At 39.8% G+C, this 72,089-nt stretch overlaps 2 protein-coding genes across 2 annotated transcripts; one reads left to right on the top strand and one right to left on the bottom strand.

Moving 5' to 3' along the window:
* The first annotated feature begins 27,639 nt into the window (after positions 1-27,639).
* On the top strand, positions 27,640-29,649 carry LOC122050275. Its single transcript, XM_042611195.1, has 3 exons — positions 27,640-28,749; positions 28,845-28,986; positions 29,078-29,649. Exons 1-3 carry the CDS (start codon positions 27,799-27,801, stop codon positions 29,647-29,649), a joined length of 1,665 nt encoding a protein of 554 aa, XP_042467129.1. The 5' UTR covers positions 27,640-27,798.
* A 302-nt stretch (positions 29,650-29,951) lies between these two features.
* Positions 29,952-38,416, bottom strand: LOC122051494 (shaggy-related protein kinase eta-like). The gene is made up of 12 exons (XM_042612661.1): positions 38,224-38,416; positions 37,132-37,218; positions 36,980-37,039; positions 36,620-36,892; positions 36,469-36,543; positions 36,324-36,380; positions 34,789-34,929; positions 34,646-34,696; positions 34,465-34,560; positions 32,919-33,002; positions 32,701-32,802; positions 29,952-30,521 (listed from the first exon to the last, which is right to left on the bottom strand). Exons 1-12 carry the CDS (start codon positions 38,362-38,364, stop codon positions 30,426-30,428), a joined length of 1,263 nt encoding a protein of 420 aa, XP_042468595.1. The 5' UTR covers positions 38,365-38,416; the 3' UTR covers positions 29,952-30,425.
* Positions 38,417-72,089: the final 33,673 nt, after the last annotated feature.

The raw sequence follows: 72,089 nt of genomic DNA, 5'->3' as shown, positions 1-72,089 counted from the left end.
AGGAAATTTTATAAATTAAAATATTTCTTTTAAACATGTGGATAAAAAGAAAGTTATCATTAAAAATTAAAATCTCTTCCAATCTACAAATAAGGAAAGATATCTAATCTTTTCTTAATCCTTGTAGAAGCTTTATAAAAGAGATATTTAATTTTTAAACTCTCTTTTAAATCATGAACATGATTAAAAGGAAAGTTTTTACCAAAATTAAAATCAACCTTTTAATCTACAAATAAGGAAAGAGATTTAACTCTTCTCTTAATCTTTTGTAGAATCTTATAAAAGGAAAGATTTAAATTTTAAACTCTCTTTTAAATCATGTTATCCACATGAGAAAAATTTTAAAAATAAAATTCCTTTTTATTTTAATAGGGCCGGCCACCTAAGCTTGAGTTCAAGCTAGGGCCGGCCACATGAATTCACCCATGAACCAAAACATGGTCGGCCCTAGCTTGGTCTCCAAGCTAGCTTGGCCAGCCCCCTATAGGATGGGTAAGAAGGTGGGTATAGGTGAGTATAGTACTCTATAATTAAGAGGCTACGATAGGGACCGAGAGGAGGAATTGGTTTTGGTCTCCCGATAAAATTAAGCATCCCGTGTTCGCCCCGAACACACAACTTAATTTTATCAATAATAATTCATTCAACTAGAGAATTATTATTGAACTACCGCACCAATCCCAAATTACATTTTTGGGCTCCTTCTTATTATGAGTGTGTTAGTCTCCCTGTGTTTAAGATAACAAATGTCCACTAATTAAGTAAGTTACTGACAACTCACTTAATTAATATCTAGCTCCAAGAGTAGTACCACTCAACTTCATCGTCATGTCGGACTAAGTCCACATGCAGGGTTTAACATGACAATCCTTTTGAGCTCCTCTTGGGGACATTCTCAACCTAGTATCTCTAGGACACAGTTTGCTTCTATAATCAACAACACACACTATAAGTGATATCATTTCCCAACTTATCGGGCTTATTGATTCATCGAACTAAATCTCACCCATTGACAAATTAAAGAAATAAATATCAAATATATGTACTTGTTATTATATTAGGATTAAGAGCACACACTTCTATAATAACTGAGGTCTTTGTTTCTTTATAAAGTTAGTATAAAAGAAACGACCTCTAATGGTCCTACTCAATACACTCTAAGTGTACTAGTGTAATTATAAAGTTAAGATAAACTAATACCTAATTACACTACGACCTTCAAATGGTTTGTTCCTTTCCATCTTGGTCGTGAGCTACTGTTTATAATTTATAAGGTACTGATAACATGATTCTCTGTGTGTGACACCACACACCATGTTATCTACAATATAAATTAATTGAACAACTACATTTATCACAAATGTAGACATTTGACCAATGTGATTCTTATTTCTAGATAAATGTTTATACCAAAAGCTAGGCTTTTAGTATACACTCTAACAATCTCCCACTTATACTAAAAGACTAAGCCGCCATATCTGCTGCCATACATCTGATTCCCATCCCTTCAACATGCCCATCAAAAGCTCTTGCCTTAAGGACCTTAGTGAAAGGATCTATAGGTCATCACCTGATGCAATCTAGGCGGCAACAACTTCTCCTCGTATATACGATTCCTCGTATTGGGTGGTACTTGCGCTCTATTGTGTTTACTTGCCTTATAGACTTATGGTTTCTTCGAGTTTGCTACTGCACCAACATTATTACAATAAATTGTAAAAATTTTTGGACAAACCAGAAATCATATCTAAATCTATCTTGAGGTTATTGAGTCATTCAGCTTTTATGGCTACCTCAGAGGCTTGCCATATACTAAGCTTCTATGGTAGAGTTCAGAAAAACACCTATACTTATCACTCTTCCATAGTTATGACTTTACCTCCTAAAGTAAACACAAAACCCCGAGGTTGACTTATTATTGTCCCTATCCGATTGGAAGTCAAAATCCATGCAACCCACAAGGACTAAATTAACTGCCTTGTAAGCTAGCATATAATCTCTAGTGCCTCTAAGGTACTACAATATATGCTTTATTGCCCAATGTCCTTGTCCAGGTTACTTTGATATCTGCTAACTATGCCCTTGGCAAAATATATTTCGATCTCGCATAGCATACATTAGGCTTCCAACAGTCAAAGAACTGCTTTTATTTCCTTTATCTCCTTTGATGTCTACAGACATATCTTTAGATAAAGTTACTCCATCCTAAAAGGTAAGAAACCTTTCTTGAGTTTTGTATGCTTAAAACGAGCAAGGATTTTTCCGATGTATGAAGCTTGGGATAAGTAAAATATTCTTTTCTTGCGATCCCTTATTACTTTGATCTCAAGAATATATACATTCTCTCAAGTCCTTTATATCGAATTGTTTGGACAACCATACCCTTACTTCTGACAACATTTTGATATTGTTTCCAACTACCAAAAATGTTATCTAAGTATAGTACAAGAAATACCACCACGTTTCCATCACATCTTTTGTGTACACAAGACTTATCCGGTTACTAAATCCATAGATCTGGATTACTTTGATAAACCGGATGTTCCAAGACCTTGAAGCTTTGCCTCAGTCCATAGACTGATTGAGCTTACACAAGATGCTCTTAGCTCTTTGCAATGAACCCTTCTGGTTGCTTTATATGGATGTTTTCTTCAAGACTTCCATTAAGGAATGCTGTCTTGACATCCACTTGCCAAATAGATAAAAGAATCCGGATAGACTTAAGCATGGCTACCAGTGGAAAAGTTTCCTTTTTCATCTAGCCTTGCTTTGAAAGTTTCTACCTTCCTGTCTATCCCTCTTTTCCTAATATAGACCTTTTTACACCCAAAGGCTTTTATACCATTTGGTGGTTCTATAAGCTTCCAGATTTTATTAGAATACATATATTCTAATTTTGTTATTCATTACTCCTTGCCAAGATATTGCATCTTTATCTTGGAGTGCTTCGTCATATGTCCGGAGATCAGGTTCATGTCCTCCAGGGATTGAGTCCAAAAACTCTCCCAAAACATAAATCTTTTTAGGTTGCCTAACAACCCTCCCACTACGATGAGGCACTTTCTGTAATTGTGTATCATTTGTGATACGTGTTGCAGTTTCCTTCTGGTATCTCATCTTGTACAATTGGTACTAGATTAGACATGTCTTTTATTATTTCCTTAAGAACAAATTTTCTTATGGGCATGAGGTTTATTACATAGTCCTTTTCTAAAAATCGGTCATTGATGCTAACAATAACCTTCTGATTTTTAAGACTATAAACCTACTTTCATTTCTCTAGGATATCCCACAAACAAGTGAATTCCTGTCCAACTTATCATTGTCTCTCTTCAGCATATGTGCTGGACTACTCGAATCCGAATATGCTTCAAAATAGGCTTACACCTATTCAGCAATTCTATATGAGTAGAGAGTTCTGACTTTGGAAGGTACTATGTTCACTTCCGTTTCCAGAGTATATCCTTAACATGAATTTGGTAATTTTCTAAATAACTCATCATCAATCTACTTATTTCCATAGGAGTCCTATACCTTCCTTTTTCTACACCATTCAGTTGGGATATACCTAGGTGTAGTTAGTTGGGATTGAATCCCTACTTCTGATAAGTGACTCCTAAATTCTCCCAAGAGGTACTTGCCACTACGATCTCACCGTAGTGTCTTGATACTTTTACCTTGACATTTCTCCACATCAGCCTCATACTCTTTGAACTAATCAAAGCACTTAGACTTGTGGCACATCAAGTAAATGTATCCGTATATCAAATAGTTGTCTATAAAATAGACGAAATATTTGAAACAACCTCTTGCTTGGATAGTCATAGGATCACACAAATCAGAATGAACCAATTTCAACATATCTTTGACTCCATACCCCTTAGACTTGAAAGCTTCTTGGTTATTTTTCCTTCCAAGTAAGACTCGCAGGTTGAAAAGATTTCCACTACTAATGAACCCAAAAGTTCATCAGCTACCAATGAATCATACTCAAGTTAATATAACCTAGCCTTAGATGCCAAAGATATAATTGGTTCATTTCCGAAGGTTACTTTCTCTTAAAGTTAGAAGATGTGTTACTAATTTCCATTTGTTGCATCGTGAGAGTTATTGGATTTATAAATTGCCAACCAACGTACCAGAACAGATAACTTCCCTCTTTTCATTAATAATAACTTTGTTATTAAAAGAGGTAGAATATCATGTTCTTTGAATAGTTTAGAAACTGAAAACTAGTTCTTTCTAAACTTGGTGTGTAAAGACAATTACTCAAAAATTCATGTTTTATTTTTATCAAAAGATAAACATCTCCCACTGCAACAGCTGCCACTTTTATAGCAGTGCCCATGTGGACGGTGTTTTTATTTTCATTTAGTTGTCGGGTATCCTGGAACCCTGCAATGAATTGCGGACATGATTAATGGCATCTGTATCTACACTCCAGGTTCTGGTAGATAACACCACTAAACATGTTTCAACTAATGAATAAAATACACCTATATTGTTCTTAGTTCTAAAAGGACAGTCTACCTTAATGTCCAAATCCTATTTCCAATCAATTATAATTGGGACCACTAAGTCTATCCTAAAGTATATCAGCTAGGGATTGACCATCATCCTAAGAATCACAAAAATATTTGGTTAAGACCATCCCCATGAATTTTGTATGCCACGTTAGTGTGGACGTATACAAATTCAAAGAGAAAATTTTATCATTTAATTTTATTATCTCGTCAACCTTACTTTATGACGAATAAAATTAATAGTTGGTCTATCTTTAATCAAATATTTGGTTAAGACTTCTAAATTTAAAATAATATTGATTCCTCTAACAATACTATTTAAATTTACCAACACCTCAAAACACCGTGAATTTTGCATGCCACGTTAGTGCGGACGTATACAAAATCAACATTTGTAAGAGGAGGGTTTTACCCATTAACTATCTTGGCAACGTAACTTTATGACAAATAAAATTATCTCAAACACCGTTAATTTTGTATGTCACGTTAGTGTGGACGTATACAAAATCAATCATTTGTAAGAGGGGTTTTAACCCTTTAATTTTATTATCTTGTCAACCTAGTTTTATGACAAATTAATAGTTGGTTTCATTTGGTCACACAAATAATAACAGTGACTGGGGAGGATACTATTAGATGTGTCTAAGTGTATACCATTACTTGACACTAAGTCCATTAATAAGATTATGCCCCTTCCGTTGGGGAAGATCACACGCTCTTAATTAACTTCCTATAGTCATCCAAAAATGGAAGTCTGTTCTAGTGATCCGCAAACAAGCTCATCCGTTATGGAGGAAGGCACTCAGAGCCAACGCGCAAGCTTGTTTGCATCACTTACAAACCAGTAATGGAGACCATGGGATTTACTTAAAAATCCCTCTCCCACTTAGTTATTTATTAATGAGGAATTTTAACTATGCTAGCCTACTAAACTTGTAAACTAACATGCACACACAGCACAATATAAAAGCAATAAATAGAAAATCTAATTTTCAACTATTATGGCTTTTATCTCTAGTTGTCCTCCGTGTGTTGTCATCCCAAGCTGCTGCCATATTTGGCCACCGCCACCGGGTCTAGCTGTCGCATCCATCTTGCTCCTTGTTCCGCTGCGCCTCTGGTCCTCAGAAGGTTCCACGCTTTGCAAGATTCGATCCGCGACATAAATAGAATTTTACAATTTTGATCCTCCTGCTGTATTTTATAATACAATCATGCACACACATATAAATGCCCTTGACATGTCCAAGGGTCCAATCACACACATAAAACTATAAGCCATAATAGTTGGATCTTGCATCCACAAAGTTAGCACATCCTGCTATTATCCTGCCTAAATTATGTATGACATGTGCATAATTAAACTAATACCAAATACACAGAGGCAAAACCCTAGCTCTGATACCAATTGTTGGTTGCTACTCGGAAAGCCTAGAGGTTCCACTGTACAAAATTTTTGTACAAAGGTCTGAACCTTTTCCTAGCTACCATGTGTTCTTTTAAATTAAATTTTGGATCGCCTGCGGAACTTAACACGTTTGATCCAAAACTTAATCTATTTGTTCTTTTAGGTTTTGACTTGGATCTCCTGCGAAACTTAACACGTTCGACCCAAGTCACCTTAAGTTATTAATTCCATTAAATATTAATTTCCATAATCGGTTCCCAGTACTGACGTGGCGAGGCACATGGCCTTCTTGGATATTGGAGCAACCACCACCGACTAGACAAAACCTTTTATAGAAAGCTAATATTTAATTTCCTAAAATAACTTTAGGTTAACCGAAAAGAACAATCAAATCACAAGGAAAAGAAAAACAAAAGAACACTATATCAAAAACAAATTCGAAACTCTAGAATCATATGCCTCTTGTATTTAGTATTATTTCCAAAAATAACTAGTATGATGCGGAAAGAAAAATTACTAGTTATACCTTTAAGAAAAACCTCTTGATCTTCTACCGTATTCCTCTTCTAACCTCGGACGTTGTGTGGGCAATGATCTTCCGAGATGAGAACCACCTAGCACCTTCTTCTTCCTTACAAGTTTCGGCCATCAAAACTTCTCCTAGGATGAAGAGGTTCGGCCACCACCACTATGCTCCAAGGGATGCTAGAAACAAAGCTTTCTTTCTCTCCTTCTTCTTCTTCTTCTCTAAACTTGATCCGGCCACCATATGAGTCTCCACAAGAAGGATGAGGTTCGGCCATCAAAGAGAAGAAAGGAGGAGAGGATGGCCGGCCACACCAAGGAAGAAAAAGAGAGAAGAAAAATAATAGAGTTGTACACCATGAAGGCACCTCTACCCTCTCTTTTATAATCCTTGGCCTTGGCAAATAAGGAAATTTAAATAAAAATTTCCTTAATTCTTTTGCCATTGATAAGGAAAATTTATTTAATTAAAAATAAATTTTTTTCTCATCAACAATGTGGCCGGCCACTTTAAACCAAGCAAGGGAAATTTAATTCAATCAAGAATTAAAACTTTCCTAATTTGTTTCCGGAAATTTTATAAAAAATTTCTCTAATAATTTTCCCTTCATGATGGTCAATAAAAAGGAAATTTTATAAATTAAAATATTTCTTTTAAACATGTGGATAAAAAGAAAGTTATCATTAAAAATTAAAATCTCTTCCAATCTACAAATAAGGAAAGATATCTAATCTTTTCTTAATCCTTGTAGAAGCTTTATAAAAGAGATATTTAATTTTTAAACTCTCTTTTAAATCATGAACATGATTAAAAGGAAAGTTTTTACCAAAATTAAAATCAACCTTTTAATCTACAAATAAGGAAAGAGATTTAACTCTTCTCTTAATCTTTTGTAGAATCTTATAAAAGGAAAGATTTAAATTTTTAAACTCTCTTTTAAATCATGTTATCCACATGAGAAAATTTTAAAAAATAAAATTCCTTTTTATTTTAATAGGGCCGGCCACCTAAGCTTGAGTTCAAGCTAGGGCCGGCCACATGAATTCACCCATGAACCAAAACATGGCCGGCCCTAGCTTGGTCTCCAAGCTAGCTTGGCCGGCCCCCTATAGGATGGGTAAGAAGGTGGGTATAGGTGGGTATAGTACTCTATAATTAAGAGGTTACGATAGGGACCGAGAGGAGGAATTGGTTTTGGTCTCCGATAAAATTAAGCATCCCGTGTTCGCCGAACACACAACTTAATTTTATCAATAATAATTCATTCCACTAGAGAATTATTATTGAACTACCGCACCAATCCCAAATTACATTTTTGGGCTCCTTCTTATTATGAGTGTGTTAGTCTCCCTATGTTTAAGATAACAAATGTCCACTAATTAAGTAAGTTACTGACAACTCACTTAATTAATATCTAGCTCCAAGAGTAGTACCACTCAACTTCATCGTCATGTCGGACTAAGTCCACCTGCAGGGTTTAACATGACAATCCTTTTGAGCTCCTCTTGGGGACATTCTCAACCTAGTATCTCTAGGACACAGTTTCCTTCTATAATCAACAACACACACTATAAGTGATATCATTTCCCAACTTATCGGGCTTATTGATTCATCGAACTAAATCTCACCCATTGACAAATTAAAGAAATAAATATCAAAAATATGTGCTTGTTATTATATTAGGATTAAGAGCACACACTTCCATAATAACTGAGGTCTTTGTTTCTTTATAAAGTCAGTATAAAAGAAACGACCTCTAATGGTCCTACTCAATACACTCTAAGTGTACTAGTGTAATTATATAGTTAAGATAAACTAATACCTAATTACACTACGACCTTCAAATGGTTTGTTCCTTTCCATCTTGGTCGTGAGCTACTGTTTATAATTTATAAGGTACTGATAACATGATCCTCTGTGTGTGACACCACACACCATGTTATCTACAATATAAATTAATTGAACAACTACATTTATCACAAATGTAGACATTTGACCAATGTGATTCTTATTTCTAGATAAATGTTTATACCAAAAGCTAGGCTTTTAGTATACACTCTAACAAGTTAGAGGCGCCTTGGACCTTATTGGAGGCACCTTAGACCTTCGAGATAGGATTTCCAGGAGCTATTTAAAGACCCCTGGAGCTAGGAAATATTTATTCATTCAAGCAATCAACTTTATAACCAATTCCTAGCAACTAGTGAACGTTCTAAGTGTAAAAAAGCTTCTCCGCCTATAGTGAAGGAGACTCTACTAGTGGAGCTGTTCAACCGCCTTGGATTAACAACCGTCTTGGTTGTAACCAAGTTAAATTTCCTGTCTCTATTTCTTTCTTGTTATTTCATTATTTTTATAGTTGCTATTATTTTAAGTTGAAAGCCTTGAGGAGGGTATAATCTTATTTTGTAGGCAATTCACCCCCCTCTTGCTGACCCCGCTGCACCAACAAGTGGTATCAGAGCCCGACAGTCTTAGAAGGACTAACCGCCGACTGAAGCACAAAGATCAGGATGATGGCCGGCGTGAACATTCATCCCCCGAATTTCGACAGAGACTTTGCTACTTGGAAGCAAAAAATGGAGGTATTTTTTAAAACTGAATTTGATATACTTTTAACAATGAAATATGGATATGCAGCGCCAAAAGACAAAGAAGAATTGGACAAAGAAGGAGCAGGCTGATTTCGTGGCCAACGGAAAGACGGAATTTCACCTACTTAGCGTGCTGCCGCCCCAGGAGGTAAGTCGGATCGGAAGCTACGACTCCGCCAAAGACCTCTAGGACAAATTCCTGGAGCTCCACGAAGGCACCTCAGAAGCAAAGCTAGCAAGGCGCGACATCCTCCGGACCCAGTTAACGAACCTCCAAATGAACAACGGCGAGAAGATAGCGCAACTCCAAGCAAGGATTAAGGAGCTAATAACTCAACTAAGCAACCTTGGAGAAGAAGTGACGAACCAGGACTCGATCCGGTACGCGCTCAATGCCTTCCATAGAACTCCAGAATGGGCATCCTTAGTAGATGTATACTACATCTCTAAGGACTTTGAGGTAAGTAGTCTAGAAAGTTTATTTTCTACCTTCGAACTTCACGAGTCTCGACTTCCAGAGCCTAAACAAGTAAAAAAGTTGAACCTCAACATTGCCCTACAAGCCGAAAAGGACGATCCCGACTCCGAAGCATCGATCAACGAAACCGAAGCGGTGCTACTAGTAAGACGTTTCAATAAATTTCCTAAAAATAATAAATTTAAATCGCAGTCGAGGAAGCATCAGCGCAACAAAAGGATAGTCCGGTGCTACAACTGCAACGAGGAAGGGCACATCAAGGATGACTGCCCCAAGTTGAAGAAAAGACACAAGGAGAAGCCTCAAAGACCGACGTCCTCTACACGCAAGAGTCTAAAGGCCACTTGGGACGATTCTTTATCCTCTGAATCAGAAGTCGAAGCCTTCTCAGGATTAGCACTGATGACCAACCATCTCTTCGAAGATGACTCAAGCTCAGAGATGAGCATAGATGAAGGGGGAAGAACCTCAGAAGAAGAAGAAAGCTGCGACAAAGGGAGAGCATCACCAAGTAAGGTAAGTGATCTCACTCCTAATCAGTCCTTTCAATTTATCAAATTACTTACGAAAGATCTAGCAAAATTAGAGAAAGAAAATGCTGAGTTGAAACTGAACTTAGCAAAAACATGTCCACTAAAAATGTATGATAATTTAAATTTAGAAAATAAAAAATTAAAAAGTGAAATTGAAAAATTGAAAAATAATGCATGCTTAAATAAATTTCCAAAATCGAAACTAAGGATTTATGGAAAATTAAATTGTTACATTAGAAAACATCAGGGACAACTTAGGAAAATTCCTAAGAACTATATACCCCCTAAGTTTTTAAATAACCTTATAGGAAGGAACCTCTATTGGGTTTCAAAATCCGTTCTAGACTATTTTTTTTTTAAAATTAAGGCTTTCAGAAGAAAAATTAAACAGATAATTTCTTTTGAGGCTTTGTCTAAGGAAGTGGTTGTTGCTTCAATAACCAAGAAGGCCTAGTGTCTTGTCATGACCTGGAAGCCAAAATATTGAAAGGAAATGTTTGATTAACTTCTTATTAAAGCATTAAAATTAAAATTAGATAATGCTTTAAAATTTTTACTTGGAAAATCTTTAGAACTATTTTTGACTAAGTTAAAAAGTCTTCTAAAGTTAAAATTGTTTTTGGTTTAACCTAAATTTTTTTTTGCAAAAACTTAAGGAAAATCTTAGAAAGGTTTTCAACAGACTTAGAACTTTTTAGAAAATCTTTTTCAAATCTCTTCATAATTAACTTAGAATTTATTTTGAAATATCTTGTACCCTATTTTTGCTGTGATCAATGGGGGAGAAATAGGTACAAGCTAAGTTTTAATATCAGAACTAAATTTTATGCTTGTTGCAATTTAGTTTAATTGCAAATTTAGACTTTAAATATTAGTTTTGTAATTTCTTTAAATTACTACTAGTCTGTTTTTACCCTAATTTAAACTTGGGTTGATGCACATCAAAAAGGGGGAGATTGTTAGACCCCGTGTTGTTTTTGATGTGATCAACCAAGTTAGTTAGGTCTTGTTTATTTTTGATCCCTGTATCTAAGTGTGCAGGAGCTTAGGAGCGCAGGAAGTCGAGGGGAAGATGTAGCTAGCGAGAAGGACGACATGGGAAGGGAGCCGACGGGCTCGGTGTGTCCGAAGGACGATAAAGCTGCAGAAGAGTACACCGGTGGGTGAGAAGAACGTGCATGATGTTCGAGGGACGTAAAGCCGGGATGGAAGACTACTCAAGGAAAAGGCCAGAAATTGGGTTCGGGTGAGCCCTATTTCGGTTGGCCGCAATCACCCAATCAATCGGAGCTTCGGAAGGAGAAAGGAAGCCAAAAGGAACTGCAGAAGCTAGCCAGAGGCGCCTCAGACCAATGCTGAAGGCATCTCAGCTGCCTCCACTGCCTAAGGCGCCTCAGACAGCTTGGAGGCGCTTCAGACCCAGTCCGAGGCGCCTCCAAGGCCATTTGAGGCGTCTCAGACCCAGTAAAACTTGTCGTTTACAATCGGATAAAGTTTTATCCAATTGACATGGTTAGAGACGCCTTGGACCTTGTTGGAGGGACCTTAGACCTTCGAGATAGGATTTTCAAGAGTTATTTAAAGGCCCCTGGAGCTAGGAAATATCCATTCATTCAAGCAATCAATTTTGTAATCAATTCCTAGCAACTAGTGAGCGTTCTAAGTGTAAAAAAGCTTCTTCGCCTACAGTGAAGGAGACTCTGCTAGTGGAACTGTTCAACCGTCTTGGATTAACAACCGTCTTGGTTGTAACCAAGTTAAATTTCCTGTCTCTATTTCTTTTCTGTTATTTCATTATTTTTATAGTTGCTATTATTTTAAGTTGAAAGTCTTGAGGAGGGTATAATCTTATTTTGTAGGCAATTCACTCCCCTTTTGTCGATCCCGCTGCACCAACATTAATAAGTTGTTTTAAAGCAATCCTCCATAAAATTATTAATCTTATTATATATATATATATATATATATATATATATATATATATATATATAAAGTAAGTCAACCACTTAGAACTATTCCCTTCTATTTTCTTATTATTTTGTCTTTTATTTTCTCTTATTTAATTTATTCTTTTGATAGCAAAAAACATGACCGACTATGAATGGGGAGAAGAGAGGATAAACTTTCTTTACGACGATTATGCACACGTGTTACATTTGTAATATAAAATATGAATCGACTTTTGCGCTGGAGGACCTTCTGGGCTTCCATATCCCGAAGTTTGTGGACAGGGATGTAGTCTTTGTACTCATTGTCGTCATCCTGGCATTCAGGTATGCTACATTTTCCATCGATGGAGGTCATGATTGGAGCTGGGGTAGGAGAAGGTGGCCGGAAAGAAGGAAGATGAATCGTCGTTGGTGAGCGAAGGCAAAGAGAAGAGGAGAAAAGATGTGTAGAGGTAGAGAGAAGAGGAGCATGGGTTTCGACAGTTTCAGGGAAATCAGAAATTGAATACTTGAAAGAGCCTTAATCCACCCCCTTTCATATTGAAAAAAATTGTAATAAAATCTTATTTTCCTTATAACAATTTTCCATATAAAAAAATACAACAACAACAACCAAGCCTTTTCCCACTAGGTGGGGTCGGCTGTATGAATCCTTTTACGCCATTGAGCTCTATCTCCTATTATATCATCATCTATATTTAAATAAATTTTATCTTGTTTTATTGTTGCTAACCAAGTCTTTTTTGGTCTTCCTCTTCCTCGTTTTATATGCATGTTTATCATAGTTTCACATCGCCTAACTGGAGCATTTATGGGTCGTCTAAGTACATGTCTGTACCATTTTAAACGTGTCTCTCTGAGTTTTTCCTCAATAGATGCAACTCCTACTTTCTCTCTAATGCTCTCATTTCTTATTTTATCCATTCTCGTATGTCCACACATCCACCTTAACATCCTCATCTCTGCAACTCTCATCTTCTGTTCATGTGCTCGAGTCATAGCCCAACATTCAGCTCCATATAATATAGCAGGTCTAACTGTGGTTTTATAGAACTTACCTTTAAGTTTAAGAGGTACTTTACGGTCACATAAAACACTCGACGCTCCCTCCATTTCACCCATCCTGCTTGTATTCTATGTAAGACATCTCTCTCAATCCCTCCATCATTTTGTAAAAATGATCCTAAATATTTAAATCTCTCGGTTCCAGGCAACTCGTCCTCTCCTATCTTAATAATTGTTTCATTACTTCTAATATTGCTAAACTTAAATTCCATATATTCCGTCTTTAATCTACTAAGCTTAAAACCTTTCTCTTCTAGTGTTTCCCTCCAAGATTCTAGCTTAGCATTTACTCCTTCACGTGTCTCATCTACCAAAATAATATCATCTGCAAACAACATGCACAACGGTACTGTGTCTTGAATGTGTGCAGTGAGTTTATCCATAATTAATGTAAAAAGATAGGGACTTAGAGCTGATCCTTGATGTAACCCTACCTTTATTAGAAATGCTTCAGTTACTCCGGCTGAAGTCTTTACTCTGGTCGTTACATCCTCATACATATCCTTAATTAGTTCAATATATGTTACGCTAACACCTCTCTTTTCTAAAATTCTCCACATAATTTCTCTTGGGACTCTATCATATGCCTTTTCTAAGTCAATGAATACCATGTGTAGATCTTATTTTTGCTCCCAATATTTTTCAATTAATTGTCTAAGAAGATGTATAGCTTCTATTGTCGACCTTCCAGGCATGAACCCAAATTGATTTTCTGTCACTATGGTCTCCTTCCTTAATCTTTTTTCTATTACTTTTTCCCAAAGTTTCATAGTATGACTCATTAGTTTAATACCCCTATAGTTTGCACAATTTTGTACGTCTCCCTTATTCTTATATAAGGGAACTAGAGTACTTATCCTCCATTTATCAGGCATTTTTTTCATTTTCAATATCATGTTAAATAATTTTGTAAGCCATTCAATATCTTGTTTCCCTAAGCACTTCCATACCTCTATCGGAATATCATCTGGTCCAACGGCTTTTCCATTGTGCATCTCATTTAAAGCTTGTTTTACTTCTGAAGTTTGAATTCTACGATAAAAATTAAAATTTCGATGCTCATTTGACCTAATTAAATTACCTAAGTTAAGTTGATCTCCTAAACCTTCATTAAAAAGTTGATGAAAATACCTCTTCCACCGCTCTTTTATTTCTCCATCGCTTACTAATACCCTATTACATTCATCTTTAATACATTTTATTTGGCTAAGATCTCTTGTTTTTCTTTCTCTCACTTTAGCTATTCTATAGATGTCTTTTTCCCCTTCTTTTGTATCCAATTTTTGATATAACCGTTCAAAAGTTTCATTTTTTGCTTCACTCACTACTTTCTTAGCTTCTTTCTTGGCTATTGTATATTTTTTTAAATTTTCCTCGTTCTTACAAATATATAATTCCTTATAAGCTATTCGTTTTTCCTTCACTTTCTCTTGTGCTTTCTCATTCCACCACCAAGATTCTTTACTTAGCGGTGCATGCCCCTTTGACTCACCGAGGACACACTTAGCTACTATTTTCAACTTTGATACCATCTTATCCCATGTTGTATTAGAGTCATCGTATATTTCACCTAATGCTTGTACTTTTACCTTCTCTTTAAATATATGTTGCTTCCCATCCTTTAACTTCGACCACTTAATTCTAGGAATTGTATATATTTTCTTTCTATTGATACTATGTTTGAGGCGTATATCCAACACTACTACCCTATGTTGGGTAGTTAAGCTTTCTCCAGGGATGACTTTGCAATCTTTACAAATCTTTCTATCCTTCTTCCTAATCATAAGAAAATTAATTTGCGATTTATTATTCCCACTTTTGAATGTGACTAAGTGTTCTTCTCTTTTCTTAAAAAAAGTATTAGCTAATATAAGGTCATATGCTATCGCAAAATCTAATATAGTTTTCCCTTCCTCATTCCTCGTTCCAAACCCATAACTCCCATGTACTCTCTCATATTCCTCATTTTTCACTCCGGCATGCCCATTTAGATCACCTCCTATTAAAATCCTTTCATTTGGTGGAATATTTTGTAATATTTCATCTAAGTCCTCCCAAAACCTTAATTTGGTAGCTTCATCTAATCCTACTTGTGGTACATATACGCTAATTATGTTCATAGTTTCTTTCACCACTATTATCTTAAGGGTTATAATTCTATCCCCTTTTCTAACTACTCCTACAACTTCATCCTTTAACAAACTATCTACAATAATACCCACTCCATTTCTTGCTTTACTCTTTCCAGTGTACCATAACTTAAAACCCAAATTCTCTATCATCTTTGCCTTCTCACCTGTCCATTTTGTCTCTTGTACACATAAAATATTAATTTTTCTCCTAATCATCATATCTACTACCTCCATTGATTTACCAGTGAGAGTTCCTATGTTCCATGTTTCAAATCTTAGATTATTAGTTTTCCTATTATATTTGTTCTTATCTAACCTATGGTGTGAGAACTCTTGCCTATTTAACACTACACCCAAGTTCTCATGGAGATGTAGCGGTCCTTGCTGAGATGTTACAGTCGGACCCTGTAACGCGAACTCTTGCATATTTATCACTACACCCGAGTTTTGGAGATGTAGCGGTCCTTGCCGAGACGTTACAGTCGGACCCTGCAACGCGTTCCTTCCGGGGAACAACCTAGCATTAGCACAATAGTTTAATGGATTCATTCATGAAATTATAAAAATTTCATATAAAAAAAATAATATTTAAAATTTAAAAGCCTAATAAATTATAAAAATAAGAGAAATTTTAAATTTAATTTTACGTAAAATTAAAATTTTAATTTAATTTATTCTTTTGACAACAAAAAACATGACCGACTATAAATGGGAAGAACAGTGGCGGATCCAGACAAAAAAAGAAGAGGGTGCTCAAAGAAGGGAGATGGAGCTTGTCTTCCTTCTCGTTGGCTCTCGGATTACAACATACTGGTGGAATTTTCCGGGAGCAATGGGGTGCTCAAGCATACCCCACTCCCCCCTAGATTCACCACTGGGGAAGAAGACAGGATAGACTCTCTTTATGGTGATTGTACACATGTGTTGCATTTGCAATATAATATACGAATCGACTTTTGTGTTGGACGACCTTTTCGACTTCCATAGCCTGACGATTGTGGATGGGGATGTAATCTTTGTAGTCATCGTCGTCGTCTTGCATTCAGGTATGCTCTGTTTTCCATCGGTGGAGGTGGGGCAGGAGAAGGCGGCCGGAAAGAAGGAAGGTGAATCGTCATCAGCGAGCGACGACAGAGAAAAGAGGAGCATGTTAGAATGTATACTAAAAGCCTAGTTTTTTGTATAAATATTTATTTTGAAATGAGAATCACATTTGTCAAATGTTTGCATTTAGTTAAATGCAGTTGTCCATTTAATTTATATTGTAGATAACATGGTGTGTGATGTCACATAGAAGATCATGTTATCAGTTCCTTATAAATTATAAATAGTAGCTCACAACCAAGATGGATTGGGACAAATCATTGGAATGATTGTAGTGCAATTTGGTATTAGTTTATCTTGATTATAGAATTACACTAGTACACTATATGTGTATTGAGCAAGATCATTTGAGGTTGTTCCTTTTATACTGACTGCATACAAAAACAGAACCTCTGTTATTATGGATGTGCGTACTTTTAATCCCGATATAATAACAAGCACATGTACTTAGTATTTATTTCTTTAATTTATCAAAGGGTGAGATTTATTCGTTAAATCAATAGGCTCAATGAGTTAGGAAATAATATTATTTATATGGTGTGTTGTTGATTATAGAAGGAAACTGTGTCCTATTTATTAAGATGATAATGTCCCTTTGAGGAGCTCAAAAGAATTATCATGTAAACCCTACAGGTGGACTTAGTTCCGGCATGACAATGAAGTTGAGTGGTACTACTCTTGGAGTTACACTACAACAAAAATCACTTGTCGCAGCGTGCAAATTAACTTTCCGCAGCGCACATTGCATGCTGCGCAGTTGAAAGCTGTTGAAAGTCCTATATTATTCGCGGCGCGCATTGCGCGCTGCAAAAAATACTATCCGCGGTGCGCATTGGGCGCCGCGGAAAAGACTATCCGCAGCATGCATTGCGCGCTGTGGATTGTATTTTTCACGAAATAAAAAATAATATCTACAGCGTGCAATGCACGCTGCGGATAATAGTATCCGCAGCACATAATGCATGCCGCGGAAAATAATATCCGCGGCACACAATGCATGCCACGGATAGTAATTTTCGCGGCGTGCATTGTGCGCTTCGGATACTATTTTCTGCAGCACGCAATGCAAGCCACGGATAGTCTAATGAATATAAAACAAAATAATTTCATTATTCTAAAACAATCAATAAACATTTCACAATAAATTAAGTACAAATCCAATCCACACACAATTAATAAAAGTCATTTCATTATACCAAAAAACAGTTTTAAGATCCAAGAGTAGCTATTACAAACTTCGATTAAAATCTAATCATCACAAACAAGTAGAATATGTATCAATCAGACAAGTACTATAAATTTAGATAACTCAAACTCATCAAACTCATAAGCTTTTGCCTAGATAGAGTGTGTCCAACCATTTCTTCCGGCACAAAAACATCCTTATATAAGTTATATGTCTCTCTACTTTCATCCTCTTTCTGAACTCCTCTTGGACTATCTTCACCTTGAGATTGTGAGTTATTTATTAGTTTCACCATGGAAGACCCAAGTAGTGTAAGTAGGATCGAACCCCTTAATAATTAAGTGGTCGTACACTTGGTAAAATTTCAGATACTTCTTATTTTTACAACGCTTGCAAGGACATAAGATTACTTCACGTGTGTTTGCATAGTCCCTAGCTTGTGCAATAAATTTTTTTACCCCTTCTTCATACTCTGGTACAAGCCTTGAAGGGAGATGCATCCATTCCTTATCCATAATTTTCTTTCCCAAAATATTCCTAACATTATAAACAAAACATTACTTAATCAATACAAAAACTTAAATATAAAAACTGATTCCTACATCATTATTTTTTAAACTAAGAAAACATTAAATTTCAATATTATATTTACTATCATGTTAAAGTAATATTGACACAATTGATAAATAATGCAGTTACAACTACGCAAGCATATATGCAAATTGACAAATATGTTTTTACTAAGATTAATGCATGAAAATACAATGTAATTAAGAATTTTTCAAATTTGATTAAAATATAAAATACTGAAAATAAATTAAGTCTCATCTATAGCATCTCATGAAGCAAAATAAAAATAAATCAGAAACATAGGAAAATTATTGCACATGAAGTTATACATGATGCTTCTAAATAAATGAGAAGAATAAAAAAAATTATTAAAATTAGGTTTTAGCACATAATATATTATGATTAAGTAATGATTATCATATTTATTAATATGATTAAATAAAGGGAGATTTGGACCATTGCTAATTGACAGATATCTTGTTCTCTCTTGAACAATTATAAAGTTTGCTTTTTGAAGAGCCTATCTCTTTGAGCACTTCTTGTATATATCCGTAAGTAAATACTAATGTCTGAGAAAGAACTTACTAAGAACGAAAACAATGGAAAAGTAGAACCAAACAGAAAAAAAAAATTCCAGACATCCAAAAGGAAAAAAGCAGAACCAAACACATAATTGTGCCCATAAATTCAGAGAAAATTTAAACACAAAACACTTACAAGAATATAATTTACCACAGTATATATCTTGAGGCAAGGAATAGGTCTAGAGGGTGGCTGTGGAGATGAGGAGGCGACAAAGGGCGTGCCTACGAAGGTGGGGAGGTAGCGATGATTTATCGATGATGCGGCAGGGAGAGATTTGGAGTCTTTGCAGAGATGATGAGAGGCGGCGATCTTGAGACGGTGAAGATTTCTTGAGGGAGTGGATGCGGAGATGAGGAGGCGCTGCAGAGATGACGAAGCTGCAGAATCGTTGGCTACTGAGATGAGGAGGCGGCGAGGTCTCGATAGTGTGGGAGAGAAGGCTTCGATGGTGTGGGAGAGAAGGTCTCGATGAGGAGGGATGGCGGGAGAAACCTCTTTCGAGAGGAAGTTTGACGGGCGTGCGGCGCGGGATGTGCGAAGAGTTTGGGAATCGGAAATTAAAGAATAAAAGGAAAAAATAATTATGAGAAAGTGGAATTAATATTACGCAAGGTAAAAAAATATAAAATTGATTATATTACTGTTTCTTACGCTGTTAATAATAACTTATCATATTAACAGCATGCTACTTTTGCATGCTGTTATTATTATTAACTATTCGCAGCATACATTAACATGCATGCCGTTAATAATATATTATTAACGACATGCCTTTAATGCGCGCTGTTAATACCTTTTTTTATTTCAAAGTTCATACTATTAACAGTGCACATCAACATGCACGCCATTAATAATACTATTAACGGCATGCTTTTAATGTACGCTATTAATAGCGTGCTGCGAAAAGTGATTTTTGTTGTAGTGTTAGATGTTAATTAAGTGAGTTGTCAGTAACTCATTTAATTAATGGGCATACGATATCTTAAACACAGGGAGATTAAACACACTCATAATAATAAGGAGCTCATATTGTAATATGAGATTGATGCGGTAATTCAATAATAATCCTTTAGTGGTATAGATTATTATTGATGAACTTGAGTTAGGTGTTCGGGCTGAGCACGGGAAGCCCAAGTCCATCAGGAGGTCAAAACCAATTCCTCGTTTAGGTCCCTGTTGTAGTCTCTATGTATAAAGTCTCGTATCCAACCAAGTTCACTTCTTACCCAAGTAATGGGTCGGCCACATCCTTGCTTAGTGCCCAAGCAAGGGGCCGGCCACAAGAAAATTAAAAGAGAGAGTTTTAATTTTTTAAAAATCTTTCCTTTTATAGTCATCCTTCAAGGCATTTAAAAGAGAGATTTTAATTTTTAAATCTTTCCTTTTATAGGCATCCTCCAAGGGATTTAAAAGAGAGATTTTAATTTTAAATTCTTTCCTTTTATAGCTATTCTCCAAGGGATTTAAAAGAGATATTTTAATTTTTAAAACTTTCCTTTTATAGTCATCCACAAAGGGATTTAAAAGAGATATTTTAATTTTAAAATCTTTCCTTTTTTGTAGTCATCCACAATGGTTTAAAAGAAAGATTTTAATTTAAAATTTTTCCTTAATTGATTGCCCAAATAAGTGTCGGCCACACATAATAGGAAGGTTTTAATTTAAATTTTTTTTTTTTTTTTGCATTCACCAAGGATTATAAAAGAGAGGTAGATGGTGCCTTATGGAAAAACACAACCTAAGTCTCTTAATCCTTGTTTAGTCGGCCCTCTTCTCTCCCTCTTCTCCTCTTGTTTCCTTTACCAAGGGTCGGCGCCATCAAGAGGGTCCATATTCTTGTGGCCGGTTACTTGGAGGAGAAGAAGAAGAGAAGGAGGCTCCCTATCCTAGCATCTCTTGGTGGCTGAAAATCTTGGAGGAAAAGAAGTGGTTCAGGTGGTGTTGTCTTGGAAGATCGTCGCCCACACGACGTCTAAGAGGAGGAGAGGAATACAGCAGAAGATCAAGAGGTCTTTAAGATACAAAGAAAGGTATAACTAGTTAATTGTTTCCGCGGTATACTAGTTTAAGTTTTCCTTTGTATAGATCCTGAAATACCAACATAAGAGGCCAGCGATCTTGTGCTTCGATTGTGATTTCTGTAGTTAAACTAAGGTTACTGTAAGAAGTTTAAATATTCAATTTCTTTGAAAGGCTTTGTCTAGGAAGTGGTGGATGATCTCATACCCAAGAAGGTCGAGTGTCTCGCCAACGACCTAGAAGTCATCCTTGAAATGGATATTTAATCAATTTCTGTAATATGGTTTAACTTCTGATGAACACATGAATTAAACTTGGATTAATAATGTTAAGTTTTGTTTGCAATCCAAGTTTAACTTCTGAAAAACACATGGGTTGCTAGGAAAAGTTCTATGCTTGTAAAAAAATTTGTACAGGGGAAACAGAACAGAATTCCGAGTAGTACCCTTCAGAGCAAGGGCGAGCAGAGGTAGAGAGAAGAGGAGCAAGGTTTCGGCAGTTTCAATGAAATCAAAAATTAAATACTCGAAAGAGCACTATACACCCCCTTTCTTATAGAAAAAATTCTAATAAAATCTTATTTTTCCTTATAACAATTTTCCAAATATACCTTATTTAATCATTTTAAAAAAAATAAATTCTTAATTTAATTTATTCTTTTGACAGTAAAAAACATGACCGACTATAAATGGAAAGAAAAGAGGATAAACTCTCTTTATGACGATTGTGCACACATGTTGCGTTTGTAATATAATATATGAATTGACTTTTGCACAGGAGAACCTTCTGGGCTTCCATAGCCTGATGTTTGTGGACAGGATGTATTCTTTGTAGTCATTGTCGTTGTCCTGGCGTTCAGGTATGCTTTGTTTTCCGTCGTTGGAGGTCATGATTGGAGGTGGGGCAGGAGAACGCAGCCGGAAAGAAGGAAGATGAATCGGCATTGGCGAGCGGAGGCTAAAAGAAGAGGGGCAAGGACAAGCAGAGGCAGAGAGAAAAGGAGCAAGAGTTTCAGCAGTTTTAAGGAAATCGAAAATTGAATACACGGAAGAACCCTAATCCATCTCCTTTCTTACCAAAAAAAATCCTAAGAAAATCATATTTTCCTTATAATAATTGTCCAAACAAAAATATAAAGAAAAAAATATATACCTAATAAATTATATAAATTACTTTATTTAACCATTTTCAATTAAATTTAATTTTTAATTTAATTTTTTTCTTTTGATAGCAAAAAAAAACATGACCAACTATCAATGGAAGAAAAGAAGATAAACTCTCTTCATGGCAATTGTGCACACATGTTGCCTTTGTAATATAATATATGAATGACCGAGACAGAGAGAAGAGGGACAAGGGTTTCGGCAGTTTCTGGAAAATAAAAAATTAAATAGTCGAAAGAGCCTTAATCTACCCCTTTCTTATCGAAATAATTCCTAATAAATTCTTATTTTTCCTTATAACAATTTTCTAAAGAAAAATAAAAATAAAAAAATAATAAATTATAAATACTACCATATTTAACCATTTTAAATAAAATAAAATTCTTAATTTAATTTATTCATTTGTCAGCAAAAAAAACATGACTGATATGAATGGGAAGAAGAGAGGATAAACTCTCTTTACGACGATTGTACACACGTGTTGCGTTTGCAATATAATATATGAATCGACTTTTACATTGGAGGACCTTTTGGGCTTCCATAGCCTGACATTTATGGACATGGATGTAGTATTTATAGCATCGTCGTCGTCCTGGCATTTTGGTATGCTCTGTTTTCTGTCAGTGGAGGTCATGATTGGAGGTGGGGAAAGAGAAGGCGGCCAGAAAGAAGGAAGATGAATCGTCGTCAGCCAGCAGAGGCAGAGAGAAGAGGAGCAAGGGCGAGCAGAGGCAGAGAGAAGAGGAGCAAGGGTTTCGGCAGTTTCAGGGAAAATGGAAATTGAATATTTGAAAGAGCCCTAATCCACCCCTTTTTTCTTGAAAAAAATCATTATAAAATCTTATTTTTCCTTATAACATTTTTCCAAATGGAAAATATAAATAAAAAACCTAATAAATTATAAAATTTACCTTATTTAACCATTTTAAATAATTTATTCTTTAATTGTGATAGTAAAAAAAACATGATCGACTCAATCAGAAGAAGAGAGGATAAACTTATTGTGAATTGGAAGAAGAGAGGATAAACTCTTTGTTGTGTTTGTAATATTTGTAATGGACTTTCCCTTATAAATAATTAATTTAATATCATATTTGATTTTATTCAAAAAAAAATCAAAAAAGTATACTTTCTAACTTCGCTGATTTAAGATTTTTATAGAAACTTCTCTACTTGTAGTGTTAAGATGTGAGACTAAAATGAATCATGACTGCATATATTTTTTATATAAAATATCAGAGAAATTTCTGATATGAAAAATTCTCAATGATACGTCATAGCTGAGTCTCGAACTTTTGATTTCTAATTGACTAATAAAAAAAATTCTCAATAATACATCGCAGCTGAGTCTTGAACTCTAGGGTGGCGTTTGGTTTAGAGGTTTGGGAATGAGAGAATGGATTTATTCCCAAACCTTGTGTTTGGTTGATGGGAATGGAATCAAGATTTTGGAATGAAACCCAAAAATTTATGTATGGATGAAATGGGAATAAGAATTAAGGTGGTGTTTGGTTCTCTCCTAGGAATCAGAATGGGAATGAGTATCATAGTATTGTGGAATGGGAATGAGTATGAGCTTAGGTATCATTCCTAAAAATAATGTTTGGTTAGTTGAATATTTTCAATCGGAATGAACTTAAATTTCCTTTTTTACCCTTAGAGGAAAATAAGAGAAAAAATTAGATGGAAGATAAAATTGAATGTGAGAGAAACATATGATGAGAGAGAATGATGAGAGAGAAAGTATGATGGGAAAAAATAAATAGAGAGAAAGTGTGATGAGAGAAAATGAGGAGAGAGAGCGTGATAGGAGAGATTGAGAAGAGAAAATGAGAGAGAAAGTGTGTTGAGAGAGAAAGAGTGATGTGAAAAAACAAAGAGAGAGAAAGTGTGATGAAAAAAAATGAGAGATTGAGGAGAGAAAGTATGATGAGAGAGAAAGTGTGATGGGAAAAAATGAAGAGAGGAAAAGTGTGATGAGAGAAAATGAGGAGAGAGAGTGTGATGAAAGAGAATGAAGAGAGAGAAAGTGTGGTGAGAGAAAATATGGAGAGAGAGAGAGTATAGTAAGACAGATTGAGGAGAGAGAAAGTATGATCAAAAAATAAAGAGAGAATGAAGAGAGAGAAAATAATGAGAGAAAGAGTGTGTGAGAGAGAATATAGAGAGAAAATGGTAGAAAATGTGTGATGAGACAGAATGAGGAGAGAGAGTGTGATGGAAGAGAATAAAGAGAGACAAAATGTGATGAGATAAAATATAGAGAGAGTATGGTAAGAGAGATTGAGGAGAGAGAAAGAATGATGAGAGAGAAAGCATGATGAGAAAATGTGATGAGAGAGAAAGTGTGATGGGAAAAAATGAAGAGAGGGAAAGTATGATAAGAGAAAATGAGGAGAGAGAGTGTGATGGAAGAGAATGAAGAGAGAGAAAGTGTGATGTGAGAAAATATGGAGAGAGAGAGTATGACATGACAGATTGAGGAGAGAGAAAGTATAATGAAAAAATGAGGAGAGAATGAAAAGAGAGAAAATGGTAGAGAATGTGTGATGAGAGAGAATGAGGAGAGAGAGTGTGATGGAAGATAATGAAGAGAGAAAGTGTGATGAGATAAAATATAGAGAGAGTATGGTAAGAGAGATTGAGGAGAGAGAGAGAATGATGAGAGAGAAAGAATGATGAAAAAAATGAGAAGAAAATGAAGAGAGAGAAAATAATGAGAGAGACTGTGTGATGAGATGGAATACAAAGAGAAAATAGTAAACAATATGTGATAAGAGAAAATAAGGAGAAAGAAAGTATGTTGAGAGAGAAAATGTGATGATAGAATGAGGAGAGAGAAAGTATGATGAGAGAGAACAAGGAGAGAGAGTGAAATGAAAGAAAAATTGAACAAATATACTAAGGGTATTTTCGTTAAAAATTTAATTCTTATTTCCATTCCATCAAAAGCCAAGGGAGGGGGTGAGTTTCATCCATACCCAAATTTTTGGGTTTCATTCCAAAATCTTGATTCCATTTCCATTAACCAAACACAAGGTTTGGGAATGAATCAATTCCCTCATTCCCAAACCTCTAAACCAAACGCCACCTTTTGAACGAAAACACTCTTTATATTTGTTCAATTTTTTTTTCATTTCACTCACTCCTTGTTCTCTCTCATCATACTTTCTCTCTCCTCAATCTACCATCACATTTTCTCTTTCAACATACTTTCTCTCTCATCATTTTCTCTCATCACACATTCTCTATCATTTTCTCTATGTATTCTCTCTCATCACACACTCTCTCTCATTATTTTCTCTCTTCATTCTCTCCTTATTTTTTCATCATATTTTCTCTCTTATCATACTTTTTCTCTCCTCAATCTCTCTTACCATACTCTCTCTCCATATTTTATCTCATCATACTTTCTCTGTCTTCATTATCTTTCATCACACTCTCTCTCCTCATTCTCTCTCATCACACTCTCTCTCCTTATTTTCTCTCATCACATATTCTCTATCATTTTCTCTCTATATTCTCTCTCATCACACACTCTCTCATTCATTCTCTCCTCATATTTTCATCATACTTTTTCTCTCATCATATTTTCTCTCTCCTCAATCTCTCTTACCATACTCTCTCTCCATATTTTCTCTCATTACACTTTCTTTCTCTTCATTCTCTTCCATCATACTCTCTCTCCTCATTTTTTTTCATCACACTTTCTCTCTCTTCATTTTTTCCCATTATACTTTCTCTCTCATCACATTTTTCCATCATACTTTTTCTCCTGAATCTCTCATTTTCTCTCATCACACTTTCTCTCTCTTTATTTTTTTCATCACTCTTTCTCTCTCATCATACTTTTTTTCTTCTCAATCTCTCTTATCACGCTCTCTCTCCTCATTTTCTCTCATCACACTTTCCCTCTTCATTTTTTTCCATCACACTTTTTCTCTCATCACACTTTCTCTCTCATCATTCTCTCTCATCATATGTTTCTCTCACATTCAACTTACTCTTCCATCTAATTTTTTCTCTTATTTTCCTCTAAGGGTAAAAAAGAAAATTTAGGTTCATTTGATTGAAAATATTAAACTAATCAAACATTATTTTTAAGAATGATACCCAAGCTCGTACCTATTCCCATTCCACAGTACTATGATACTCATTCTCATTCCGATTCCTAGGAGAGAACCAAACGCCATCTAGATCTCTAATTGATTAATGAGAAAAATTTTCAATAATACGTCACAACTTAGTCTCGAACCCTAAATCATTGATTAATTAATGAGAAAATTTTCTAATAATATATCATAACTGAGTCTTAAACTCTAGACCCTGATTGATGTGTATGTGAAAATTACTAATAAATTTTGAAATTATTTTTAGTAGAAAAATAGATACTAATGTAATTTAATTTTGAGTTTCACTAAATTAATTGAGAATTAGTTAGTACATGGTCAAGATTCCTAGTAAAATAGTGAAATAAAAAGTCTAATTTAGTCAACTAAATCTTAATTGTCACTACATAATAACATAATAGTCAATAAGCTATTTTTAAGAATTCTCCATAAAATTATTAATATTATTATATATATAAAAAGTAATTCAACCACTTAGAATCATTCCCTTCTATTTTCTTATTATTTTGTCTTTTATTTAATGTAACAAATAATCTCTAAAATATTAGTTACAAAGTAACTTATTAAAAAAACAAATTGGCTGTCAAAATCAAAATGCAATGAATGAAGGATGAAGATGTAAAGTGGTCCGAGCAAAAATAGACATGAACAAGAAATGTGGGGTTGGATTTAGAATAAAGTCATTGGCTTGGGACACCAACATGCTCTATAAGAGCTCACAAGCACTTTTGAGGCCCAACGGTCAGATGGCAATGGTTTGTTTGCTTCCTATTCATGCCCAAGCTTGTTGTTTGTCTTCTTTTATTTGTCTTTTAATCCTTTTCTATCTAAAACTCAATACACATGCACATCAAATTTCACCTTAATCCTCTCTTTACTTTGAAGGACGTATGTAAAAAATTAAGAAAAGTTTTCCTTAAATAATTTTTTTTCACTATTTATTTCATACAAATGGATGGATTACGTATCCTCCGTACTATTTACTTGTTCGACGGTTGGATTGCTAAATCCATCTGCGGGTCAATTTTGAGATTTTTTTTTTCTCCATCAAAATTAGGCGGAAAGTCATGATCCGTCCTGGCAAGGGAGCAACTGAGAGGGTCGAGCGTTATGTCGATTTACACCACATGAGTAAACAGAGCCTAAAAGCAAAATAAAAAAGGTGAATTTGTTCTTATTTGCATTTATATTGTTTGATATATAGTAAGAGTTTAGCTCATATTAAAGGTGAAATTTATCATCCCGACTATCCTTCCATGATTGCGATCCTTCCATGATTGTCCGATACCATTAGAAGGGAGTATAATAAAAAAAATTAAAATAAATTATCATACGAGAGAATATTTTCGCTAGGAATCGATCCTTAATTCTATAAATTTATAATGCGATTATTCGCTATGTGAGAGGGTGAGAGTTTAGCATTTAGAGAAGCATGTTATTGTCAGTCCCCACTGGCATCAGCATTACTCGTATTGAATGAGCCCAGACTGCGAGGAGACCAGCCGGGCAGCATCCTGCAAACTTACTCCAACCAACTGCTGATTCAATCAAGAAAACTCGTGCATTTCTCCCACTCTCCAAGCACTTGTGACTGCACATGCACCACCACCGAACAAACACCGTGTAGCTTCTTCCTCCCGGGTAATTCTCTCTGTTTTCCCCCAACTTCATGTGTTGCTTGGTAGTTTCTTCGTCGATGTCTCAGTTTGTTACTTCTTCGATGAAGCTTTCAGTTTCCGTCGTGCAGATGAAGAAATGAAAAAAAAGGGAAGAACAAAATAGAGAGATCGAAGCGAAGAGGTCAGTCGATTGCTTGCTTGAGGTCTGAAGAAGATGAGCACCAGAAAAAGCAGCCGCATGCAGCTGTCGGAGATCTCCCAGGGAGCTAAAAGACTGACCCAAATGGTCTGCTCATTGTTCAAGGCCCGGAATTTCGTTGGCAGGAGCAAGCGCATCCGCGATGGTCTTGTGAAAGATGCCTCGCGAGCCAAGGGGAAGTTGGAGACGGAGAGAAGGCTCGGAGTAGAGGACGGTGAGCAATTCGGGAGTCGCTCTTGGAGGAGCTGCTGCCATGAGGAGGAGGTCAAGAAGGTGATCAGAGAAAGCTTGCTTCTGAGCTCCTGTGACGATGAGAAAGCATATTCTAGCAGATCATTAGGGTCATACCTCATGAGCGACGAATTCAGCTCGTCTTATCGCGGGGCGGAGGAAGTATTAAGGATCAAGAATTCGCGACGACTTCAATCAAAGACGGCGAGCCCTAACTTGATTGCGAGACTCATGGGCTTGGAAGAGCTCCCTGCGACAGAGCCTGCTGCCGATTCAGCTGAAACCAAACCCAAGAGGTGCGGCAATGCACCGGAGCGAGTGACTCTCCGGAGCATCATCGAGAGAGAAAAGGCCGAGAACCACGATGGCTCAGGTTTTTCAGATTCTTTGGCGAACGAGCTCCAAGAGAGCTTGAAAGACATGACGCAGTTGCTTGAGTTTGAGGACGAGGAAAGGCTAAAGGAAGTAGCGATCTTGAAGAAGCCATCGAGGATGAGCCGAATGCATGTCTCTGCAGATTGTAAACAGAAACTAAAGAGGGTCGATGGAAGGCTAAGTTCAGATATTCTTCCCACACACCATCGATCTTCTCGGAAAGTCTCGGCGGCTCCATTGCCTCAGGCCATGAGAACTACAACAACGGCAAAGAGGGGCATGGAGTCTGAGAGAAGTTTAGCAGCAAATAGTTCCACAAATCCTGCAAAGAAAACAACTGGAGTCACGCCAGCTCAAAAGGTTAAGTGTGTTTTAATCTCTCCCTTTGCAGGTCGATCAAATTCTTGAGCATTGTTTTGAATGTTCATGAGATATGCCTGCCCTCTGTTCTGCAGACCTCGAGTCGGGAAGAAGAAGGAGTCAGCCCTTCCAGCAAGAAACAAGACGGCGATGATGATGAACCAGTAATCAATATTTCAGCTGCTGTTGCTGAGGCTGCTCAGCAGAAACAGGAGAGCTCGAAATCTTTCAATCACGGTACGCATGACCGCATGCATTCTCCATAACAAGGATTTATATATTTAATAAAATAATAATAAAACTCTTTCGTCTTCCTTTTCTGTAACAGAGCAATCCCAGAAAGATCCGAAGAGCTGCTGCTCTGGCAAATCCATCAACGTCGACCTCAGCAACGCCAAAAGAGGCGAAGTGAATCATCTGGAGAACTTGCTCCTCAACCGCCACTCCTTCCTGCTCCACGCTCGTGAGCTGAGCATTGATGATGAAGCAGCAGGCGCCGCCAACAACTCCGACGCAGAGGCCAAGTTGTACCTGAGTTGCGCAGAGGAGTTGTTGCTGCGCAAAAGACGATATGATCGGGAGTTGCTGACCCACCACCCTCTGTCGGCAACTCGCTCGTCGGAGGGCGCGTTGCCGGTAGGTGACATGGTGGGGTACATCTGCGAGCGGATCAGGAAGCTTGACGATTACAGTGAGCTTGGAGGTGGCGATGCGAGGGACGGTCTTTACGTGAGGCTGGAGAGGGATCTGGAGTGCAAAGATGTGGCGCTGAACGCCGTGTGGGACGAGGGGTGGAGGGAGGGCGTGGGGTGGGAGGCGGCGGCGGAGGTGGTCGGTCGGGTAGAGCAGATGGTGGTGACTTCGCTGGTGGAGGAGGCGGCTGTGCAGTTGATGAAGTGAAATAACAGGGATGAAGATTTGGCTTCCTTTTCCCGGAATTTCATGTCGATGTATGGAGAGAGAGGTGGATTCTCAAGTGACTTTTCGATCATCCGATCCAATTTCGATATTTATTGCTCAAAAATAAAATCCAAACAAAACAATCTCCAAAATGTAAGTGTAAAAAGTGGCGGTGTTAGGTATCTCTAGGCGACAAAGTGAAATTTTCTCCAACAGAAAAGTTAAGTTGTAGTGGTTGAGCGTTGGCCCTCAGTATCTCAACCAAAACCCTACCAAACAGCAAACTCATAATTCAAATGATCTAGAGAACATAACAAGCACATGCCACTAAAGAAGGAAAAACAATTACAGAAGCACAAACTATGCATTACATACACGCTCGTAGATTTGCAAGTTCCAGTTCGAAGCCCCCTAAACAACTCTGGATGAAGTAGCACATTTGCTATGACAGAAACAAGAGAGAACAAAGCTACTGCATGGAACGCTGCTATGCAGCATTCAGCTACAGGGAAACAACATTGGAAACGTACCCCCACCCGTACCTCTAGTCATATATTCCACTGCTTGGAATCATCAGTTTGATTAGCATGATGATGCCAAGTAAATCACGGTTCGTCAAGCCTGAAAAAAAGCTCGGATAAGAGTCCTCCAAACAGTCCGAAAGCCACAGTTTTGTTAGCTTATGTTGATCGTGTGAGTTGTTTCCTAAGCTCCCTCTTGGCCATTATCTATTGAAGCTTTGTATTCTGGGGATAAGAATTTTGTGATCTTCAGACTTATGTGCCGGCTGGATGCAAGAAGCTAATGCTAGATTGTCGCTTCATGTGTTCTGGAATCAGTCTGTTTATGAGTTCTGGTGATGCTCCAACTAACTACATAAAAGACCAAGCATCAGGACAATAACCATTAGTTTCAAGCCTTTTAAAGTATATTTGTAGATATTTTAAATGCCTAATTGATACACATCTGCAGATTTTGGAACCGGATAATAAAATATCAATATCAATTTCATAAATTATAACAAACAAATTGCATTAGGCCAAGTCTGATTAAGAGTTATAATAAATCGATCTACAAAATTCAATGCAAACAAATAAGGAAGCTTACAGAAAAAGATCCCTCTAACCGAAGCTCACAATTTTAAGATAATACTGATTTTTTTGTGAAGCTCACAATCTTAAGAAAGAAATTAGAACCTTCCATGTGGGTTTGATTCCAATCTACTATCCAAAAGGATAGAACCAGTGTTACCTATGTTGTTAGCACGTCCATGTGGAGTTCTACTGTGGGTCCTTCAATGTTTAACAATGCAAGTGTTATGTGCAAACGAAAACCTGCTAATTCTCGAATATAGCACCAATTTTGCTTCCAAGGGATTAATAAGAGGATGCCTAGGGTGATTAGCGTTCAATCAAGGTGAAAAGAGTTGAAGCGTAATTCACCAGAATTGGTAAGAGTTTAGTAGCTAGGGCTTGGGTGGTCAAGTCAAGTCAAATGCAACTCACCCAAAGTGGAATAAATGGGATATGGGAATAGTAGGGTTAGGGTGGAGTTTTGATATCACACAAGTTGAGGTAGGATTTTGATTATAGGAGGTGGATTTACACTTTTTCAAAGTTGAATAAAAGCTTTTGATAAGTCTTCTAGCTGATCAGCCTCTCTCCCAATCTTCTTTCCATGTAACCTTAGGCTTGCTCTTATAGGTCTTAAAGTGAGTACAATGCCAATGGAAGACAACTGGAAGAGATGAAAGAAAACTCATGAGTGTGAACAACTTATTCCTCATAATGATTTCTCCATACCAATGAGACAGAGATCAAGCACCCTTTGGATTGCTACTTTCTTCAGCTACATGCATCACATCTGTTGGCTAATGCTATTTATGGGTAACTTTATCCATAACAGAAAGAATATTTATACTTAGAAATATTGAAGAAAAGAAAGAATCTGGAGAGGAATCTTGAGAAGCCTCTTCCTCTTGATTACTTCTCAATAGTACATCTTCACAATGGATTGACTTTTTTTTAGAGGACAAATGTCTCTTAAAAGTAAGAGTGTCAATTCGGTCAGGTCGGATTGGGTCGGGTTGTTTTTTTTTAACCCAACCCAAACCCGACCCGAATCCGAGTTCAACCCAAAACCCCTAAACCCGAACCTAACCTGGATAATCCGAAAACCCAATTCAAAACGACTTTCTTTGGGGACTATTTTCTCTATAATTCTTTATTTTTATCTCAATACTCCATCATTATCATGCAAACATGATATTAATATACATAAAAACATCTTAATTTTCAAAATAAAATTTGATTTAATCCAAAAAAATCCACTAAACCCTATATTTAGGTCAACCCGGGTTAACTCGAACCTAACCCGACCCAACCCAAAAATTTTTAACCCTCCAACCCGAACCCGAAAATACCCAACCCGAACCTGATTTTTTTCAGGTCAACTCGGGTTGGGTCATCGGGGCAAGTTCATTTTTGACACCCTACTTATAAGCAACCATTGAACCAAAAGATGTATTCTTAATCATGAAAAACTCAGAATTAAAAAGAATTAAAATAAAATAGAATGATATTTTTAATTAGAGTTTTATAATTTTTATATTAAAAAATTAACACAAATAGCAATCAATACCCTGAAACTAGTCCGTTATTGGATAATGTAGTTGAGAGCAAAGATAAAGATTAAGATGAGTTAGTATAGATAGTTTCAGGATACAATTCTAAAGATTTGCCAAGTACAGGCAAACATGCAGTCTAGCAAGATGTCCAGAATATGATTTTTGGGCATAATTGATTCAAGTTATTAATTATCAATTATTTATCTTCCATAACTGGTATATGGAGCAAGCCATCTTTCTTCAATATAGAAAACTTGACATTGCAGTTGTGTGAGTATTCAGAAGTCATGAAATACATGATGCAGCCATGCAGGTGCAACATTGCACTGATAACTCAGTATAATATATGCAAAAAGGATAAAATAGTGTATCAAGAAAAAACAAAGTGTTGACAAAGTCAAGATAGAAAAAACTTGCATGCTTACTTCTTGCTTGAAGTTAAAAAGAGGAGGAAGATGACGCCCATTTGGCAATCGTACATTAGATTCTCGTAGCTCATCAAAGAATGGATGTGCACATGCTTCCAGCTGGACAAAAATAGGTCAAGAAAAGTCAAGAGCAAAGGCAACCAAGTGAACCAACTATCTATGTTTTCAGTATAGAGTCAGTTGTTTTGGCATGAAAAGTTGGGGAAAAGACTTACTGCAGAGCTCCGAAAATCTGGGGAGTATTGAAGTAGGCGTGAAATGAGATCTATAGCTTCAGGAGGCATTCGCTTATGGAAAATCTGCAAATCATGTTATGTCATATATTTTGTCCTCAAAATAAAAGCTTCATAATGCATAATATTGTCAATTCCCAAATTCATTGAAACTAAAAAACTATAGCAATTTATTTGACAAGAATTATTGAGTCTAGGAAGGTAACAGGAGCAGCTCTAGGAAGTCCATGCTGCAGAATTGCAAAATTTTCAAGCAGATAAAAATCACATTCTTTATAACAAGAACAACAACAACAATAACAATAACCAAGCCTTTTTCTACTAGGTGGGGTCGGCTGTATGAATCCTTTTACGCCATTGAGCTATATCTCCTATTATATCATCAACTATATTTAAATAAATTTTATCTTATTTTATTGTTGCTAACCAAGTCTTTTTTGGTCTTCCCCTTCCTCATTTGATATGTATGTTTATCATATTTTCACATTGTCTAACTGGAGCATTTATTGGCCGTCTAAATACATGTTCGTACCATCTTAAACGTGTCTCTCGCAGTTTTTCCTCAATAAATGCAACTCCAACTTTCTCTCTAATGCTCTCATTTATTATTTTGTCTATCTTCGTATGTCCACACATCCACCTTAACATCCTCATCTCTGCAACTCTCATCTTCTGCTCATGTGCTCGAGTCATAGTCCAACATTCAGCTCCATATAACATAGCAGGTCTAACTGCGGTTTTATAGAACTTACCTTTAAGTTTAAGAGGTACTTTACGGTCACATAAAACACTCGACGCTCCCCTCCATTTCACCCATCCTGCTTGTATTCTATGTAAGACATCTCTCTCAATCCCTCTATCATTTTGTAAAAATGATCCTAAATATTTAAATCTCTCGGTTCCGGGCAACTCGTCCTCTCCTATCTTAACAATTGTTTCATTACTTCTAATATTGCTAAACTTAAATTCCATATATTCTGTCTTTAATCTACTAAGCTTAAAACCTTTCCCTTCTAGTGTTTCCCTCCAAGATTCTAACTTAGCATTTACTCCTTCACGTGTCTCATCAACCAAAATAATATCATCTGCAAACAACATGTACCACGGTACTGTGTCTTGATCCAAAATCACATTCTTTGGATCAAAATAATGAGCAATGGTATGTACTAATAATTGAAGAGTATAGACTACAAGCTTAAGTGTGTCCAATCAAAATTCAGCTTTATCTGAAGCAGGAGGTAAATTATAGATAACAGCAGACCTTTTCCTAATAGCTTGAGTAATGGGTCACCAACAAAGGTATCATCATGCACCAGCATGACATGATCTACATCATGACACGCAACAATTTAAGTGTATGTAAAAGAAACACCGTATGAGACAGCATTCAATCTACCTCTTCCAGTTCACTAAATTTCAAAAGTATGCCAATAGATTAGTTAATGCTTAAGGCAAGTTGAAAATCTCAAAAAGATAGCTGCTGAATTGACAAAAAGTCAAAAGTCATAAGAAAGGGTGTACAATTAACCTTGTGCCATGGGTGAGCTTTTATCTGGGGAAATCTAAATTCTGTGTAGTTAGGATTCATGCACCGAATTTCTTCTCGGGTTGGGGTTCCAAGAACCTGGATCATAGAATTTAATCAATTGATGCAAATTTTGAAAAGGTTGCTTCCCAAATTAGAAACAGAATGAATCCATGAAACAAACCTTGATTATCTGGACAAGCTGATCAACAGCACTTTCTCCAGGAAACAATGGCTGACAAATATAATGAAGTAGAATGATTAAAATTGGTTATCGTATAAATTTTTATTGATGAGAGTATATCAACTCAATTCAATAATGCGTACCTGGCCAAGTAGTAACTCAGCAAGAACACAACCAGCTGACCAAACATCAATCGATGTTGTATATTCTGTTGCACAAAAAATGAGCTCCGGAGCACGGTAGTAACGAGAACAAATGTAAGAAATATTTGCTTCACCCTTAACCTGGTAAAATATTGAAATAAGAAACAAGCAGGAAATTGAAGAGACGTGTACAAGAAGATAAATGGAGGACATATTTTATTATAAAAAAGGAAAGAACTAACAAAAGCCACTATGATTGAACTGTAATGATTAATCCCTTGGTACCCCACTATGTAGGAGCATCACCTATAACATGTTCAGGAAATTAGCAAAGTGTTTCAATAGGGGCAAACTGTGTGATATGTGTGACTTTGAATCAGGAATATGTGACCAACCCAAAGCTAAACTGATTGTGATATGACTAATAGAAGAAACATTCACTTTATGAAAGATCATTCTTGCATTACTATAATAATTGTAATATTTCAAGAAAAGGAACAATATTGGCATAACAAAAACAAGTTAATGCCGATACATAAATCCAGAGATGCCTTGATGGAAGGCAAAGTTAAATGTATCTAAGTTACCAAAAGTTTATTTGCATGGCCCTAAAAATTGAAACTAAGGTCTTCAAAACTGTATAGGTGGTTTATAGAAGGTATGGATGCCTCCATCAACTCATAGCACACGGCTGTAACTTTTTATATCACTTCAATAAAGCCTGCTGTGAAATGGCATATATTCCTATTTTGCACAAAATGGATAGAAATGCATGGCACAAAAGTAAGAATTTATACTTGCAAAAAAAGCACAGAAAATGCTTATTGCAAAGAAGTGGTTGGCTGGAAAACATGCTCATGGAGCCATCACACATGATCCTATTGTATCAGAGAAGGCAATCATTTTAAGATAAAAGTTTTTGTTAATTTGCTTGGTTTCTTATTCTACAAACCACGTATCCCTTCAGAAAGATAAGTTATTAACTACAATTTGAATTGGCAATGGATCAAGTTGTGACACCATCATTTAGCGGTTGATTTAACGATCCCCCAACACACACACACACAAGAGAAACACAAAACATGAACTCATGTGCAATTTGGAGGGAACAAGCCAAAAAGCTTTTTATATATGGCTTAAGTAGTTGAAACAAAAACATCAGGCAAAACATTGGCACCACTGTCCAAGTTTATGGCATCAGTTTCCATACTATTTAGGAGTTGCAACATTAAAGCATCATGGAAAGACCAACTCCTAATGAAGACTAGAGAAACACTAGGCTCTATTTTGTTTCTTCAGTGGTTCAGTGCAGCTGGAACTATTATATACCACCTAATACAAGTTGTTTTAGGTGTACAAAACCCACCTGTTAAGAATGTCACTGTCCTATTCATGTTTTTAATTGTGTTTAGGAAGCTGGTTAGCTTTTGCTAAGGAATTACTATAGCAAGTCATGATCACCCAAGCAGTCTAAAGTCTCAGAAAATACTTTCCACGGCTTCAATGACACATGTATAGTTGAAAGATAAGCATACCAGGACTTTTGCACTTCCAAAATCACATATCTTGATTTGATGAGTAAGTGGGTCAACCTGCAGAATGTACACGAAATGTAAAAGGAACATAATTTTACTCAAATAAAACCAACAATTTCATGTTAGTTAAAGTTGTGAAACCAACCAGAACATTTTGTGGCTTTACATCTCTGTGGCAAATTCCAGGAACCGTATGGAGATAAGCCAGCCCTCTAAATATCTGCACAAACTATCCAAATTTACTATCTTGCTCATATGTCCACAAAGAGTAGTCAAGAAAAAACTGGAAAAATAACCTGATATGTGTACAATTTAACATATATAAGTGGCATCCTGTGGTTGACACTGCTGTAATGCCTTAGGACACCGTACAGAGATTCAGGTACATATTCCATAACTAGGTTAAGGAAAAGCTCATCTCTGACTGTAGTAGAGAAGAAACAGTGCTTGAGAGAGATCACATTTGGATGATCCATGGAGCGCATCAATTGCAGCTCACGGTTTTTGTATCTCTTGTCCTGTAAAACCTTCTTTATGGCGACTGTTTCTCCTGATTCCAAGCATTTAGCCTGGCAGAGGAACCGTCAGAATCTAGAGCAACACAATCGACAATAGCACCAGAAATGTAGTGCAATATTTGCAAAGGAAAAAAAAACCTGGAATACAATTCCAAAGGAACCACTTCCCACAACACGCTCTGCCATGTAACTAATGGTCTGCATGCCAAGAAAAAAACACAAAAGTGTGAGCTAAAGAAGAAAGTTAAGGTCTCACTTGATATGATAATACAAGTACATATGCACATAACCTGCTTTTGTTCCCCATTCTTGCCTCCAATTGTCGTGGAGATGATATGGCCAGTAACTGGCTCACTAACCTCAACAACAGATGATTGCTGCAATAAAGTGGGCAAGAGTTGTCTAAGTGAAAACTGCTAATAATTATTGCAAGGAAGTTAAACATGAGAAAGACAAGATTCAGTATGCTAAAAATGCTGCAAGAGGCAAATTGACCATTAACTAGCCATTCTACTTATTCGTTCAAACATTAAAAAGGAAAAATAAAATGAAAATGAATAGCACTGCAGTGAGCAAATAGGAGAAGTAATGTCAACAGAGATAACATCAAATAGGTTAACGCGTACAGGATTGCAGGTGAGACGAGCAGAACAAGGTGTCAAGGGAGAATAAATTATCAACCTTAACCGCAAGCAAAGTCAGATGCATTGTCTAGTAAGTGAACAGATAGACAACATGCGACGAAACGTAAGTGTTCTATGTGAAAAGTACAGAATCAGGAGAATCTATCACACAAATAGAACCGATTCTAAACATAAGAACAGGTCACAAACCTTAAAAATGAAATAAAACCTTGAATTTCCTTCCGCCTGGGACTAATACCCCAAACCTTAAACTCAACAAACATAGAGGGGAAAAACGTCTAACTGATCCTACCGTCTCTGATATTTGAGTCCGGTCCCCATGTCCTAACAAAAGGAGCGCATCGAGATTCTAGACCAAAGGAATAGCACGGGTCCGAGGAGGAGATCATCGGAGCACAATCAACAAAAATAAATAAGCAAATGCATCGCCGCAGCATAGATCCGATGCGAGAATCGCAGCTTCTCGAGCCTAGGTGAATATGAGACAAAGAAACTAAACGAGCCACCAATTCCTCAGATCGACAACCGATACTAAAAACAGCTCGAACCCAATCTGCCATCGAGATCTGCATAGGGGAGGCCCAAAAATCCCTCCAGCGATCGATCCCTGGACGAGATCAAAGATGATCCGAACGGAAAACGAAAGGGCGAGCTCACACTTCATCCGAGCGCCAAAAGCAAAAGTGAGCAGACAGGGGATAAGCATAAAAACCGAGATAGGGGAAGAGGGAGGCGAACCTTGTTGTCGTCGGCCATTTCCGGGCGGTGAGGCGGAGCGAGCGAGAGGGCCGGAGCGATATCGTGGGGCGGCGCCGGCGGGGGTTGGTGAGGTCCCAGAGGCAGCGACGCCATGTTATAGATCGGAATCGGTTGTCTCATCACATCACATTCTCTCTCGTTACTCTTTTCTCCGTGGTAGTTGCCGCAGTCTAGCTCCATTATAATAATAGGTAAATTTATTTATATATTTTAAATCTTTAATTAAACTTTTTATAAAATCTATATATAATTTCTTTTCTATGTTGAAATCTCCCAATCTAATATTTAAATCACCCTCTAAATCAATCAATTATTCATAACTACTAAATTTAAAAGTAGATAAAATAGTTAATATAAAAATCTTTTTATCTATTTTATTTATAATTTAAAATAAAATCTTTAGATAAAATAATTATATGATGCTATAAAGGCATAACTAAGATAGATTTATAAGATTTTTTTTTAAATAGATATATAAACATTGGATGTTAGGCTTGATCCATCCACTATTTTCTGATTTATCTTAAAGGTATATAAAAATTTTATATAAGATTGAACTGATATACTTCTAGATCATTCATTATAAACACTTCTCAATTTATATATAAAAAAATTTATAAAGACAGTATTGATGGCCTCAGTTTAGATCTTATCTAATTCATGGTATATAATTTCCTTCAATATCATAATTCCAAAACAACCATACGATATTTAATTTTAATCAAAATACTTATGATTATTAATTTCATTCAAAATTAATAAATCAAAATACTTTAATCTAATCCTACTTTATCAACGGAAAAAATGATTATCAATATTTTTTGTTTATATTTTAATATCTTGATTATTATAGAGAGTTACTTTTTTAAATGTAAATTAGTTTTATTATTTACCCGTATCTTTTGGGATCAAAATTTCGTTTTTTTAGAAAACATTAATTTAAGGTAATAAATTTTATTATAAAAAATGGATAGTAGGTGCGAGAGCAAGACATCGATTAAATTAAATTAGTGAATCAATTAATTAAAAAATTGGTTCAGTTAATTTAAAATTTTGATTTTTTAAATATTAATTATTTCAATCAAATTGATTTAGTTTGATTTTAAAAATCCAAATTTATTATATCCGATGTGAAATTGAAAATTTAAAATCTCTAATTCTCTAATTCATGATCCTCTTCTTTTAAATTCCAATTTAATCAAAATTTTGATTATTTTAAATTTTAATCGATTTAACAAATATTCTATGGATTTGATTTGTTCAGCTTTTATACAAAAGTTCAATCAATTCGGTTAAGTTAAAAAAAAAAATCAATTTATTCATTTTTTATTTAAATAATTCGGTCAATTCCATCAAATCGGTCGTTGATCCATTTTTCACCTCTAACATTATGTGATGAAAAATTTAGCAGTGGATTGGATATTGTTTAGATAGTAGAGATCAAAATTTAGCAAGTATTTTACTATTGATCGGCTAGTGTTAATTTATATTTAATATACTAAAAAATATTTAGTAACTTTATCATCCTATATGAATATTATTAGATTATGCTAAATAATTTCAATTTTAAGTTTAATTGTAGCAACTCTACCGTCCAAATTTAAGTTTAAGAAGATTAAGATTAATGTCTAATAATGATTAATTTGGGTTAAAATAAAGAATTTATTAAATTTATAAGATTCTTAATAATTGGTAAAGTGTTTGAAATTTTTATTGATATGAAGTCGACATACAAAAAGTTTGAAGGATTATTTCCTTTTTATATTTATATTAAGTTATTGTCAATCAAAATCAATCAAACATGGATCAAAGTCATCTGCTCTTTATGAAATAAATAGATTTTAATTTCTCATATCCAACTCAATCAAAAACATTATTTTATTTGATATTTTGTCCAATATCTAAGTTGTCTTTATTTGAAATTTGAAAACCTCGAATCAAAGGTCATCATCCGGGCAACTTCATCTCAATTAATATATATTTGGAGATCTTTTAAATAAACTATATTTTAAAAATATTTAATTTGATTTTACATATATATTTTAAGTTATAATTAAAAAATTAACTATTGTAGTTGTCCAATGTCAGGCGAACAGATAACGGACCTTATATCATAATATCATCAGATCCGGTGATAAAAAAGGGATGCCGCCCGGATAATAGTCAACGGCCCTATGGCGGTCGCAGTAAAAGTCAGCCTATCTGAGCGATCGGATCGAACAGCGCCCGAGCCAGCGCTTTGACAGCTCGACCGTTATGTCGAGCTTTCGACGCTCACAAGCTAAGCAGGACTCCTTTTGTTTAGAGGACCGCGCTAGTCACCCTCGGTCGAGCGGACGACCTGATCGGCTCAGCCGTGATGCCCATCGAACGACCAGGTGACTGACGGGTCGAGCGTCCCTTCCGCTCGGCCCAATACCGACAAAAATAACATCTGGCTATATCTTTCTCGATACAAGCGCCACCGAGAGACGGCATGGGCGGCGATCGGACCAGACAAAGAATCGTACGGTGGAAGCTTCCACTGTCACGTCAGGGATATGCTCGGAAAATTGAGGTACGTCGTCAGACACACTTTTCTGACACGACCATTTCTAGGTATGCTTTGAGGAGCGTGCACGCCTCGGAAAGTATGCACGCGCCCCCGGGGAGCCCTATATAAGGGCCCCCAACCTTCGACGGAGGTATGCATTCTCATCTACTGTAGCTACAGTCTTCATTCTTGTTACTTTGCCTCGATCTCTTCTCGCCGGAGTTGACTTGAGCGTCGGAGGGTCGTCGCTGGGAACCCCTTCCCGGCTCGGTTTTGTACTTGCAGGTTCTCACCGGAGGCTCACGCCAGTCGGAGGTTCATACGCTGTCAACGAGAGTGCCACGTCCCCAGCGTCTGTCGACTCAGCACCTAGACGGGATCAAATTGACGCCGTCTGTGGGAACGCACCTGAATCCGGAGCCGAGACGATGGAAGAAGCTGGACGTCAACACACCGTGGCGGTCTCCCAAGAAGAGTTCGACGCCCTCATCCAGACGCGGGCGGCGAAGATAGTGGAGCAGCAACAAAATGCTCACGCCGAGCGGCTGGCACAGCAGGCCACCTGAGCGTCAGGAGGCCGAGCGGCACCAGAAGATCGACCGGAGCAATTTTCTACGTGGGCGCAGAATAGAGGGTAGACCGGCACGCCAGGAGAGGCACCCGCTGCCCCTATTCCATTCCATAAGGCCCTATTCCAGACTCCGTCCGAGCTGGCCCAAGCCAACCAGGGATCATCTGATGAAGCGCCCATGCTGGATGCCAGGAAAGGGAAGGCGCCTCGAATCGAGTCATTCCCCGAGCGGATCAATCGCCAGTTCTATGAGGCGATCCTACAAGACCCGCTCCCAAAGCATTACACTCCTCTAGCGATCGGAGAGTACAATAGTACAACCGACCCAGACGACCACCTCGGTAAGTTCGACAACGCCGCTACTCTCCATCAATTCACCGACGGAGTTAAATGCAGGGTCTTCCTCACCACCCTGTCTGGCTCCGCACAACGTTGGTTCCGGAGGTTGCCGGACGGATCGATTCGAACTTTCAAGGATTTCCGGACGGATTTCCTCCACCACTTTGCGAGCAGCAAACACTACCAAAAGACCAGCGTCAATCTATTCTCCATGAAGCAATGGGCCAGAGAGACTTTCCGAGTTTACATCCAGTGATTCAACCAGGTCGCTCTGGACATTCCTGCAGTCTCATCCGAGACCATGATGTTGGTTGCTACTTGGAAAACCTAAAGGTTTCACTGTACAAAAATTATGTACAAAGGTCTGAACCTTTTCCTAGCTACCATGTGTTCTTTTAAATTAAATTTTGGATCGCCTGCGGAACTTAACACGTTTGATCCAAAACTTAATATATTTGTTCTTTTAGGTTTTGACTTGGATCTCCTGCAGAACTTAACACGTTTGATCCAAATCGCCTAAGTTATTAATTCTATTAAATATTAATTTCCAAAATTGGTTCCCAGTACTGACGTGGCGAGACACATGACCTTCTTGGATATTGGAGCAACCACCACCGACTAGACAAAACATTTTAAGGAAAGCTAATATTTAATTTCCTAAAATAACTTTAGGTCAACCGAAAAGAACAATCAAATCACAAGGAAAAGAAAAACAAAAGAACACTATATCGAAAACAAATTCGAAACACTAGAATCGTATGCCTCTTGTATTTAGTATTATTTCCAAAAATAACTAGTATGATGCGGAAAGAAAAATTACTAGTTATACCTTTTAGAAAGACCTCTTGATTTTCTACCGTATTCCTCTTCTAACCTCGGACATTGTGTGGGCAACGATCTTCCGAGATGAGAACCACCTAAGCACCTTCTTCCTTCTTCCTTCAAGTTTCGGCCAAGCACAAGAACTTTCAAAGGATGAAGAATTTTCCACCAACCAAGCTCCAAGGGATGCATGCTTTCTCTCCTTCTTCTCCTTCCTTGATCCGGCCACATCCTCCAAGCTCCAAGAGATGATAGATTTCGGCCACAACAAGAGGAGAGAAGAGAAAGGGAAGGGCCGGCCACCACACGAAGGAAAAGAGGGAGAAAAATAGAATAGAGTCCTTCGCCTTGAAGCCTCCTCTACCCCCTCTTTTATAATCCTTGGTCTTGGCAAATAAGGAAAACTTAATAAAAACTTCCTTAATTCTTTTGCCATTGAAAAGGAAAATTTATTTAATTAAAATAATTTTCTCTTTTCAAATTACAATGGCCGGCCACAACAAATAAAATCTCCAAGCAAATAAAATTTTAAACACCAATTAAAACTTCCTTATTTGCTTCCGGAAATTTATAAAAATTTCTCTAATAATTTTTATCTCTTCATGATTGGTTTATAAAAAGGAAATTTAATAAATTAAAATCTTTCTTTTAAACATGTGGATAAAAAGAAAGTTATCTCTATAAATTAAAATCTCTTTTAATCTACAAATAAGGAAAGATATCAAATCTTTTCTTAATCTTTTGTAGAAGAGAATATTTAATTTTAAACTCTCTTTTAAATCATGAACATGATTAAAAAGGAAAGTTTTCTTAAAATTTAAAATCCTCCTTTAATCAACAAATAAGGAAAGAATTCAAATTTTAAACTCTCTTTTAAACATGTAGATGATTTACAAATAAGGAAAGTTTTTACCAAAAATTAAAACCATCCTTTTAAACTACAAATAAGGAAAGAAATTAATCTATTCTCTTAATCTTTTGTAGAAAGTTATAAAACGAAATTTTTAATTTTTAAATTCTCTTTTAAAATCATGATATCCACATAAGAAATAATTTTAATAAATTTTTTTTTAATATTCTAGTGGTCGGCCACCTAAGCTTGGGACCCAAGCTTTGGCCGGCCACCTACATGGCTCATCCACTTGGTCTTGGCCGGCCCTAGCTTGGGTTCCAAGCTAGCTTGGCCGGCCCCATTGGATGGGTAAGAAGATGGGTATGTGGTGGGTATAAATCTCTATATACAAGAGGCTACCATAGGGACCGAGAGGAGGAATTGGTTTTGGTCTCCCGATGAAATTAAGCATCCCGTGTTCACCCCGAACACACAACTTAATTTCATCAATAATAATTCATTCCACTAAAGAACTATTATTGAACTACCGCACCAATCCCAAATTACATTTTGGGCTCCTTCTTATTATGAGTGTGTCAGTCTCCCTGTGTTTAAGATAACAAATGTCCACTAATTAAGTAAGTTACTGACAACTCACTTAATTAATATCTAGCTCCAAGAGTAGTACCACTCAACTTCATCGTCATGTCGGACTAAGTCCACCTGCAGGGTTTAACATGGCAATCCTTATGAGCTCCTCTTGGGGACATTCTCAACCTAGATTACTATGACACAGTTTCCTTCTATAATCAACAACACACACTATAAATGATATCATTTCCCAACTTATCGGGCTTATTGATTTATCGAACTAAATCTCACCCATTGATAAATTAAAGAAATAAATATCAAATATATGTGCTTGTTATTATATTAGGATTAAGAGCACACACTTCCATAATAACTGAGGTATTTGTTTCTTTATAAAGTCAGTATAAAAGAAACGACCTCTAATGGTCCTACTCAATACACTCTTAGTGTATTAGTGTAATTATATAGTTAAGATAAACTAACACCTAATTACACTGCGACCTTCCAATGGTTTGTTCCTTTCCATCATGGTCGTGAGCTACTGTTTATAATTTATAAGGTACTGATAACATGATCTTCTGTGTGTGACACCACACACCATGTTATCTACAATATAAATTAATTGAACAACTACATTTATCACAAATGTAGACATTTGACCAATGTGATTCTTATTTCTAGATAAATGTTTTATACCAAAAGCTAGGCTTTTAGTATACATCCTAACACATGATGCATGTCTTCACCCAGGGGCTGATGGATGGCGACTTCTTCTGCTCGCTCATCAGGAAACCGCCGCGCGACTATGACCATATGCTGAAAAAGGCGAGTGAATACATCAACTTGGAGGAGGCGCAAGCGGCCCGTAAAAAGGAAACACCGGCAGAGTTAGCAGCGCCGGCCGAGCGAAGGCCTCAAGCCATTCATCAACCACCCAGAGGACCCCGGGTCGAGGGGATGAGGTCGCATCAAGAATCAAGGTCGCACGCTGTCCAACAGATGGTGGCCGAACTACCTAAGCCGAAAGGAAAGGTATGGACTCCCATGTTTTGTTCACTTCATCAGTTGGCAACCCACAACACCCACGACTGTCAGAGTCTCGCCCCGGTAACTAAGCCAATGAGCTATCACCGCCGATCACCTTCGCCTGACCGGCGACATAATCATCAAAATGTCGGACGGCGAGAAGCCAAACAGTCACCCGAGCAGTGACACCCGCACCAACCAAGAAGCAACCCTCGAGCCTCCCATGAGCGAGCTAGACCGTCTGCTCGGGAGGAAGAAAATAGAAGCAACACCGCTCGGGGGGAAATCAACATCATCGCTGGTAGGCCAACCAGCGGTGACTCCAACCGAGCCCGCAAGTCGTACGCCCGACGACTGGAGATTCATGCCATGGATGCAGTCGAGAGAAGGAGAACGAGCCTGAGATCAGCTTCGGCCCTGGCGACCTCAAGGGAGTTGAAGTACCTCACGACGACACCCTCATCATCCGAGCAGTAATAGCAAACTACACTATTCATCGCATGTTTATTGACACAGGGAGCTCGGTCAACATCATCTTCCACAAGGCGTTTGACCAACTTCAGATCGACAAGGCTGAGTTGCTGCCTATGACAACACCCCTGTTCGAATTCACTGGTAACGAGGTTCAGCCGATCGACCAGATGAAATTGGCTATTCGCTCGGTGAAGAGCCGCTCAGAAAGACGCGGACCACTAACTTCATCGTAGTGGACACGCACTCAGCGTACAACATCATTTTGGGCCGACCAGCTCTCAGTGAATTCCGGGTTGTCGTCTCGACATTTTATCAGAAGATCAAGTTCCTTATCGAAGACCAAGTGGGAGAGGTCAGAGGCGATCAGTTGGCAGCACGGCGGTGCTATGTGGAGATGGTCCGAGCCGAGTCGAGGTCCGCTCGGAAGGCCCCCCGAATCGAGGTAAATGCTATAACTGAAAGGCCTCCCATCTTAGTTTATGAAGAAAAAGAAGAAGTACAGATCCTGGATGGCCGACCGGAGGCCACCACATTCATTGCATCAGACCTGGAAGCGGGCCCGAAGGAGGAGCTGATCCGGTGCATACAGCGCAACAACGACGTCTTTACGTGGTCAACACATGAGCTACCAGGTATCTCGCCGAGAGTCGCGCAGCACGAGCTCCATGTCCGACCGGATGCTCGTCCCGTCAAGCAGAAGAAGCGGGACTTTAGTGCCGAGCAGAACGTTATCATCCGAGCGGAAGTCGAGAAACTCATGGAGGCCGGCCACATACGAGAGTTGCAATTCCCAAGTTGGCTAGCGAATGTGGTGCTGGTCTCCAAACCGGGTAATAAGTGGAGGGTCTACATCGACTTCTGGGATCTGAATAGGGTGTGGCCAAAAGACTTTTTACCCTCTGCCCCGAATTGACCAGATGGTAGACTCAACCGCTGGATGCGAGCTGATATGCATGTTGGATGCTTATTAGGGTTACCACCAAGTGCCGCTCGCCCGAGAAGACCAGGAGAAAGTGAGTTTCATTACAGCGGACGACACCTACTGCTACAACGTAATGTTGTTCGGACTAAAGAACGCTGGTGCCACATACCAGCGGCTCATGAACAAAGTGTTCCGGAAGCAGATCGGGCGAAACCTGGAGGTATACGTTGATGACATACTTATTAAATCAATCCTAGCGGTCAACCTTTGTGCAGATATAGAAGAAACCTTCGGGATGCTGAGGGCATACGGGGTCAAGCTAAATCCCCAGAAGTGTCTGTTCGGAGCAAAGAGTGGACACTTTTTGGGGTACATCGTTACCAAGCGGGGCATAGAGACAAATCCCAGTAAAGTGAAAGCACTGCAAGACATGTCGCCTCCCAGAAACCTGAAGGAAGCTCAGTGCCTCATGGGACGAATAACCGCGTTGTCCAGATTTATCTCGAAGACTGCCCACCGAAGCTTTCCCTTTTTCAAGATTCTGCGCCAAGCCACCAAGTTCCTGTTAGGATCTTTCGTACGGCTAGAGAGGGGGGTGTGAATAGCCGCCCCAAATTCTCGCGTTTCTTCCTACGATTAGGGTTAGCGCAGCGGAAAATACAATGTAGAAACGACAAAGAAAGAGATCAAACCTCAACGCATCGATGTAACGAGGTTCGGAGATGAAACTCCTACTCCTCGGCGTGTCCGTAAGGTGGACGAGCCCTATCAATCCGTCGGTGGATGAGTCCCCGGAAAACCGGCTAAATCAAACACTCCTTCTGGGTGGAGAAACCTCGCCACAAAGTCTCTTGCAACAGCAAGATAAGTGTACAAGAAATACAACAAGAAGCAAGAACAATAAGAATGTAAAAACACACACTATCTTGCCTTCGACTGGTTTCCGTTGACGAAGCAGCAGCAGCTGACCAGCCGGGAAGCTCACACGAAGCTTCACGAAGTAGAGAGCTCAGCAAGAAGCAGGGGCAAAGAGAAGAAGAAGAAGAAGATCAACAGTAGCTTCCCTTTATAACTGCGAAGAAGACGGCGAAGAAACTAGCCGTTGCGTCATGGCAGCTAGAACTCGATCGATGCGTGGACCGATCGGAAGAACCTTTGTTGGTCACGATTGGTCCACGCATCGATCGAGAACTTCTGATCGGCGGGACCGATCGGAAGAAGCTTTGTTCGTCACGATCGGTCCATGGACCGATCGGGGAACCTCTGATCGGTCCATAGACCGATCAGGAACTCTGATCGATGCGGGGACCGATCGAGGCTTCGATCGGTCCCGACCGATCAGCCCCTCGCGCCTCGCTCTGTTGACGATCGACTCGATCGGTCACCGGACCTATCGATTATCACCGATATGCTCGATGTATTGATCGGTCACCAGACCGATCAGAATATTCGCGGTATCACTGGATCGATCACCAGATCGATCCAGCTCATGGTTTTCGCCCAAACCAAGTTCAAACCAACATCCGGTCAATCTTGACCTGTTGGTACATCATGCTTAGCATCCGGTCAGTCCCTTGACCTGCTAAGACTCTCCACCAAGTGTCCGGTCAATCCCTTTGACCCACTTGGACTTTCCTCTTCGTGCCAAGTATCTGATCACTCCCTTGATCTACTTGGACTTCCCAACACCAGATGTCCGATCACCCTTGATCCATCTGGATTTTCCCTTGCCTGGCTTCACTCACCAGGACTTTCCCTCGTGCCAAGCTCCCTGCTTGGACTTCTCCGTGCCAAGTCTCCATACTTGGACTTTTCCAGTGCCAAGTCTCCATACTTGGACTTTTCCCGTGCCAAGTCTCCATACTTGGACTTTTCGCATGCCAAGCTCCCTGCTTGGACCTTTCCAGTGCCAAGTCTCCATACTTGGACTTTTCAGGTCAACCAGGTCAACCTTGACCTACGGTTACACCAATAATCTCCCAAACATCTATTCTTGTCCCATATCAAGAATAGAACTCCCTCACGAGTGTCAAACATCAACATGCAACTCAACTAGGTCAACCTTGACCTAAAGTTGCATCAACAATCTTCCTAAGTCAAACATCAAAATACAACTCGAGTCAAGTCAACTTGAGTCGGGTCAACCAGGTCAACCTTGACCTAAGGTTGCACCAACAATCTCCCCCTTTTTGATGTTTGACAAAATCATAATCAAGTTAGGTTAACCCGATAACCTAACTTAGGTTTTCCAACCATCTTCCAATGTCCAATGTTCTTTCCTTGAACATTCTCTGGACATTCTCCCCTTAGGTTAACCCGATAACCTAACTTGGGTTCTCCAATAATTCTCCCCCTTTTTGACACACATCAAAAAGAATTCCAATGTTCTTCCTCGAACATTCCTTGACATTCTTCCCCTAGCTTAGGTTAAACCGATAACCTAACTTGGGTTCTCCAATAACTCTCCAAACTCTCTCCCTTTTTGACACACATCAAAAGAAAAGGAGAGTATCAAGGTCAAGAGTTTCTTCCTAATGAAAGTCCCATACCTTTCATTGAAACTCTTAATTTCCCCTTGATACTAAACTCAACAATCAACTTAGTGATAATCCCATATCACTAATCCTTAAAAATCTTAAGGAGTAAAACTCCCCTAAAAGCCAACTCCCCTTGACCATTGCACCAACAATGTCTTTGGGAGTTCAAACCTTTAGAAATCTACAAAACCCAACTTCCGGCTGAAATTTCAGACCAACAGCTGAAAATCGAAATTCGACACGGTCCCAGACCGATCGAAACCCATGGATCGGTCCCGGACCGATCGGGCCTTCACCGATCGCACCGTACTCGAACCCTCTTGGATCGGTGCGCACCGATCCATGCTTGGATCGGTCCAGCACCGATCAGAGACGGATCGGTCCCGAAGGATCCAACCTCTGATATCAGTTTCAAATTTCCTTCCGAAATTCAGAAACTCCTAGAAAATTCAGGAAAATTCGAAAAATTGTGAAATTCGAGGATACATTCCTCATAACATATACTACCATGGAAAAATAGTTTTCTATGAAAGTAGTTTCCATTTTTCAATCTTGATACAAAGTTCAAAAACTTTGAAAAAGTTCAAGTTTAACTCAACTTTGTATCACAATGTTCAATGATGAATGCTATCACTAGGAAAGCTTCATCAAGGTTTTTCAAATCAATTTTAAAATGCTTTTAAAACCATTTGAATTTAGGACCATAATCTTAGGGCTATATGCACATAACTTGTACACAAGCTTTCCCTATGATCCTCCATATCTTGAATTAGGCTCATCTAGGTACAAGGACTATGCACCTTGATCCTAATTCATGATCCTAATATCTCACACACATCTAAAGTGTATCAAGCACATCCATGTCAATTTTGATGTGAGATATGGGTTTAGGTATCTTAGGCTAAGGTCTCATGCATTTTCTAAACACAAATTTGATCTCAATATCAAAATATGTTTTCATCCTTAAATCAATTCAATTGATTATTAATGCAAGAGATGATGACATGGCATAAAATGGTATCATAAATGAGAACATGTGCCAATGTCATGATGTCATGGCATAAAGTTTGAAACTAAACTAACACATGACATATAAACTAGCCTAAGTATTATCATGACATTTCAAATGATAATAAAATAAATATGATGTCATGGCATGGCATATGGCAACCAATCATGGCAAGTTAGCTCAAATAAAATACCTAAATCCGTATCTAAGTATCCTTAGCCTTAGCTAACTTAAAATCTAACCCTAGATTGCCCATATATCCCTAAGAGAAAACCAAAATCCCAATTATGGTATTTCTCTAGGTTTTCCTCAAATTGTGCCAATTAAAATCATTCTTTTCCATAATGGCACATTTTACTCTTTAAGGAGTAAATAATAATTCTTTTTCATTTCCAAAGGTTATCAAGACCTTGAAAATGCTCCTTGAGTGTCAATTTCCTCAAAGTTGGGTTAACTACCCTTCTAATTGGAGTTGACACTCTCTAACCCATCTATGGGGTAGAGAAGATGCTCCTAGGAACCCAATACCTATTAGAGCTCATTGGGTTCACTAAATATTCACTAGGGATGACTTCCCTAGCAACTCTCCTAATGACCCTCTTAGGCTTTAAAGCCTTGGTCATTTGGGACTCATCAAGATCAACTCTAGGGGTGACTCCCCTTGTGACCTTGGTGGTGGTCTTCCTAGCCCTAGGTTTTGTTCCATAATTGAATGGAACATTATGATAAGTGGGCTTGACCACTTGGGACTTAGGTTTGTGACCCAAACCCTTTTTGTCCTTGGACATTGGCTTTTGACCCTTAAACCCTAGAGATGACTTCTCCAAGTTCTTAAGAGCCTTTTCCAAAGTATCAAGTCTTGACCTCAAGACTTGATTCTCCTTCTAATACCTCAATTTTTGATTTGTCATTTTTCTTTGAGGCATTCCTAGGCATGTGTCTAGTTGATTTGGGATTCCTACCTAGGTTCTCCTTAACCTTAGATGAGGTAATTCTAGGGTTGGCTTTCCTAGGGTTATCCTTATCTAGGCTCACATGTTTGGCACCTAAGCATGTGTATTGATTTCTAATGTTATCATGCTTATCATTATTGACTAGTGCAATAAAATTTCTAGCATGTATCTTACTAGTATTGCACGAATGAGACTTAAATGATACCTTAGGGTTTGCCTTAGCTCCCCTATAGAAGTGCTCGGTTTCTTGCCCTTGTGAGGTTGCCTCCCCTCGGACAATGACTCGATAAGGTCCCCTTCGCTTGCATTGGAAGCACACCACGTGCTCCTTGCCCTTGCGTGTCGGGACTCCGGCTACCTTGACCTTTGGCGCCGGTGGAGTCTTCCTTACCCTCTTTGGACACTTACTCTTGTAGTGCCCAAATTCCCTACACTCAAAGCATATTATATGTAACTTATTTGAAATTGAAATGCTTGAGTTACCTAGGTTTGGGGATGGGTGTGAGCTCTCTTCCTCATCCCTTCCGGAGGTAGATGTCTCTTCTTCTTGCTCCGAACTTGAACAAGAGGAACTCTCCTCCTCTTCTTCCTTGGATGTTGAGTAGCCCTCAACTCCCAATTCGCTCCCTCCATGATGTGAGCTACTTGGCTCACTCGGCTCCTCTTCATGGCTTGAAGTGGAACTCTCCTCATGGTACTTGGCCAAGTTATCCCACACTTCCTTGGCATTGTTGTATTCACCTATCTTACGCAAAATATTAGTAGGTAATGAAAATTCAATTGTTTTAGTTACCTCATTGTTGATCGTGGATTGATGGACTTGTTCCTTTGTCCACTTGTTCTTCTCTAGAGGCTCTCCTTCTTTATCCATTGGAGGAGTAAACCCTTCTTGTACACAAAACCAATTCAACATATTAGTCCTAAGAAAATACATCATCCTTACCTTCCAATATGCGAAGTTGTCGTTGTAGAAGGGTGGAATGGTGATGTCTTCTCCGAATTGATCCATCTCTAGCTTTGCTCCCACGGGTGTTGATCCGATGAAGAGCGACCTCGCTCTGATACCACTTGTTAGGATCTTTCGTACGGCTAGAGAGGGGGGTGTGAATAGCCGCCCCAAATTCTCGCGTTTCTTCCTACGATTAGGGTTAGCGCAGCGGAAAATACAATGTAGAAACGACAAAGAAAGAGATCAAACCTCAACGCATCGATGTAACGAGGTTCGGAGATGAAACTCCTACTCCTCGGCGTGTCCGTAAGGTGGACGAGCCCTATCAATCCGTCGGTGGATGAGTCCTCGAAAACCGGCTAAATCAAACACCCTTCCGGGTGGAGAAACCTCGCACAAAGTCTCTTGCAACAGCAAGATAAGTGTACAAGAAATACAACAAGAAGCAAGAACAATAAGAATGTAAAACACACACTATCTTGCCTTCGATGGTTCATGAAGCAGCAACTTCACGGAACGATAGCGGCATGACCAGCGGGAAGCTCACACGAAGCTTCACGAAGTAGAGAGCTCAGCAAAGCTCAAGAAGCAGGGGCAAAGAGAAGAAGAAGAAGAAGATCAATAGCTTCTCAACCTCTTTTATAACTGCGAAGAAGGCGAAGAAACTAGGCCGTTGCGTTAGAACTCGATCGGCGTGGACCGATCGGGAAGAGGCCTTTTGGTCACGCCGATTGGTCCACGCATCGATCAGAACTTCTGATCGGCCGGGACCGATCGTGAAGAAGCTTTTGTTCGTCTGATCGGTCCATGGACCGATCGGATTCTCTGATCGGTCCATAGACCGATCAGAACTCTGATCGATGCGGGACCGATCAGGGCTTCTTGATCGGTCCCCGACCGATCGCCCTCGCGCCTCGCTCTGTTCGATCGACTCGATCGGTCACCGGACCTATCGTTATCACACAATATGCTCGATGTGTTCTTGATCGGTCACCGCACCGATCGAATATTCGCGATCACTGGATCGATCACCGGATCGATCCAGCTCATGGTTTTCGCCCAAACCAAGTTCAAACCAACATCCGGTCAATCTTGACCTGTTGGTACATCATGCTTAGCATCCGGTCAGTCCCTTGACCTGCTAAGACTCTCCACCAAGTGTCCGGTCAATCCCTTTGACCCACTTGGACTTTCCTCTTCGTGCCAAGTATCTGATCACTCCCTTGATCTACTTGGACTTCCCAACACCAGATGTCCGATCACCCTTGATCCATCTGGATTTTCCCTTGCCTGGCTTCACTCACCAGGACTTTCCCTCGTGCCAAGCTCCCTGCTTGGACTTCTCCGTGCCAAGTCTCCATACTTGGACTTTTCCAGTGCCAAGTCTCCATACTTGGACTTTTCCCGTGCCAAGTCTCCATACTTGGACTTTTCGCATGCCAAGCTCCCTGCTTGGACCTTTCCAGTGCCAAGTCTCCATACTTGGACTTTTCAGGTCAACCAGGTCAACCTTGACCTACGGTTACACCAATAATCTCCCAAACATCTATTCTTGTCCCATATCAAGAATAGAACTCCCTCACGAGTGTCAAACATCAACATGCAACTCAACTAGGTCAACCTTGACCTAAAGTTGCATCAACAATCTTCCTAAGTCAAACATCAAAATACAACTCGAGTCAAGTCAACTTGAGTCGGGTCAACCAGGTCAACCTTGACCTAAGGTTGCACCAACAGTTCCAATGGGATGCAGAGTACGATAAAGCCTTTGAAGAGCTCAAAGTATACCTCAATTCCTTACCTGTGTTAGCCAAGCCGGTCGCCGGGGAGCCCCTTAGAGTTTACTTGTCCTCGACTGAATATGTCGTCGGGTCGGCACTTGTGAGGTCGGACGGCGAGGAACAACCTGTGTACTTCTTAAGCCACCTACTAAAGGATACTGAGTCTCGCTACACTGATCTCGAAAAGTTAGCTTTTGCGCTGGTACTCGCCGCTCGAAGGCTCCGCCCTTATTTCCTGGCGCACCCGATCGTTGTGATGACGAACAACCCCCTGGGAAGGGTCCTTCTCAATCCAGAGGAGTCCGTGTAGGATCGAAAAGAATTTAGATATCTCCACAATTGCATGATATTGTCCACTTTGGGCCTAAGCCCTCATGGTTTTGCTCTTGGGCTCTCCCCAAAAGGCCTCATGCCAATGGAGATATCTTTTCTCTTATAAACCCATGATCTTTCCCATGTGTTTCCAATATGGGACTATGTTTGCAACCTTGAAACCCCAACAATCCCCCCCCCCCTCAAACAAAGGACCATAGGCTTCCCACGTCCGATCCTCGACCCACCAGGTCTTCTTGCCCCTCGGTCCACCCGACCTACTAGGACTTCCTTGCCTAGTCGCAACTAGGACTTCCTGCCTGGTGTCTGGTCCTCTTGATTCGAACATAGGATCCCCCATTTTCTTTGTTCGAGGTTAATATTGTACTCACATGGTTTAATCAGACCATAGCTCTTGTGCACAGTCGGCGATTAAACATTCTGACAGTCCGGGCTCTGATACCAATTGTAGGATCGAAAAGAATTTAGATATCTCCACAATTGCATGATATTGTCCACTTTGGGCCTAAGCTCTCATGGTTTTGCTCTTGGGCTCTCCCCAAAAGGCCTCATGCCAATGGAGATATCTTTTCTCTTATAAACCCATGATCTTTCCCATGTGTTTCCAATATGGGACTATGTTTGCAACCTTGCAACCCCAACAGTCTGGTCGGCTAATCAAATGAACCACAGAACTTAGCGAATTCGACATACGGTATCATCCTCGGACGGCCATCAAGGCGCAGTCGTTAGCAGACTTTGTCACTGAGGTGCAAGATCCCGAGCCCGAAGCCACCTAGAAGGTGTACGTGGACGGATCATCCACTTGGCAAGGAAGTGGGATCGGTGTGCTGTTAATCTCCCCCCACGAAGAACGGATGCACTTGTCCGTACGATTGGATTATCGAGCGACCAATAATGAAGCAGAGTATGAGACGCTGATAGCAGGCCTGCAGGCCGCTCGGCATGTGGGAGCCAGCAGGGTCTTGATTCATTCAGATTCACAGTTAGCTACTCAGCAACTTTTGAGAGCATTCGAGATAAGCAGCGTTAGGCTCAAGCTTTATGCGGAAGCCTTCGAAAAACTGAAGGTCAGTTTTCGAGAGGTGTTCATCCAGAAGATCGCTCGAGCGGAGAATTAGGCTGCAGATGAGTTGGCTGACTAGGCAGCTCAATATCACTGATCGTCACTCAACAGCCAATCGAGCAGGTATCTCTGGTCGCCCACATCGACCGGATGGAGGGGCTCACATTTCTAAATGACTGGCGGATGGCTATAGCAGAATTTTTAAAGTTAGGAACAACACCCTCCGATCGGGAGGAAGCGCATATGCTTAGGAGGAGATCTGGCCGGTTTGTCCTCATTGGCGACCAGCTCTACAAAAAAGCGTTCTCCAGGCCTCTACTCAAATGTGTTGGTCCGGAGGATGTGGACTATATTCTGCAAGAAGTACATCAAGGGTCTTGTGGAGGACACCCGGGCAGCCGCTCGTTAGCAAGGAAGATTCTGCTAGCCGGGTACTTTTGGCCGACCCTCCAGGAAGATGCCACTCGGACCGTCGCCACATGCCTTTCCTGTCAGAAATATCACAACTCCACCCATCGACCCACTGAGGAGATGAAGGCGTCTACAGTGTCCTGCTCGTTCGACCAGTGGGGCATGGATATTGTGGGACCTTTCCCGATGGCGACCGGGCAGCGGAAGTTTTTACTTGTGGCAGTGGATTACTTCTCCAAATGGGTCGAGGCCGAGCCATTGGCGAAAATAACCGAGCAGATGGTCAAAAAGTTCATCTGGCAGCACATAATATGTCAGTTCAGTATTCCATGTCGGCTCGTGTCTGACAATGGGCGACAGTTCGTCGGACAGCAGCTCCGAGAATGGTGCGAGGGGTACGGCATTCAGCAACACTTCACCTCTGTAGCTTATCCGCAAAGCAACGGGTAGGCCGAGGTCACCAATCGGGAGATCCTTCGGATTCTTCGAGTTCGGCTCGACCATGTTGATGGCAGCTTGGTAGATGAGCTAGCCGGCGTATTATGGGTGATTCGTACTACCCCTAAGGAAGGAACGGGGGGCACGCCTTTCCACTTGGTGTACGGAGGAGAGGCTATCGTTCCCGTGGAGGTCGGAGTAGAATCCGATCGGGTGCAACAGTACGACGCAAGTAATGCCGAGCAGAGGAAGCTGGAGCTGGACTTGATAGATGAAGCACGAGCCAAAGCAGCCGTCCGACTAATGGCGTACCGGCAGAGAATGAAGCAGAATTACAACAGGTGAGTAATTCCCAGGGCATTTTGTTGGGTTTTTCGGGCCGCAAAAATCGCTTTTTGCGTTGCGGAAACCCTGAAACCCCCATGCCACGGATCAGTGCGAAGAAATAAAATTTTGAAAAACCTTCACGTACGAGTTTTCTAAACCTAGATCTACAAGATAAGATCTTTACCCTTGATGCGAAGCCCTTTGCTTAATCCCACTCATCCAAAGTTCGTCGGATCTCAAGAGTATCAAGGTAGATACTCCTCTATGTGTATCCACACAAGCAAGAGATGGAGAGAAACCACTAGGATGTGCTAGCACCCTTGATGGTCTCGGCAAAGATGAGCAGAGGGAGAGAGGTTGAGAGTTTGAGGAAGAAGAAGGAATGAATGAGAATCAATTCTCACTTGTAACTCCACCAAAGGTGGCCGGCCACCTTCAAGTGAGGAGTTATATACTCCATGAAATTTCAAGAGTCAAAAAACTCTTGATCTCCCTCATGAGGTGGCACACCATGAAGTGGTCTTGATGATGTGGCACATCATCATTAGTCCACTTAATGCCAACTCACCAATGAGGTGACAAATGGTCAAGTCAAACTTGACCCTTCATCTTCCTCTCAAGTCAAGTCAAATTTGACCACTTCTCTCCCTTGGTTGATCTAATCTAACCATTGGTTCAAGTCAATTTTAATTTAATGAATCTCTATTCATTGAATTAAATTAATTAAATGAGTCTAAGTCCAAATTAGACTCACTTAACACATGAACCAAATTGAGTCCAACTCAATTAGCTCAATTTGGATTACTCTTAATCCAATTTGGTTCATCACATGAACCTAATCCTTTAGGTTCATCAAATGAACCTAATCTCCATCTAATTGCCCTTTGTGTGTGACTCTATAGGTTCTTATAACGTTGGCAATGCTCCTAAACCAATTTAGAAGCATAAGTAATGAGCGGTATCTAGCAACATATCATTACTACCCAAGTTATAAGAATGTTGAGATCCAACATCACCTTGTGATTACTAATTGTGACTCCTCACAATATATGACATTGTCCTTCTATCCTAGACATCTAGATTGATCAATGTGAGGCATAGACCGTGTCATCCTCTAATCAATCTAAATCTTGAACTCCAAGTAGACTCACTCAATCAAATGATCTCAATATCTCATATTGACTCATTTGGACATGGCTATGCACTTCGTGGTCTCACTCTATCAAGAATATCGATGTCACTCCCGTCATATAGGAGGGATAGATCTCATCTACATCACTCACATCCCTCCGCATAATTTGTTACATACCCAGTAATCGCCTTTATAGTCCACCCAGTTACGGGTGACGTTTGACAAAGCCAAAGTACGTAACTCCTTATGTAGGGAACCATGGTGACTTCAGGTCCAAGGACTAGTAGTCATACTAATAGCCACACGAGAAAGTATATGCCACTCATATAATGATCCATGTTACTTTCTCATGGCGGGTCATTCAGTATACATTCTTCAATGCATACTCATATGTCAACTTGATATCTCCATATCCATGATTTGTGAGATCAAGTCATCGAGTTGACCTACATGCTAGTCTCGTTGCATTAACATTGTCCCTGAATGTTAATACTTGACTAGGAATGATTAAGAGTAGTGGTCCCTATATCATCTCACTATCGATTCAACCAATCGATTGATATAGGTAAGAACCTTCTACTCAAGGACGCTATTATAATTAGTTATTTGGCACTAATACAAGTAAGTATAATAACCAAAACAAATGCCTTTATTTATATACAAGAATATGATATAACGAGTCCATACAACAATCATCAAATGATTGGCTCTAGGGCTCTAACTAACAATCTCCCACTAGCACTAATGCCAATCAGTGTAGGCTCTAAGGCCTAATGACCTAGTGTGACCATCATGTTTTCTCTGTGCCAAAGCCTTGGTCAAGGAATCTGTGATGTTAGCTTCTGTGGGTACTCTGCAAATCTTTACATCTCCTCTCTCGATAATCTCTCGAATGAGATGGAAGTGTCGTAGTATGTATTTGGTCCGCTGGTGTGAGCGAGGTTCCTTAGCCTGCGCAATTGCTCCATTGTTGTCACAATAGAGCTCAATAGGGTCAGCGATGCTGGGAACCACCCCAAGTTCAGTGATGAACTTGCAAATTCAAACTGTCTCCTTTGCTGCTTCTGATGCAGCAATATACTCGGCCTCTGTCGTAGAATCAACTACTATGTCCTGCTTCGAACTCTTCCAGCTCACAACACCACCATTTATGCAAAACACGAACCCTGACTACGATCAATAATCATCCTGGTCGGTCTGGAAGCTGACATCACTGTAACCCTTTACAGCTAGCTCATCATCGCCTCCATATATCAAGAAATATTCTTTAGTCCTTCTCAAGTACTTAAGAATATTCTTGACCGCTATCCAGTGACTTTCACCTGGATCTGACTGGTATCTGCTCGTCATGCTCAAAGCATACGAGACATCAGGACGAGTACATAGCATGACGTACATGATAGATCCTATAGCTGAGGCATAAGGGATCTGATCCATGCGATCTCTCTCCTCTCTAGAAGAGGGACCTTGAGTCTTCGAAAGACTCACGCCATGTGACATCGGCAGAAATCCCTTCTTGGAGTTCTGCATGACAAACCGTAGGAGTACCTTGTCAATATATGTATTCTGACTTAGGCCAAGCAACCTCTTAGATCTATCTCTATAGATCTGTATGCCTAGAATGCGGGATGATTTACCTAAGTCCTTTATTGAGAAACAAGTCCCTAGCCAAGTCTTGACAGACTGTAGGAAAGGGATGTCTTTCCCAATGAGCAGTATGTCATCCACATACAATATGAGGAAGACAACTATGCCCCCTACAACCTTCTTGTAGACACAAGGTTCATCTTCATTCTTTATGAAACTAAACTGTTTGATTGCATCATCAAATCGAAGATTCCAGCTCCGAGAAGCTTGCTTTAGTCCATAAATGGACCTATGCAGCTTGCATGCTCTGCTAGTATGCTGTGGATCTACAAAACCCTCAGGTTGTGTCATGTACACATCCTCGAGCAGGTTTCCATTCAGAAACGTGGTTTTGACATCCATCTGCCATATCTCATAGTCATGGTATGCTGCAATAGCAAGCATGATCCGAATGAACTTAAACATCGCTACTGGAGAAAAGATTTCATCATAGTCAATACCATGAATCTGCTTGAAACCTTTAGCTACTAAGCGACCTTTATAGATAAGTCCATCCATGTCAGTCTTTCTCTTAAAGACCCACTTACACCCTATGGGTTTTACACCCTCAGATGGATCAACCAAAGTCCATACTTGGTTGGTGTACATGGATTCTATCTCAGATCTCATGGCTTCTAGCCATTTCTCAGAATCTGGGCTCATCACAACTTCCTGATAGGAGGTGGGCTCATCCTCTATTAGCACAACGTCATCATGGTCAGACAAGAGAAATGAGTATCTCTCAGGCTGACGACGTACCCTATCAGACCTGCGAAGAGGTATATCTACTTGAACTGGTTGTTGTTCCTCAACTCCTTGTGGAACAACATCATCCACAACACTTTGTGGTTCCAGTTCAACTTCCATCGAGGCTTCAGTGCTATTGTTCGCATCTTGAACTTCTTCAAGATCGAACATACTCCCACTAGTCTTTCTAGAAACAAAATCCCTTTCTAAAAATACCCCAGTCTTAGCCACAACTACCTTGTGTTGACTAGGAATGTAGAAATAATATCTCTTAGTTTCCTTGGGATATCCGATAAAATAGCACTTGTTAGATTTGGGTCCCAATTTGTCCGAGACTTGACGTCTAACGTAAGCCTCACAACCCCAAATCCTCATAAAAGACATCTGGGCATCTCTCCGAGTCCATATCCTATATGGTGTCTTTATTACAGCCTTAGATGGAACTCGGTTGAGAATGAAAGCTGTTGTGTTTAGAGCATAGCCCCAAAGGAATGTAGGAAGATCTGTGTGACTCATCATAGACCGTACCATATCTAATAGGGTACGATTCCTCCTTTCAGATACACCATTCCACTGTGGTGTTCCAGGAGGAGTGAGTTGGAATAAAATCCCACACTCAGCTAGATAGTCACGAAACTCATGGTTAAGGTATTCTCCACCTCGATCTGATCGAAGTATCTTAATACTCTTGCCAAGCTGGTTTTGTAGTTCATTCTTGAATTCTTTGAACTTTTCAAAGGATTCTGACTTATGTGTAATCAGGTACACATAACCATATCTACTGAAGTCATCAGTAAATGTAATGAAGTACCTATAACCACCTCTAGCAGCGACATTGAAAGGGCCACATACATCACTATGTATAAGACCTAACAAGTCAGCCACTCTCTCACTGTGTCCACTAAAGGGAGTCTTGGTCATCTTGCCTAGTAGGCATGACTCGCATGTCTCATATGATTCAAAATCAAATGAGTCCAGCAAACCATCTTTATGGAGCTGAGATAAGCACTTGTCATTTATATGACCTAAGCGACAGTGCCAGAGATAGGTTTGGTTCATGTCATTTGACTTGAACCTCTTGGTACTTATGTTATAGATAGGGCTCTCAAGGTCTAGAATATAGAGTCCGTTCATCAGAGGTGCACTACAATAGAACATATCATTTAAATAAACTGAACAACATTTGTTCTTTATTATAAATGAAAACCCTTTCTTGTCCAAACAAGAAACTGATATAATGTTCTTAGTCAAAGTAGGCACATAACAACAATCATCCAACTCTAGTACAAGCCCAAAGGGAAGAGATAGAAAATAAGTCCCTACAGCAACAGCAGCAACCCGTGCTCCATTGCCTACGCGTAGGTCCACCTCGCCCTTCGTCAATGCCCTGCTATTTCTTAGCGCATGCACATTAGTACAAATGTGAGAAGCACATCCGGTATCTAATACCCATGATGAAGAAATAGATAAATTGACTTCTATAACATATATACCTGAAATGGAAGTCTCACTTCTCTTCTTCTTAAGATCTTCCAGGTAGACTTTGCAGTTCCTCTTCCAGTGCCCAGTCTGACCGTAGTGGAAGCAGGTAGCATCCTTAGCGACCCCTCCTTTAGGCTTCAGTGCTTTGCCTTTGCCCTTGTCTTGGGACTTTCCCTTGCCTTTAGGCTTGCCCTTGCCCTTGTGTTTTTGAACCATCAAAATATAGTTGGGCTTAACCTTCTTAAGGTTGAGCTTAACAGTTCGTAACATACTAAGCAGGTCGTACAGTGGCTTGTCAATTTCGTTCATGTTGTAGTTCATGACAAACTGACTATAGCTCTTTGGCAAAGACTGCAAGATTAGGTCAGTGGCCAGCTCTTGGCCAAGTGGGAATCCCAACCTCTGTAGATTCTCTATGTACCCAATCATCTTGAGTACATATGGACCTACGGGAGCCCCATCTGGCATCTTGCACTGAAATAGTGCCCTTGAGATCTCAAATCTCTCGTACCGTGCTTGTCCTTGATATAGTTGATGAAGATGTTCAACCATATCATAAGCACCCATTAACTCATGTTGCTTTTGAAGCTCAGAGTTCATGGTTGCAAGCATAAGACATGACACATCTAATGCGTCATCTTGATGCTTCTTATATGCATCTTTGTCAGCTCGTGTGGCATTGGCAGGAGGAGCCTCCGGAATGAGCTGCTCCAGAACGTACAGTGTACGTTCTTGGGTGAGAACTATTCTCAGATTCCTGTACTAGTCTAGGAAATTTGCTCCGTTAAGCTTGTCCTTGTCAAGGATAGAACGCAGAGAGAAGGTGCTCGTGTTTGATGTCATGGTAATCTACAACAGAAAAATGCAGAAAATAAATAAACATCATATTCTAGTAATCACTTAATTAGGCCTTTTAATTAAATGATGCTCCCACTGAATTCTATAATTCATGTGGGATAAGATCCACATCATACTACGCCTTGAGTTAGTTTTGGCTAAATCACCCAAAACTTAGTATGATCGGTAGGTAACTAATTTACCAATTACATCTCTATGCAACTCTTGTTTATAGGATCAAGATCCGCATTTATATTAAAACTCGAGTTAGCTTTGGCTAATACGCCCAAGAGTTAATATAAACGTGATTTTGTCCTATCTTCCAACTATTGGATAAATGCCTACAGTTAAACTTGATTTAACTAGTTATACTCAATCTAATTGAGTTTTACTCACCCATGCATTAATAGGCGGGACCAAGATTGTCCCTCCGTACCCTACCAAGATAATATGTGTTGCTCTGCTTTGGCAGATTCAACAACTACATGTGATCGAGGTAGTGATAGGTATCACGGCATGGTAGGCATTACGAGTTGTCTCGATTAAGATCTAATCTAATCGACGAGGTGTATCATATACTCGATTTAGATCAAATCAAATCGTTAGGGTGCATCATGTACGCGATTGATCGAATCGAATCGTTAAGGCGCTAATTAATTACTTATTCTAGCATGCATCACATATACACACACAAGCAATTAATTAAATATTTTGTCATTAGTCATGGCCCTACTACGATCTTCTCAAGCCAATGAGAAGATCGGATGGTCAACCTAAGGTCAACAACTTCTCAAGCTCCTTCCTTTTGACCACCTTGTGTTGCTCGCGCCCTCCTCGTAACTCCGTCTCTAGTGGACCTTCCACCGCTCCATTTTTGTACATTACAATGGTGAAACTCGAGTTACATTCGAGTCTAAACTAATTTACAACAAGAATAAATAAATAAAAAGGCACGATCCGCAGGTCGCGTATCAAATATACAACACACATAATCACACGACGACACGCAGGCCATATTATGAATTACAACACAATTTCCAATCTAATTGGGTCTTTTGGGACATGACCATCACAAAATAATACAGAATTTTAAATTATGCAATTTCTATAAATTTCTGTAATTTTTATTACAATTTTTATGAATAAAAATTCCCGACGGTCCCGTTTATCGTTTTTCGGGCGCAATCGCGGAATGAATCCCCTTGCGGGGTCAGGGGCAGCACCCCTACCCGCGATATAACTATCGCAAGTGTTCCTTAGCGATCCTACAGCGCCTTAGCCCGCTGTCCCAAAAAGATTTGGGGCGAAATCTTGTCGTTTCGGAAAGATCTTCTCGGTAGTTGAAGCCTACAAGTGTCTAAACACTTGTGCTTCGCTTCTACGAGAAAAATACCCATAAAAACTATAAAAAAACATAATTTTACAGAAAGTTATAGATCTGTAATTTTCTTAAAAATACAAATTAAAACTCGTACGAGCTTCGCACGTGGCTCTGATACTACTGTTGGATTTTTCGGGCCGCAAAAACCGCTTTTTGCGTTGCGAAAATCCCGAAATCCCCATGCCACGGATCCGTGTGAAGAAATAAAATTTCGAAAAACCTTCACGTACGAGTTTTCTAAGCCTAGATCTACAAGATAAGATCTTTACCCTTGATGCGAAGCCCTTCGCTTAATCCCGCTCGTCCAAAGTTCACCGGATCTCAAGAGTATCAAGGTAGATACTCCTCTATGTGTATCCACACAAGCAAGAGATGGAGAGAAACCACTAGGATGTGCTAGCACCCTTGATAGTCTCGGCAAAGATGAGGAGAGGGAGAGAGGTTGAGAGCTTGAGGAAGAAGAAGGAATGAATGAGAATCAATTCTCACTTGTAACTCCACCAAAAGTGGTCGGCCACCTTCAAGTGAGGAGTTATATACTCCATGAAATTTCAAGAGTCAAAAAACTCTTGATCTCCCTCATGAGGTGGCACACCATGAAGTGGTCTTGATGATGTGGCACATCATTATTAGTCCACTTAATGCCAACTCACCAATGAGGTGGCAAATGGTCAAGTCAAACTTGACCCTTCATCTTCCTCTCAAGTCAAGTCAAACTTGACCACGTCTCTCCCTTGGTTGATCTAATCTAACCATTGGTTCAAGTCAATTTTAATTTAATGAATCTCTATTCATTGAATTAAATTAATTAAATGAGTCTAAGTCCAAATTAGACTCACTTAACACATGAATCAAATTGAGTCCAACTCAATTAGCTCAATTTGGATTACTCTTAATCCAATTTGGTTCATCACATGAACCTAATCCTTTAATTTAGGTTCATCAAATGAACCTAATCTCCATCTAATTACCCTTTGTGTGTGACTCTATAGGTTCTTATAACGTTGGCAATGCTCCTAAACGAATTTAGAAGCATAAGTAATGAGCGGTATCTAGCAACACACCATTACTACCCAAGTTATAAGAATATTTAGATCCAACATCACCTTGTGACTACTAATTGTGACTCCTCACAATATATGACATTGTCCTTCTATCCTAGACATCTAGACTGATCAATGTGAGGCATAGACCGTGTCATCCTCTAATCAATCTAAATCTTGAACTCCAAGTAGACTCACTCAATCAAATGATCTCAATATCTCATATTGACTCATTTGGACATGGCTATGCACTTCGTGGTCTCACTCTATCAAGAATATCGATGTCACTCCCGTCATATAGGAGGGATAGATCTCATCTACATCACTCACATCCCTCCGCATAATTTGTTACATACCCAGTAATCGCCTTTATAGTCCACCCAGTTACAAGTGACGTTTGACGAAGCCAAAGTACGTAACTCCTTATGTAGGGAACCATGGTGACTTCAGGTCCAAGGACTAGTAGTCATACTAATAGCCACATGAGAAAGTATATGGCACTCATATAACTATCCATGATACTTTCTCATGGCATGTCATTCAGTATACATTCTCCAATGCATACCCATGTGTCAACTTGATATCTCCATATCCATGACTTGTGAGATCAAGTCATCGAGTTTACCTACATGCTAGTCTCGTCGCATTAACATTGTCCCTGAATGTTAATATTTGACTAAGAATGATTAAGAGTAGTGGTCCCTATATCATCTCACTATCGATTCAACCAATCGATTGATATAGGTAAGAACCTTCTACTCAAGGACGCTATTATACTTAGTTATTTGACACTAATACAAGTAAGTATAATAACCAAAACAAATGCATTTATTTATATACAAGAATATGATACAACGAGTCCATACAACAATCATCAAATGATTGGCTATAGGGCTCTAACTAACACATTCTAGGTCGGCGACCTTATATGGAAGAAGGTAGAGTCGGTCGACGATGTGAGCAAGCTAGGGGCTCCCTAGGTCGGACCCTTCAAGGTTGTCAAAAAGCTCCGATCGGGTGCCTATTACCTTGAAGACGAAGACGGACGGTAGCTAGAGCGACCATGGAGCGCTAACCATCTTCAGCCGTACCGAGATGGTTGAAAGGTGCGCTAATGTAATTCATTAAGTGTATTTTCGTTCTTCGGTATCCTTTGATCGCAGGAAGGAATTCATGAAACACAAGGGTATAACCGGTTTGCGCCGAACGACTACACTCCATCAAACCGTCGAGCGGCGACGTTAAACTCTAAAGTCGAACCGGTGACTATAAACTCCCCCGGCCTGAAGACCGTCGAGCGGCAACGTTAAGCTCTAAAGTCAAACTGGCCACTATAAACCCCCCGGCCTGAAGACAGTTGAGCGGCGACGTTAAACTCCAGAGTCGAATCGGCGACTATAAACCTCCCGACCCGAAGTCCGTTGAACGACAACTTAAGGGTCAGTTCGGCAAGAATGAATATCCGATCAAAAGCATCTCTAAATCACCGAGTAGTGGTCGAGCGGCGGTTCCATATCCAGGAGTTGTTATCCTGGCACTTATTAGAAATCAAGGTCAAGTATCCCACTCGAACCTAAGCAATCAACCAATGATAGGAGTAAACACGGAAAAACTAACTTTCATTAAAAAGTTTCCGCCGGACGATTAACATACATCAACAACTTACAAAATAATTAGCTCTCCTCACTCCAGATAATCAAAGATCGAGTCAGGGATGTTATCGAGTAGCCCGACCAGGTCCTTAGGCGAGATAGCCATCGCTTCAGAAAGGTGACCCTTACCCTTCAGATAAGTAATTGTAGAATTAATGGCTTCCTCAAAGGCAATGACGAGTCGGTCACATACTTTCTGGACAAAATCTTCCGAGCAGATATAAGTTTGACTCATCACAGCAAGGCGACTTGATTCGCCGTCCTGGTACTCTTTGAGGGCTTGCTCTAGAAGCTTCGAGGGCGTCCTGGAGATTCTTCAGTTTTCCCTGGAATTCAGTTTGCTCCACCAATCGGCTTGTCCATTCGGTGGACAGCAGGTCAGCCAATTCCTGGACACGTTGCTCCAGCGCCCGGGCCTCAACATTTTTTGCGTCTAGATCAGCAATGGCCTTGTTCTTCCCTGTAGTCGCCAGCTTGATCTCCTGGTCATGTGTCTTGACCCTGGCTTCAAGCAGAGCCACCATGGTTTCCAGTCCAGAGGATTTATGCCGCTCATCTTCCAGGAGCCTCTTTGTCTTGACTAGCTCGGCCTTCAGCTCAGCAGGTGAAGGCCCCTGGGCCGGGCCTCCCCTGGAAATCTTAAGTTTTTTCAACTCTTCCTCCAGCAATGCCAAGCGGTTGCTGACGGAGATGCTCTCCACCCAGCTCTGCACTCAAATAAAATAACATTAAAAGCCTAGCAAAATAATAATGTAAAGGGAGGTGGGGGAGGCATACACCGGTGGCTTGCTGCAGATGGCTGTCGCCGAGCTGACCAAGGGTCATCAGGGCAACACAGACCCTCGCATCCTCCCATACTCTGGCAAGCGGTCCACGGATGGTGATATGATGCTCAGGAATTGTGGGTCGGTCAGCTGCTAGAAGGAACTCTTCTATTGGTAGGTGTAGGATGGTCTTAACCACTCGGCGGCCGCTCGGAGCAAACTGAGATGAACCTGAAGGACCGGAGGACTGGCCCGTCAGAGAAGAAGTGGCCCTCGCATCCTCCCATACTCTGGCAAGCGGTCCACGGATGGTGATCTGATGCTCGGGAATTGTGGGTCGGTCAGCTGCTAGAAGGAACTCTTCTATTGGTAGGTGCAGGATATCCTTAACCACTCGACGGCCGCTTGGAGCAGACTGAGATGAACCTGAAGGACCAGGGGACTGGCCGGTCGGAGTAGAAGTGATGCCGGAGTGACGTATATGTCGACGGGCCGAGGGCAGAGAACTGACGGTTGTGCTTCAATAGGATCTACCGGTAGATCGAGCCGTGAAGGAGTTCAATCCGAGGAAATTGCTTCGATTGAAGCTGGAGCCAGGTCAACCCCTGCGGAAGGAACGCCAACCTGCTCAGACACCTGTTCCGCAGGTGTAGCCGACTGGGCAGGTATCTCCGTCCGGCGCTGTTTGCGGAATACCAAAGGAGCATCCTCAGCCGAGTGCTCCACGTCCTCGTCCTCGCCCACCGCTCCAGTTGTAGAAACCCGAACGGTCTATCCACCGATAGCAGTAGGTGTTTCGCCGCTCTCACCTTTGTGTGAGCCGACCGACGCAATGCCAAGGTCGTCCATCTCCTTAGCAACCGTCGCTTCAATCTTGGCAGCTCTCAACCTCATCCGCTCGATAGCACGAGCGCGCATCATGATGTCAGCTGCAGAAAGGGAAAATAAATCAGTTAGATCAAAAGGAAAAAAGGATCAAGAGAGCTCTTACCCATGTTGCTTGGAAGTTTCGAGCGGATCGGACTCAGCCTGAACATGTATAACACGCCCTCATAGAGCAGTTCGTGGATGTTGAACTTTTGGTCGGCCAGCATATTGGCTGCGTGAAGGTAGGCCGGCTGGCTCTTGTATTTACCGAGCTTTGGTGGAGAGGGTACGACAATCTGCCACTTGGTTCGGAAGGGCGGCGATTCGGGCAAACACAGAAAGAAAAAGTATTCTTTCCAGTGTTTATTAGAGGTGGGCATTTTGTCGAAGAAGACAAGGCCGATCCGAGACTGGAAAAGGAAAGTACCCCATTCAGACTGTTTGGGATAGTAAAAGTAATGAAAAATCTTGGGAACTAAACGGGTGTCGTGCAGCCTAAATAAGACAACTACGCCGCACAACAATCTAAACGAGTTTGGAACGAGTTAGCCGAGTGGGAGGCGAAAATAATTACATACTTCAATGATGAACGGATGTATGGGAAAACGCAGAGTAGCTACAAACTGGTCTCGGAAGAAACAAGTAGTGTCGGTCGGCGGATCATGAGGCTGATCGGACGGAGTAGCTAATATTATTTTATGGTCAGGAGGAAGTTTGAAGGTGCGGACGAGGCTCACCGCGTCACCTACATCAAACCAGCTCTCCATGGCAGTATACCAGAGGCCGGGAGCAAGGTCAGACGGTTGTGACGAACTCGTCATCGCCGTAACAGTGGAGAAAGCGAGAATATAGGGAGGTCAATGAAAAAAATGATGGGGAAACACTAAAAGCTCAAAAAGACGAGAGAAAGAGAGGCAAAGACAAAAAGGAGCAATGGCCTTTCACTGAGGATGGAAGAAATGCATGAATCGACGGAGCCCGGAACACAAATCGTCGGCGGAGCGATGAGCACCGAATAGCCGGAGCACCAAAACGCGAAGACTGCGAAATGAAGCAGAGACAACACGATGACTTTATAAAAAAGAGGTTCGGCCGAGAGGAGCCGTTCGATCTAGGTCACGAGCCCCAAGACACAAATCGCATCGTTGAATTCAAACCACCAGAGGTCACATCAAGCCTGTCGCTTCGAGCGTGCGATGACAGCGGCGGTGCCAACTGACTGTCAATCATAGGAGGGCATTTAATGAATGCCATTACAAGGGCGTGGCCACGTGCTCGGCCCTAATGGACGGGATTTGCGAGCATTCCGAGGAGATCTGAGGCAGGCCATCGCTGACCATCTTCAGATAGGCAAACCAATCAGTAAAAATTCTGCCAAGTGATAGTGGGCACGCTTCCGGTCGGTGTTATGAGGTAGTGTTAGGGCCGCTCGGCTTCCCTAACCGGTCGACCCTGTGTCGGCAGACTAGTCCAGTCAGTCGGACTTACAACCTCCTTCGACTAGACTTGAGAAGGAGGCACGTGATCCGGTGGTAAGAAAGGGGGGGCCCGCCCGGATAATGGCCAACGGCCCTGTGGCGGTCGCAGTCAAAGTCAACCTACCTGAGAGATCGGCTCGGACAGTGTCCGAGCCGGTGCTTTAACAGCTCGGTCATTATGCCGAGCTTCCGACGCTCACAAGCTAAGCAGGACTCCTTTTGTTCAGAGGACCGCGCCAGTCGCCCTCGGTCGAGTGGATGACCCGATCGGCTCAGCCGTGATGCCCATCGAACGACCGGGTGACTAACGGACCGAGCGTCCCTTCCGCTCGGCCCGATGTTGACAAAAATAACATCTGGCTATATCTTCCTCGAGACAAGTGCCACCGACATATGGCATGGGCGGCGGCCGGACCAGACAGAGAATCGTATGATGGAAGCTTCCACTGTCACGTCAGGGATATGCTCGGACAATTGAAGTACGGTGTCAGGCGCACTTTTCTGACATGACCATTTCTAGGTATGCTTTGAGGAGCGTGCATACCTCGGAAAGCGTGCACGCACCCTCGGGGAGCCCTATATAAGGGCCCCCAACCTTCGACAGAGGTATGCATTCTCATCTACTGTAGCTACAGTCTTCATTCTTGTTACTCTGCTTCGATCTCTTCTCGCAGGAGCTAACTTAAGCGTCGAATGGCTGTCGCCGGGAACCCCTTCCTGGCTCGATTTTGTGCTTGCAGGTTCTCACCGGAGGCTCACGCCAGTCGGAAGTTCATACGCCGTCAACGAGAGCGCCACGTCCCCAGCGTCTGTCGACTCAGCACCCGGACGGGATCATTGTCTATACCAGTTAAGTAGACCAGAGAATCTGTTCTCTTTTATCAGCCCATATCTTCTGGTTCATTTCTTTTTCAGATTAGAGGAGAGCCACTTGTATATATTGATGAGAAATAATAGTCTCTAGCTGTAAAATAAGTATGGATCATTACTCCTAACTAATATATAAAAGTGGCCCCTTCTTTGAACAGTAGATCAGAGGATCTACTTTCTCATTTTATTCGCTTGGGCATTTGATTCCTTCTCTGTCGTCATTGGAGGGGAAGAAGAGCGAGCTTCTCTGGCTTCTTGGAAGTCACCCATAGTTCATGGCGGAGGTAGAGATGACCGCCATGGAAGTCTCGCCATCAATTGTTGTGGTCGAGAGGTGATGAAGAAATCTGGGGATATATGTGAAGAGTTTTGTAGGAAGGAGCTGAAGCACCTTGTCTACCAGTCTCACTCATGGAAGAAATCTCCATGATTGATTCATGCAAGAGAGGTATGATTTTACCGGGAATTAAGAGAAACAAAATTCTTTGGTTAGTCTCTTCAACATTGATAGGGGGAGTATTGAAAGTCTCCAAGTGTATTGAGAGATTCAATAGTCTTACTGAGATGAAGGACAAAGTTCGGATGGATTAATCATATCACCTCCACTCGGGTCATCCGAAAAAAGAAGGTTTGCCATTTAATTTAGGTAAGCCAAGATGAAAAACTTCACCGTTTTGACGGCCGACACACCTCCCTACTTGGTCCGCTCGACTCCTTTAGCTCAGCTCTGTCTATCTGACAAGCCAACATTGTTGGAAAAATATAAATGGAAAATGGTGGAATAGATAAAGGAGACTTCATTGTGCATAAAACTTTAGTCCTGCATTGGAAGTTTAAAGACTTGATGATTGGTTTATATTATTTTACAAGAATATATTTTATGAATAAATACATTAGGAGATACTCTCTCTCACATGTAGATGCCCAGGAGGTATAGAGATTTTTTATTTATTTTTGTCGTTTCATTGGTGGTGCACCCTCATAAAAGAGATCATGAGTCTTGGGAATAAAATATTAAAAAAAAAAGATTAAAAATTTTTCCATCCACCTTCCTATCCCCTTTCTTCTTCTTCTTCTCTATTGCTTGTTTCTTCCACTCGACAAAATCCAGGTGATAGCATTCGAGTATTTTTTTTAGTTCATTGTGACCACCAGTGTTTGGTGGAGATTACGATTTTGTCGTTATATCTTGGGAAATAGATGACTCATGAAAACTTCAAAGCACTGCGGAGGTGGGATGAATCTATTTTAAGGAATATGTGCTAAACACAGACCTCGACTCCTTAATTCTCATTACTCTACATGGACACTCAGTTTGTAATTTTGACTGCTCAGTCAGACATTTGACCGACTTGGACAATGTGCTTCCCTACTCAATAGACTTGCTTCCTGATTTAGCTATGTCCTTCCAACTCTACAGAATTACTTTCTTGACTCAGCCACTCAACAATCGGACTCGGTCACTCAACACTCGACACTCGAGACTTAGTCAGAGGACTCACCAAAAGGACCCGACCCTCAGCCAACAACTTAAAATTATCAGTTCAAGTCTCTCAACAAATAAGTCTGAATTTAGATTATAAATTCAATATTTTTTTCCAAAAATCTCTGGCAACATATTTTTCAACAATCTTAAAACATATTCGATTCTGTTGAGACGATCTCAAAAAGTGTTGAGGTGCAATAGACTCATCACGCGAAGGCCCCCTCTATCCCAATTAGGAATGTTCCAATTAACCATAGGGAAAGGCCAGAGAAGTTCACTGGGTTGAACTTTAAGAGGTGACAGTAAAAGATGCTCTTCTACTTAATCATGCTCATTCTGGCCTGATTCTTGATCAAGAACCCTCCCAAGCAAACTGAGGATGATAATCTTCACACTATCAATGCAGTGGAGGCATGGACTCATTCTGAGTTCCTTTGATGAAACTACATCTTCAACTATCTTGCTGACTAGTTGTACGTTGTGTATAGCATGAAGAGAATGGCTAAGAAATTATGGAAGTCCTTGGACAAGAAGTACAAGACAATGGATACTAGGGCTAAGAAATT

Source organism: Zingiber officinale, chromosome 3A, assembly GCF_018446385.1.
Source record: "Zingiber officinale cultivar Zhangliang chromosome 3A, Zo_v1.1, whole genome shotgun sequence".
In the NCBI taxonomy this organism is placed as follows: domain Eukaryota; kingdom Viridiplantae; phylum Streptophyta; class Magnoliopsida; order Zingiberales; family Zingiberaceae; genus Zingiber; species Zingiber officinale.
The sequence above is the reverse complement of the archived record's forward strand: the minus strand, read 5'-3'. Positions and strand labels throughout refer to the sequence as shown.

Coding starts and splice junctions, on each gene's coding strand:
- LOC122050275 (XM_042611195.1), top strand. CDS start 27,799: ATGAGCACCAGAAAAAGCAGCCGCATGCAGCTGTCGGAGATCTCCCAG. Junction 28,750..28,844: donor GAGTCACGCCAGCTCAAAAG/GTTAAGTGTGTT, acceptor TCTGTTCTGCAG/ACCTCGAGTCGGGAAGAAGA. Junction 28,987..29,077: donor CTCGAAATCTTTCAATCACG/GTACGCATGACC, acceptor TTTCTGTAACAG/AGCAATCCCAGAAAGATCCG.
- LOC122051494 (XM_042612661.1), bottom strand. CDS start 38,364: ATGAGACAACCGATTCCGATCTATAACATGGCGTCGCTGCCTCTGGGA. Junction 36,544..36,619: donor TTAAATTGTACACATATCAG/GTTATTTTTCCA, acceptor TAGTTTGTGCAG/ATATTTAGAGGGCTGGCTTA. Junction 32,803..32,918: donor CAGATTTTCGGAGCTCTGCA/GTAAGTCTTTTC, acceptor ATTTTTGTCCAG/CTGGAAGCATGTGCACATCC.